The sequence below is a fragment of the Camellia sinensis genome, chromosome 10 (assembly GCF_055761805.1).
Source record: "Camellia sinensis isolate YWXY chromosome 10, ASM5576180v1, whole genome shotgun sequence".
NCBI lineage: Eukaryota > Viridiplantae > Streptophyta > Magnoliopsida > Ericales > Theaceae > Camellia > Camellia sinensis.
Window position 1 is genome coordinate 92,238,274 of NC_138970.1, and position 72,089 is coordinate 92,310,362.

The following is a 72,089-nucleotide window of genomic DNA, read 5'->3' on the forward strand; positions in this document are numbered from 1 at the left end:
CCAAACGTAACTCATCAGAGTAAAGGGGATAGAGTTGTGCTTACATGGCACGTCATAACAAACCATACACATACATGTTAATAACTCACAACAGAAAGTATAGCAACATAAGGTTCTGTATAGACAGGATCATTTAAGTCTAAGTCAACCCATGAAAACTATATATACAACAGATTCAAAGTCTTCGCCAATATGACAAAATATAAATACATAACAAAAGGGCGAAGACGAGTCTCATGCGTGAGACGCAAGGGCTGACTCTCCAAAACCTTGGTTGTTCCACACGGACTTCACTGAGGTTGGGTCTGGACCTCTCTTGGCTCAACTACAAACACATGAATGAGCGTGAACGAAAGCCTAGTGAATAATATCAATTGAAGAAGATGCATTAGAACAATATACATCGAACGACCTTAGGCCCAATTCAAATTTCTATCTAGTATATAAATAGCTATAGATCAAGTGACTTCGGTTCCAAACACTTCGGACGGCCTCGGGCCCAATCCATTCATGTCAAACTGGCCTCTGGCCCATTTGTCTTTCATTCATGTCAGACTGGCCTCTGGCCCACTCATTCTTTCATTCAGATCATACTAGCCTCTGGCCCATTCATTTTATCATTCAAATCGTACTGGCCTTTGGCCCATTCATTCTATCGTTCAAATCATACTGGCTTATGGCCCATTCATTTATTTATGTCAGACTGGCCTTCGGCCCATTCATTCTATCGTTCAAATCATACTGGCCTCTGGCCCATTCATTTATTTATGTCAGACTGGCCTTCAGCCCATTCATACTTTCATATCAAACTAGCCTGCAGCCCATTCATTTGGTATAGCAGACGTTGTCCACCAACCAAATTGACAAACTTATAAACTTACATAAAAGTAAGAGATTGGACAACAACATATTTCAGATATCTTTGTTAAGATATTACTCACAGTGATCGGTTGGTTGATTTGCCCTGGAGCTTGACCCTACACATCACATAACACATTTGGGTCACAAATGATTCAATCCGTTCTTTAATTCACATATTCCTCTTTAGGCTTTATTCTTATCCCTTTAACTCAATTACAATGCTCAATGTATGCCTAAGAGTACTTAGAAATGAAAGAGAACAGAAAACGAAACACAGAATGCTTTTTTAAAATTTTCAGAAACAGGGTCCCCGCTCGAGCGGACCCACGAGGTCTGCAAAAATACTGGATGCATCAAATTTACGCTCAAGCGTGAAGTCGGGCGCTCGAGCTGAAGGTTTGTCTGCATAGCTCCTCGCTCGAGTGTGAACTTCCCCGCTCGAGCGGACACCTTGCCTGCAAAAAAATACTGGGAGCACGAATTCCACGCTCGAGCGGCGGTTCCCTCGCTCGAGCGGACATCAAATTTTCTGGAAAATCCAGATCATGTTCTTGAGCTTCAACTTGGTATTCAAAGGCTCTAAACACATAATTTCAGCTCAAACTTCACATACACATGTACTAACATGATATAAAACACTAATTTACAACATTATGAAGCTCAATTCCATGAATTACTCACATGCATGGCTCAAATTGACCCAAACTCATCACCAACACATTAAATTCAAACATTTAAGACTAACACCTCCATGGTTTGTACTTGCATGTGGGAGATACTCATTATTCTCAACTTAATTGGTGAAGAGATGATCAAATACATAGACTTCAACTAAAAACTTACATGGATCATATATTTTGTGCTCAAACATGCAAATTCAAAGCAATTACACACATGCATGCGTACATTGACCTTCAATTCAACAAAACCAACTCAATTTCATCATACTCAATTAAATTCATGTTCTTGACCATTAACCAAACTTGAATTCACAAAATTACAATTTAAAATTCATGAATTCACTTACCTAGAGGCTTTAATCTTCCCAAATTATGGCCAAATCTAGAGTTGGCCTTCCAATCTTCATAAACTTGAGATAAACACCCAACTCTCCTTCTTCCTCTTTCTCTAGCCGACCCTCTCTCTATTCTTAGAGTTAAAATCAGCCAAAATGGATAAAAGAGAGGAATTGAACACATAGTGGCCCTTATATAGCCCCACTAGATCACATTATTTTAATATCAAATAATTGAGCACTTAATTAGTCGTTCTGAATCTAATTATTTTGATTCAAATCAATTTCCAATTAAATTTCACCGTTGGCTCTAAAAATTACGCTAATCACAATGGCGTAATCAATTTTGGGTTTTGTGGCCGATAAGGCCTTCAATTTTATTTCCAAAGCAGATAATCAAACAGATATTTCTATGGTGAACAGATAGAAATTCAAAACCACATATTTTCACATAATGGCACACAAAATCATATCAAACACATAATCACATTCATAATAAGGACCAATTAACATAATACGGAACAGGGTTATCACAGTCTTCCTCCCTTTAGGAAGTTTAGTCCTCCAAACTTATTTTACCATCGTCGGGAAATAAATGTGGATAGCGCAGTCGCATTTCCTCCTCTTTTTCCCATGTAGCATCCGTCCCATAGTGTTCTTTCCATTCTACTTTCACCATTGGGATGGACTTGCTTCTCAGTTGTTTCACTTGCCGGTCAACAATTCGTTCCGGCCATTCGACGTACTCCATATTTTCATCCAAAGTTACCTGGTGATAATCAATCACATGAAACGGGTCTCGGAGGTAACCCCTCAACATCAAAATATGAAACACATTATGGATTTGTTCAAATCCCAGTGGCAAAGCAACCCTATAGGTAACTGGGAAAAGCCTTTCCAGAATCTGAAACGACCCAATGTAATGGGGCGACAACTTGCCTTTCTTCCCAAACCTGACTTGGCCTTTCATCGGAGACACACGGATGAACACATGGTCACCAACCTCATACTCGAGAAGTCTTCTCCGAACATCTTTATAATTCTTTTGTCGGTCCTGAGCTGTTTTAAGCCTTTGCTGAATAGTTTTCATCTTCTCAGAAGTGTCTTGCACAATTTCAGGCCCAAGTAAAGCTCTATCTCTGACTTCTGTCTAACAAATCGGTGATCTACACCTTTTTCCATACAAAGCCTCGTATGGTGCCATACCAATGCTAGAGTGGAAGTTGTTATTGTATGCAAATTCTACAAGTGGCAAATAATCTTCCCAACTCCCCTGAAAATCTAAAGCACACATTCGAAGCATATCTTCCAAAGTCTGTATTGTTCGTTCTGATTGCCCATCCGTCTGTGGGTGGAATGCAGTACTAAATCTCAATTCTGTTTCCATAGCTTCCTGCAAACTCTTCCACAATCTAGATACAAATTTCGGATCTCTATCCGACACAATAGATACCGGAACTCCGTGTAAATGGACAATCTCATCAACATAAATGGTAGCTAGTCTATAAGCATTAAACGTAGTTCTAACTGGCAGAAAATGTGCAGATTTAGTCAATCTATCAACTACAACCCAAATATAATCCATACCTCGAGAAGTCCGAGGTAGGCTGACAACGAAATCCATAGTCACATGCTCACACTTCTATTCAGGAATATGGAGAGGTTGAAGTAGACCGCCTGATTTCTGATGTTCAGCTTTAACTTGCTGACATTGAAGACATTTGGACACATATTCTGCAATCTCTTTCTTCGTTTTAGGTCACCAATAGGTTTGTTTCAAATTTCGATACATTTTGTTGTTACCCGGATGCAAAGCAAACGCTGATTTGTGGGCTACATCTAAAACCCTCTTCTTTAGTTCCGGAATATCTGGGACGCACATTCGGTTTCGAAACCTCGACACTTCATTTTCAATGCCGAACTCTGCCTTTGGACTTGTCTCAAATTCATCAATCACTTTCTTGAGGAATTCGTCCTCTTTTTATTTCTGTTTAATTTCCTCAATGATTGCCGGTTCAGCTGAAATAGTGATTATCAATCCGCCCTGTTCACACAATACTACTTCGATTTCAGACTTCTCAAAATCTTGCAAGATTTCTTTCTGTTCAATAAGCAAACAAGCCATATTTCCCGTTGATTTTCTACTCAAGGCATCAGCAACTGTATTAGCTTTCCCGGGGTGATACTGAATCTCAATATCATAGTCTTTTATCAGTTCCAGCCATCTCCTCTGTCGCATGTTCAACTCCTTCTGTCGCATGTTCAACTCCTTCTGCTCAAAGAAGTATTTCAGACTTTTGTGATCCGTGTAGACTTCACACTTTGCTCCATACAAATAATGCCGCCTGATTTTCAAAGCAAAAACAACTGTGGCCAATTCTAAATCGTGTGTTGGGTAGTTCTTCTCGTGTGGTCTCAATTGTCGGGAGACGTAAGCAATAACCTTCTCGTTCTGCATTAATACACAATCCAAACCTTTATAAGACGCATCATTGAAAATTACAAAATTTTTCGTACCTGTGGGCAATGTCAATACTGGTGCAGTGGTCAGTCTTGTTTTCATTTCATGAAAGGCAGATTCTCTTTCGTCATTCCATTCAAATGATTGCCCCTTGTGTGTCAACTAGGTAAGAGGTACAACTATCTTTGAAATTTTTTTCACAAACCTCCTGTAATACCCGGCTAAGCCCATGAAGCTGCGGACTTCTGTCACATTTGTCGGTGTAGGCCAATTCACAATTGCCTCTATTTTCTGTGGGTCCACTGAAATTCCCTCCTTGTTGATGACATGCCCTAAGAAAACAATTTCATCCAACCAAAACTCACATTCTTTAGTTTAGAAAATAGTTCCTTTTCCCGAAGTATTTGTAGGACAGTTCTCAAATGATGTTCATGTTCAAGTCTATCTTTAGAATATATCAAAATGTCATCAATAAAAACCACAACAAATTCGTCAAGGAAGGTTTTAAAAATTCGGTTCATTAAGTCCATAAATGCTGTCGGAGCATTAGTCACTCCAAATAGCATAACAAGAAACTCAAATAGCATAACAAGAAACTCAAAATGACCATACCTCGTTCTGAATGCGGTTTTCTCAACATCCTCTGCCTTTACTTTCAACTGGTGGTACCCGGATCTCAAATCAATCTTGGAAAACACTTGTGATCCCTGCAACTGGTTAAATAAGTCATCAATACGGGGTAGGGGATATTTATTCTTTATTGTTACCTTGTTCAATTCTCGGTAATCGATACACAAACGTAAGGTTCCATCATTCTTTTTCACAAACAACACTGGTGCACCCCAAGGTGAAGTGCTAGGTCGGATAAACCCCTTGTTAAGCAGGTCTTGCAGTTGTTCTTTCAGTTCTTTCATTTCAGCAGTAGCCATTCTGTAGGGAGTTTTAGAAATAGGCTGGGTGCCTGATACAGTTTCAATAGTGAACTCTATCTCCCTGTCTACCAATTTCCCTGGTAATTCATTTGGAAACACATCTGGAAATTCTCTAACAATAGGGATACGGTTCAATTCAACATTCACAGATTGTTCAGACAACACATAGAACAAATAACCCTAACACCCTTTCCTGATCAGTTTGCATGCTTTCATTGCAGATATCAAATAAGGTGGAGGTACTACCCCATTACCCACAAACACAATTTCTGTATGTTCTGGTGGTTTAAATACAACTCGTTTGGTCACACAATCAATGGTGGCACAATATTTAGTTAACCAATCCATGCCCAAAATTACATCAAAATGAATAAAGTTCAAGGGCAACAAATCTACATATAGGATAGCATCCTCAATACGCATATCACAAAACCGGTATATGGATTCACACAATACAGATTCCCCAGATGGAGCAGACACACATAGCAGATATGGTAGTAATTTTAGAGGTCTACTCAGTCTAGATACAAATGCACATGTCACAAAAGAGTGTGTGGATCCGGAGTCAATTAACACAAAAGCATCCTGATTACATATAGAAATAGTACCTAAGACAACTGCATTGGCATTCCGTGTATCACCCGTAACAAGCGCAAAAACTCTCCCTTGTCTCACGGTATCCCCGGTGATAGCAGGTCTCATAGTACTTCCCGGCTTCGGGATTGATGCAGTTGAGCTAGCTGCTAGCTTCCCACTGTTCTGATTACAATCCCGGGCCATGTGCCCTTGTTTACCATATTTGAAACAAGCTCCTGATACATGGTAACAAACCCCACGGTGCCTTTTGCTACAAATATTGCACATGAGAGATGTGTCTCGGGAAGAATTCGAAATATTTGAGGAGCCCGTGTTTTGCTTTTTCAAAAATTTCTTCTTTGAGAAGAAGCCTTGTCTTTTGTTGCCTTTCCAGTCAGTTGTAGACTTAGTCTGTCTGGCTATGTTAGCCTCTGATATTATGGCCCTGTCTAGCACCCCAATGTAAGTTTCCAGCTTCAAGACATTCACATTTTCTAAAATGTCACTTCGAAGCCCACCTTCAAAATGTCTCGCCTTCTTATAATCAGTATCAATCACATGTAGTGCAAACCTGGCCAATTCAGTGAATTTGGCCTCATACTCAGCTACAGTCATACTGTCTTGTCTAAGTTCCATGAACTCTGACACTTTCCTATACCAAACACATTGCGGAAAGTACTTATCATAGAAAATCTCCAAAAATTTGGTCCAATCAACATCTTTATGATTTTCACGCATTAACATCCACCATCTCCTTGCCTTACCCTCTAGTATAAAGGTGGCTAGAAGCACTTTTTGTGTCTCTGAACATGGAACACTTCAAACAATTTTTCGATGCCAAGAACCCAAGCTTCGGTTTTTAACGGATCTAATACACCATGAAATTGTGGTGGTTTCATTTTCTTGAATTCTTTGGTGAGAGCTATTATCCGATCATCATTCTGATTATTTGGCACGGGTGGTGTCGGAGGTGGAGGTAGAGGATGTGGCTGTTGCCACTGTTGTTACCACTGTTGTTGTTGCCTCAATGTTTCTGCTATTTCCTGAATCAGTCTTTCTATTCTGTCTATTCTGGCAGTAGAGGATTCCTCTATCTCATCACCTCTTGTTCTCACCATCTGATTAAACTTGCATTATATTTCATACAAAGATTCACAGGTATGCGTATACTAAAGAGCATACATATTCAAATGATTTACAATGCAAGCAAATCACAAATGTATGGCACGTAATTGTTCATATCAAAACATTTAAGCATATTCTCAGTACTTCCAAATTCATACTTATCACATAAATGCATCCTAAATCTTTCTTAGACGCTTATTGCTCTTTTGGACAAGTGTGTGAGTTATTAACTCGTGCTTTGATACCACTCTGTCACGACCTGAACCCGCCCTATGGGTTTAGGCCATAACCGGCCAGTAATCACGAGATTACCTATGGCCTCAAATCAAACCAAACATAACTCATCAGAGTAAAAGAGCCAAACGGAAGCAAACTTTAAAACTGTGTCCATAGAGCTGTGCTTACATGGCACATCATAACAAACCATACACATACATGTTAATAACTCACAACAGAAAGTATAGCAACATAAGGTTCTGTACAGACAGGATCATTTAAGTCTAAGTCAACCCATGAAAACTATATATACAATAGATTCAAAGTCTTCGCCAACATGACAAAATATAAATACATAACAAAAGGGCGAAGATGAGTCTCGTGCGTGAGATGTAAGGGCTGACTCTCCAAAACCTTGGTTGTTCCACACAGACTTCACTGAGGCTGGGTCTGGACCTCTCTTGGCTCACCTACAAACACATGAATGAGCGTGAGCGAAAGCCCAGTGAATAATATCAATTGAAGAATATGCATTGGAACAATATACATCGGACGGCCTTAGGCCCAATTCAAATTTCTATCTAGTATATAAATAGCTATAGACCAAGTGAATTCGGTTCCAACACTTCGGACGGCCTCGGGCCCAATCCATTCATGTCAAACTAGCCTTTGGCCCATCTGTCTTTCATTCATGTCAGATTGGCCTCTGGCCCACTCATTCTTTCATTCAGATCATACTGGCCTCTGGCTCATTCATTCTATCGTTCAAATCATATTGGCCTCTGGCCCATTCATTCATTTATGTCAGACTGGCCTTCGGCCCATTCATTCTATCGTTCAAATCATACCGGCCTCTGGCTCATTCATTTATTTATGTCAGACTGGCTTACGGTCCATTCAAATCACTGAATTGGTGATCTGTTCCTGACTGGCCCTTTTACCCTGCCTCTGGCAAAGGAACATTGATTGCCTTTGAACTGAATCTCTGACCTGACAAAGTCTATCAGCACAAGTCCGATGAACCTCAGGGAATATTGGAACCTTCTGAAGCTATGATTCCAGGACTACCCCCCTTAGCAAAAGAGAAAACATGTAGCATCTCAGCCTGATTTCACCAAAATAGATATAAGCAGCCAAATAACTGTGCTCTCTACTAAATTCTATCCAAGATTCTGCCTGTAAACTAATACCCTCAGGTCAAACTGATTCTCCACATACTGATAACCTCAGGCCTGATACCCAGACTTGCAAACTGATATACATAGCCCTGTAGAGATACACTCTGACAGCACATAGCAGGCAAATGAGAGCCAAAACACCCCTATGATGGGGTAGGGTTTCCCTGTCCTATTTTGTCAGGAGCTAGGGTTTCACTACGCATGCAGCGGTTTCAAACAACCTACAAACGGGTAAGTAACCTATCATAGTTTGGAATGGTCAATATGGATTCCGAATATGCACTAGGTTGAATGGTCAAAAAGGGTGCCCCGATAAAACCGGGGTTTGTGCTCCCATACTGGCAGAGCCCGTAACCGGTCAGCCTTATGGCATGCTTTGACAAAGCAAGCCTCCGGCAAACCGTTCAGGAATAGCAGATGGCAAACACGGTGTCCTAGGCGCACCAATGCACATGCAATGCAAAGAAACACATAAGTGTAATCAAAACAAGATATCATGAGTTCGAGTCAAGTTCTCTAAATCCCCAGCAGAGTCGCCAGAAACTGTAGACGTCCCCGAACGCCCCAGGAGGATGAGTCCCGTTCTGTTCGTTTGGGCTCACTACAAGTTCGGAGTCTCAAATTGTCACGGTTCTAAATCTGAACCAAATAGTCCAAATCCGGCAAATCGTTTTGAGAAAACAGATTTTGAAAGAAGTGCCAAACATGGACTGCTTTGCCAGATACAGAGTCGCCACCTAAATGTTTTATTTTGGGGAAATTTAGGAAACCCTGACTCATTGCCTAAGGCCATGTGTCCGTCATCACCAAAGTTGCCTCGGCTCGGGAACTTGGGTACGATTGGGGAAGGTCACTTCGTGAGCACCCCCGCTCGCCTGATCAAAGATCGGCCTCTACTAACCATGATATCTAGTTTTGAAAACTTTATGCGTTCTTATTCCGGTTATTAGTCTAGATTTATTATGTGATGCGCACAACATACAAGTATAGACTGGATCGTCTGAATTGGAACAAAACATTTCATGTTTATTTTTTAAAGTGGTTTGATGGTGCTACCCGCAAGTAGGCTAAGACGTGGATTTGCCACCCTCGGGTGGGCTTAGAAAAACATGATTTTGCCACTATCTAGTGGGCTTTAAAACTCACAGTCAATGCATTTATTCCAATTCAAATAATCCAACCTTCACCCACAGGCATTCAGGCAGTTATATCACATAAGCATATAGCCTCATGGTAAGCATGCTATCATGGCAGTCACTTACACACATGCAAGGATGCTAAAGCATAAACACTTACCGAGTACTCCAAGCAAAAACAAAAGCTATGTTAGAAATCCATGCATGATCCTAACTATACAGAAATGCCTAATGCAACACATGCAAAATGCAACTAAAATAGGCTCGGCTATTCTAAAGATGGCATGTGAAATGTTACAACTAACATGTATTCAACTTGGAATTGAGATACAAATGCAGTTAGTATGATGCGCCGAGCCTGGTGCATGCAAGACAGATGAATGAATGCAAACATGCTATCATACTGTATGCTAATTGAAGCATGCCCTAATCTAACCATCATAAGCTGATAAATAAAAGGGAGAAAGACGTAGGGTTGGAAGACATACATCACACACACGCACACTTATTACAACATTGCCCTCGTGCAGAGGGTCCGAATAAATAATACAGTCCCAAATGAATAAATAATACAGTCCCGAATAAATACAGAATCCTAATTAATTAACAAATTAATCTAGGAAAGCAGTAAATTGGCACGCAAATCTATGGACCGCCTCAGCTCTGTTCCAAATGATGAATGATGCATGCTCGGGTTGCCTTGTGCGGAGAATCCCTTACGATGCCCCGGTTTGCCTCTGTTTGCAATTATTCTTGGGATGCGTGCCAGGCTCCGGAAGGTTGTTGATTTCTGATTTGCTGCAACAGAGAGCAACAAAGGGGCATGGCAAAGTATTTTCATATATGTATGCATGACTACTCTTCAGGGAGTGTAGTCCTCGATCCTCGTGCCACCAATCACGCATCTCGATGCATGATGGCTGAGAAGTCGAATTGCATGACTCAATATGAAATGAATGCACATATGGACATAACAAGGCCTAGACTCCATCATGGATAATCCGGAGTGTCGGCGACCGGGAATTGAGACATGTTCCGTCACTCGGAGTACGAAATGTCCCTCGTTTCCCGTGCTTAGGCTAATTCCTATCCCAAGCACAATGCAATATGCATGACATGCATGAATGCAATCCTAACATGCATCCTAGCATACACAATGCTATGAAATGGCATACACAATGCACGATGTAACGAGGCATACACAATGCTCTAACATACAACCTAGCATACACAATGCTGCGAAATGAAATGGCATACACAATGCATGATGGACTTACATCAACATGAGTGGACCTCAGCCACACTCACATCAGTAGCCATTAGGTGAAAATGGGACTATCGAAATGCGTGCACACATGCACGCAAACCGATGACTGATCCTAGGCATAACATGCGACTCTAACAAGGCATGGCAAGGGATGCAAGATGGCATGCAAACTCACAAATTCCAGCACTGAAATATGATGCTAAATAGCCCCGAAACATGAAAAAATGGCACCCGATGCATGAGATGAAACCCGAAACTCGAAACTAGGCACATGCAATGACTTATAGCTATACAAAGCATGCATTATTTGATCATGAAGCATGAAGACAGAGCCAAGGCAGTCCCAAAACATGAACATTTCCAGTTCAAAGCATGGCCAAAAGATGCTAGCATGGTGGACAAAATAGCATGCAATCTTGACTAGCAATCATGGTTTACATGGCAAGTATATGAAGAAAATGTAATCTCACCAAACCAGCAAAAATCAGTGAATAAATCATGTGAAAATAGGCCCAAATAACCACTGATATGCAACCATGGTATGCAAAAATAATGAGTTACTTTGGAGGGCCATGCAAGGAGTTATTAAGCACATGCAAGGTAGACATTTAGCATGGCATAAAAAACTATGAAAATCAAATATGGTAGTCCTGAAACTCACCAAATTGACCCTGGAAAGTGACTTCGAAGCATGCAAGGTAGGGTCTCTTTGGAAGGCTAAAAAGGCCACCAAACAAGAGAATGAGAGAGGGGGTCACCCCCCCTCTAATCTTGGCTCTCAAAACAGTGTTCCAGCCACTGAAAATCCACTGGATTTTAGTGGCTAGAAGGCCAAACAAAGCATGCAATTGGGGCTTAGGTGTAAGGCTCAAAACAAGAGACAATCAAGCATACAAGGAAGCATGTGACCTCAAATAAAATAATGCCCTTAATAAAATATGAAAATGATGTCAACATAAGCCTTTTTCTAGTTTATAACAAATCTCAAAAGTGAACACAAATAGGGCTAATCTATTATGCAAAAATGGCCCTAAAAGAGAGATTAGAGACAAGGGATAGCAGCTGGCCCCAAATAGCAAAGAGCCCTTCAAAAAAGTTGAAGAGGAGCTCAAAAAAAGGCACTTTATAGTTTATATCAAGTCTCGAAAATAAACACAAGTGAGGCTAAAACATCCTGCAAGAAAAAGGCCTAAGAGAGGGATAAAGAGACAAGTGGTGGCAGCTGGCCTCAAACAGAGGAGAGTCCTTCAAATAGGTTGAAGAGGGGCTCAAAACAAGACATTTTATATCTCATGACCAAGTCCAAAACAGCTCACAAATAAGACTAAAATACCATGCAAAAATAGGCCTAAAAGAGGGATTAAGCACAAAGGGTGAGGAGAAGACCTCAAACAGCAAAAAGTCCTTGATCAAACATGCAGATAAGCTCAAAATAAGACTATTTCTAGTTTGGGTCGGAACCCAAAAATTCTTGCAAGTATGGCTTATAAATGAAGCAAAAAAATGCAAGTTTAAGGGAAATGTTTGTTTACCCTTGAAGAGCAGTGAACCAGCAGCTTTTGGACCAAATTCCTGAGCTTCCAACCTCTGCAAATGGCCTCCAAATTTCTGGAATGGAGTGTGGAGGTGTGGTGCTATGGGTTGTAGTGCAAATGGTGCAAGACTCTTAGGGTTTGGAAGGTTGAAGGAGAGAGAGATGGATGATTGTATGTAATGGCTCTAAACAATTTTTTGTAACCCCTCAAAATGCAGCTGGGGTGCTGGCTTTAAAGAGGGAGAGAGGCCAAGGAAAGGGGGGGAAAACAAATTTCAAATTTTCCCCCAAAAGGCAGCCCCCGGATACAAAATCTGGGGAAAAACAGAGGGTACAGTTGGAAGGCACTTGGAAAGAGGATTCTGGCCGGCCAGGTTCAAAAGGTTCAGGTGGCCGTCCGGCCACCCCCCATGGCCGACCGGCCAGGGGTCAAAAGGGTCAATGGAGATTGCTAGCCGGCCACCTCAAAAAGGTGGCCTCCCATGTGTGCACAATACAACTATGTGGTCAAAACCCAGAAAATGTGAACCATGAGAGATAAAAGCCAACTTTAGAGAGGGGTTCAAAAGGGTCAGAGACAATTACTGGCCGGCCTATCAATATTGGTGGCCTCCTGGGTGTGTACAACACAAATATGGGATTTAGGGCTAAAGAAAGTGGCCCGGGAGTGGTCAACATTAGCTTTCTAGTGAGGAAAACGGACGACGGAGAGCGATGAAGAAATAAAACTGGCTTTTCAAAAAAATTCCTGGCCTCCCACCCTCCTACAAGCTTTCTAACAATGAAAATGAGGTCTCCACCAAAAATGAACCAAAACGGATGCAAAACGGAGGTTCGGGGACCGAAACGTGCGGCCCGGGGCCCCAAAAATGGGCTATTAAGCACCGGGGGTGGCATTCGACCACGAAGTTGGTCTCTCGGGCCACAGTGTTCCTCAAAAGGGAGGAAATAAGGTGTATACCAAAAACCAGAGCAAACGGAGGTGGTTAGGCGGTCCCGAACTGAGGCACACGGCCGTCGGCTCTGAAAAATCGAAAATCGGGCTCCAAACGGGAAAAATGGCCTACGATCACGAAATGTAGCCTACGGCCACTGAGATATGATCTACGAGACCTCTCCCTCCCTTCAGGAAGAGAAAACAGAGAAAACAGAGCCTGGTTCGCAAACCGAGGCAAGGCACGAAAGAGTCCGGAAGTCCAGAGGCAAGGCTTGCAGCCGGGACTTTGAAACTTCTGAACGAGCACAATATGCAATATCACCGAGCGCTCAACTGGTGACGTCTGAGTCTTAAGGTCGGTCAAAAATGGGATGTCTACAACCACCACAACCGGTTAAGTCTTCGGGTTCTGTGATAGGCGGGAGTTCTGGGAACATGAGTCAAAATCATAGTGCTTGTTATCAATATGACCAGCAGGGTCACAAGGCTTCAAAGTGTGGTCAAAGGGTTGGGCTACAGACATAGTTAGCTCGTCCTCAGAGTCAGTCTTAGGGTAGGAGCTAGGTGCCATCTTGTTATCAATGTGGTTAACCGGGACATTTGAAGAAGTTTTGCCCATAGAGAGCAGGGTTGGCTAGCGTATTGAGATCTCGCCAATTAGGAGGTTTCCAGTCGGGTCAAAGTTAGAAGCAGTCTCATCAGCTGACTAAGTCGGGCCAGGCATCTACAACTATGCGTGGGGCTACATCTACACAATATGTGCAATAGGCCTATGTTCCTAGAAGCGATCAAGGAGAGTAGAGACCACAGAGAAGGGTGTATGTTGTCACCACATCCGAGCAGTTATCGGGACTATTTGTTGTGAGAAGTACTTATCTTGTTTTCAATAGTTGGGCAAGTGTGTTGATAGACATTGGGGCATCACATTCATTCATGTCTTCTATATTTGCATTGGTTTTGGGTTAGAGGTGGATTAGTTGCATCTCTGCTTATGGTAGAGTCACTAGTTGGGGGTAGTCTTGTATTGAGCAAAGTATGTTGTGGTTATGAAATAGAAGTTGTCGGGCGCCGACTTTTGTTTATTTTTTTATGTTAGACATGTCGGGTTTTGAAATTATCTTAGGAATGGATTGGTTGTCCTTCTAACATGCAACCATAGGCTGTCATTGTAGGAGAGTTACGGTTCATACATCAACGGGGAGATTGCTTTTACTTTTTAGGTAACTGTTGTAATATGTCTACATCGTTGTTGTATGACCTTCGGGGTTGAGACGAGCTTAGTTTCCAACATTTTTCTAGACAATCTTACTGAGTTATCACCTCACTGGGAGATCGAGTCTTCCATAGACTTGGTGCTAGGCACGACACCAATCTCTATGTCACCATATAGGTTTGCATCAACCAAATCGGTTGTTTTGAAGGAACAATTACTAGAGTTACTAGATAAAGGCTTTATACGCCCTAGCACTTCACGTTGGGGAGCTCCGACTCTTTTCGCTGAGAAGAAAAATGGTTCGTTGAGCTTATGCATCGACTACCACAAAACTGAATAGGGTTACGGTTAAAAATAAGTATCTGATGCTTAGAATAGATGATCTTTTCGACCAACTCAAGGTTTCGCGTTATTTTTCAACTTGAGGTCGGGTTACCATCAATTGCGAGTCAAGTATGAGGATATCTCAAAGATGGCCTTTCATACTAGATATGGCCATTGTGAGTTTCTAGTCATGCCATTTGGCTTGACAAATGCGCCTGTTACATTCATGGACTTGACGAATCAAGTTTTCTGGAGTTTCTTGATAAATTTGTAGTTGTCTTTGCGGACTGTAACACCCTATAAATATAATAACTATGTACCTCATGATAATCCAGTAGAAAGAAGGAATTTATAAAATATTAACCTTTCATTACTTCTATTTTCATGTAAAAAAGATGACATATGATGTATACATTCATAAATGCTAGATCATGAATCTATAACATATGACATGTGCAAATGAATTGAAATAAAAAAAAGTACAAGTAAGGTTGTGCCCTAATGGTTACATCTTTTCAAGTCATTACTTGATTACAAAACAAGTGAGTTAAACTCAATACAAACAAAGCCTAAGGCTTATACAAAAATAATTACACAAAAGAAACAAAAAGAAGCTCTTCCCTGCGAGTCCTCCCAAGCTATGTCCTTGGTGGAGGTATATCATCAGCACTTAAAAATTGTTTTCCATGTAGGGTGAGCTAAAGCCTAGTATAGATATTCAAACACAATGTATGAAACTTAGCAAAGTCATAAGGTGTATGCATATGCATGCCATTTACCAAACATTATACTTTTCCATCTCAAAATGATGCAATGCCAATATTATGTATCAATTCATGAAAATATTCTTTTATATCAAAAAACTGAGTAATGGATACAAAACACTGGGAGTCTCTAGATACGAGTCTACCAGTAGGTTATACAAGCACTACCAAAGCCATTTTACTGGTATTAATCGGAAGGATCGACACCTAATCGCGTGGGTTTCTGGACTTTCACCAAGGATACAACAGCCAGCATAATAAACCACAATCACACCCCCTACCCAGATTCACTAACATATATATTACTTTTTCTCAAAACAATACATTTTCCAAATTAAGTATGAAACAATGAACAATTTAAATGTATGAGCAATTAGTTTCAATTAACCTAATCCTCATACAATTTCTACAACAATCAAAACTATCCTTCTCCGATAGCCAAAAACAAATATTTTTACTCAACAGATAATTCTCCAACAACAGATATAATCTCATCAATTTCAAAATGGGAGCGATAATATACATATCCAACTCCACTCTCATCATCAATGGATACATTTTTCTTATCTTTTCAAATCCCACATCTTTTACTTTATTTATTTATTTTTTTAATTTTTTTTCCATAAATCAAACATCAATGATTTTCAAACAAAACCTCCTTTATCTTCAAAATCATATTTAAGGTAAAAATTTATAAAATCTCAACATAACCCAACAATATACACACTCCTACAACCTTTCTCAAGAATTTATTTGAAAAACTCCTCTTTTACTTTTCAAAATCAAATCCTAGATTTAACCCAAAACCCCCAAATCACTAAACCTTTTCAAAGAACAAATAACAAAGCTAAGAATTATACTAGAGGTTAAAAAAATCCCTACCTTAAGACTAAAAGAGGAAGAGAGCAAGGGTAGAAGTTTGACAAAACTGAAAACGAGATCTATTCTGATTAAAACGAAGCTTCCGACGAGCTCTATCATTTTCTCCAAGGAACTACAATAGAGAAATCAATAGGTGAAGGTGTATTTGAGGTTTTAAAGCAAGAACTAGATAGAGTGAAGAATTTAGGGTTATGGATGTTTTAGAGAGAAAAGAAAAAGTGAAAAAGTGACAAAACCTTTTTTTTTTTTCCTGAATTGATATATGCATAGACAGCTCGAACGACCAAACCATTGGTCAAGAGCGTCAGACACAATAAGTGACACCACTCAAGCGACCAAAAACATTGCTCGAGCCCACAATGACCCCTTCAAGAAGTTCAAACCTACAAAAGACTGCTTGAGCGATGAAAAAACCGCTAGAGCGAAAATGGCTCATTCCCAGAAGTTTTACATGTTTGAAAAAATACTGAGAGATCTCAAAGACCGCTCGAGCGAACTAGAAGTGAAACAAACAACAACTTTATTGAAAAACTAACTCCAAACCTATTTTAAACACAACTAACCGTTTAACTCAACTATCAACAATATGATAAAGGGTATAAACATTAGTTAAAAGTACGGAATCCTGGATCTAAGAGCTTGAAAAGGGTCGGGTTAAAATCGTAACCGTTATATGGACGCCATTCTCATATACTTATATTCTGAGGAAGAGCACTAGGGGCACCTCCTCATTGTCCTATAACTCTTTAGGGAACATTTGTATGCGAAATTTGAGAAGTGTGAATTCTGACTCTCAAAAGTAAAGTTCTTAGGTCATGTAGTTTTCGGAGATGGGGTCACAGTAGACTCTTTCAAAATTTAGGTCGTACAGAAATGGGATTAGCCTAAGAACGCCTTTGAAATTAGTAGCTTCCTAGGTCTAGCCGGTTATTATCATCGTTTTGTGGAAAATTTCTTTTCTATAGCATCACCTCTAACTAGATGGACTCGTAAGGGCATGCAATTTATTTGGAGTGAGGCTTGCGAGAAATCCTTTTAAGAGTTGAAACTTAGATTGATAACCGCCCCTATTCTCATCATACTGGAGCATGGTTTGGGTTATACGGTGTATTGCAATGCTTTTAAGGAAGGTTTGGGGCATGTTTTGATGCAAGAAGGAAGGTAGTGGCTTATGGTTATCGCCAATTGAAAACTTATGAGAGGAATTATCCGATCCACAATCTAGAGCTTACTTGTATGGTGAGAAATTTGTTGTGTTCTTTGATCATAAAAGTCTCAAGTACTTGTTTTCCTAGAAGGATTTGAATTTACGTCAACGAAGATGGGTGGAATTTATAGAAGATTATGATTTTGAGTTATACTATCATCTTGGGAAGGCCAATGTAGTGGTTAATGCCTTGTGTAGGAAACATGTGAGTACCTTGGCTAGTTTTGTTGTGAGGGAATGAAAGATGATGGGTGACATTAGTGAATTTGACTTGTAACTTTGCAAATCCGCAGAGCAGGCTACCTTGTTCACAGCTATTGCACAACTTACACTTGTCACATGAGTAGTGGAGGCACAATAGGGTGACCCAGAAGTGGAGAATATTCGAGAGAGAATCTCTAAGGGAAAAGAAGAGAAGGGTTTAAACATTCATACCGATTCGAGCGTTCGTTATCTCAATCGTTTGTTTGCACTTGGGTTTATTAGAGATGAAGTCCTTTGAGAATTTCATTACTCTCGCCTTATGGCACATTCGGGAGACACAAAAATGTATCATGACCGTAGTCATCAATTCTAGTGGAGGGGTATGAAAAGGGATGTAGCCTCATTTGTGTCTAAGTGTTTAACTTGCCAACAAGTTAAGGTCGAACACCAAAAATCCGTGGGATTATTACACCGTTACCAATTGTCGAGTGGAAATTAGAGCATGTCACCATAGACTTCGTTACAGGCCTTCTATAACTCAAAGGGGTAATGGTGCGATTTGGGTCATTGTGGATCGGCTCCTTAAGTCAACCCACTTCCTTGTCATGAGTGTAGAGGATTCTGTTGAATACTTAGCTAGACTTTATATCTATGAAATTATCCGACTCCATGGAGTTCCAGTGAGTATAGTTTCTGATAGAGATCCTCGCTTCACCGTCCGATTGTGGCAAAGTCTTCAAAGTGTCATGGGTACCCAATTGAACTATAGCATCACGTATCACCCACAGACTGATGGGTAGTCAAACCGTACCATTCAAATTCTAGAAGATATGTTAAGGGCTTGTGTGTTAGACTTTAAGAGGTCATGGAAGAAACATTTACCATTAGCCGAGTTTGCTTATAATAATAACTATCAGTCTAGCATTGCGATGGCACCTTTCAAAGCCTTATACGGACATCTTTGTAGGCCACCAATTTGTTGGGGCCAAGGAAGGTGATTTACCTATGTTTGTGCCCAAGTTGGTTTGCGAGACCACCGAGAAAGTGGCTCTCATCTAGAAGAGATTAGTTATGGCTCAAAGTTGTCAGAAAAGTTATGCTGACTGGAGATAGAGGTCATTGTCCTTTGAGGTAGGAGATCTTGTATTTATGAAAATCTTGCCTAGGATGGGATTGATGAGGTTTGGTTGGAGCAGTAAATTATTTCCACAGTTTATCGGTCCTTTTGACATCACAGAACGGGTAGGAGATGTTGTGTATAGTCTTGCCCTACCATCACAACTCTTTGGAGTACACATTGTGTTCCACATGTCAATGCTTCACAAGTATGAGCCTAACCCTTCCCATGTGTCAGATTGGACGGATATTGAGGTGGATGAGGATGCATCTTATAAAGAGAGATCGGTTAAAGTTCTAGACACCTGGGAACAAGTACTAAGGGTAAGGCTATTCTATTAGTCAAATTTCTTTGGTGTCATCACGAGGTTGAGGAAGTAACTTGGGAGCGTGACGTCGAGATTTACGAGAAATACTTGGCTTTATTTCATAATATGTAATCTTTCCTTTTGATTAGTTTTCCTTTAGGGTATGATAAACCGAATGTGATTTACTCTTTCTATTATATCTCCTATATATTTGCTATTAAAAGTTATCTGTTAGCTATTTGAGAATGTTGGGGACTTGTGATTATTATATCATTATCATATTGTTGATGTTGAGTTATGAATTAACGTACTTTCAGGGGGCAAAATTCCTTAAGGGAGAGAGATTGTAACAATTCATCCTAGGTAACCGCTCGAGCGGAGATGAGAGCCTTCCAGTAGTTTGCTTTGCAAGTTGAAGGACCGCTCAAGCGGTTAAGTGGTCGCTCGAGCGAAAGTGAAGGGATTCCCAGAATCTCATTTTGCAAACTGAAATACAGAGAATTTAAGTTCACTGGTGAAAAGACTGCTTGAGCGGCTTGCATGATATCAATAACTTAGAAGTGACTTTTTAGATCATTTTCTTTACTTTTCCTTCTTTCCTTCTCTTCTCTATCTAGGTCCAAAAACCCTAGCTATATCTCTCTAGAAATCTCTCATTCTACTAAGACTAACACCTCTATTCCTTACCAAGATTGAAGTTTGGGTGAAGCTAGAGCTTTTCCACTGATTGAATTTTTGTTTCTTAAAAGATCCTTTTTTGGGCTAGCTTATTGGCTTTAATCTTTGGTAGGATTACTTTTAACCTTGTATCTCATTACTTTGAGGATTTTTATGTGGTATTATCATGACATTGATTTTATGATTAATGTTTCAGTTTACAGATTTTATTTAACTTTCAAAAATGGAAATTTCTCTGCACTTTTCTCAAGATTTCTATTAATGTTATGTATTATGAAAAATTTAGTCGAGCAATTGCATTTCACATGATGGAGGGGCAAAGGTCTCAAATTTTATAGAAACCCTAATTTTTGAAATTGAGGAAAGATGAAATTAAATGAAAATGATTTTTAATCCTTCAAATTTATGAATGAATTATGGGATTTGAGATGTATTTTGGATTGAGACTGGTGAAATCGGAAGCTCTTGAGAATTTCTTTTGAATTATGAAGATTGTCTCTCCATATTTGCTTTAATTATTAGAATGGTGATGTGTATCGCTGTTTTCATGAATGTATAAATCTTTGGAAGTTTTGGAAAGGTTATTTAATTGGGTTGGTAAATAGCATGTGATTCCGGATAGAGAGTTGGTTTTGGAAAGGATTGTGTGTGGTTGGTGCCTACGCAAGGAGTCAAGGTGCTCAATTGTCCTATTTTAAGCTTATCGCTGAACAAATGTGGGAAATTATTTTTGGGTGTTCACTAGTTCTGTCGTATTAGTAGTCGATAAAAGTGGAAAAACGGATGATTTTGGGTGCCATTCACTGCCGTATTAATAGCCAACAAATGTAGGGATATATATATATATATATATATATTTAGATATAGAGACTTATGTCTATGTACGTGTTAGGACTTTTCTTAGGGATTTCATGGCATATGTACTCCCGATGCTAATTTGTGAGATTCTGGACATTATGAAATCTACGGGTTTTTTTTTTTTTTTTTTTATTTTTTTTTATAATTAAGGTTATGACTTGAATTAAATATGTTTGGTTGTGAGAATGCCTTATGGATCTTCAAAATAATTAGATGCTCCATTAAAAGTATTTTTACTAGGCATTTAGCTCAATCCTATCTAATATTTTTAGGACTTGGTGATTTGCCACTATCCCAATGAGAAAGAGATAGAATTTTTGTTTTGGTTGGAGTATGAAAGTTCATGGATGTATTTTGTGAAAGTTCCGAGCATATTTGTTTTGGGACCGGGTGTCCATTTTGTTGTAATAAGGTTTAGCCTTGATATTTGTAAGCCGTTAAGGTATTTTTATTTGTATCCTTTAATTTCTTAAACTATGCTAATGATGTTATAACTAAGATATAAACATGAAAATTTGTAATATTTGGTGAGAGGGTTTTTGGGGTTACATTATTAACTTGTATGGTATGATTTGTAATTAATTATGTCAAATTTAAATAACTTGGGGGTATTACACATCAAGGTTTTGAAACCCGGACTGAACCGACCGGTTGAACCGGTGACTGAGTGAGGTTCTGGTCCGATTGACCCTCTTAAATCGTTCAAATAGAAAAACCGGTGTATTTATAGAGAACCGGTGAAACCGGTGGTTTAACCGGTTGACCCGTTCACAGGTTAATTGAACCGAGCCGGTTTGCTTATATATATATTAAAAAAAAAAAATCAAATCTATTTTTCTTATTCGTTGCTGATCTTCCAAAGCAGCCATCTAACTAGATATTGTAGAGAGAGACTAGAGACAGTGAAATAAACCCACTAACCTCTTCGCTCGGCATTACAAACCCAAATCGAAAAAACAAAAATGGTGGAGCAGAGTTACAGAGAGCGTGATAGATCAAAGTGAAGGAATCCAAATGAGGAAAAAAAAATTCAAGCTCACTTTCTCTCTTTTGTTTGGTAAAAGGGAAAGTTTTGCTCTTTTTCTCTGTTCTTTTCTTCCACTTTCATCTCCTTTGAGACCAGAAAGATTGGAGATTGGAGCTACTATTGTTTTGTTTGTTGGGGAAAGGAACCAATTTTATGGGTAAAATAGAGGGCATTTAATAAGAGGAGAAAGGGCCATTAAATGGTAAAAATAATATTTTAAAATATATTATTATATTTTTTAGTAAAAAAAATATGAGGAGAAATATTTAAGATAATTTAATATTTTTAATTTTTATTTTTATTTAAATATAATTTTAATATATTTATTACGTCACGGTTCGATTCCGGTTCAACTATCGGGTTGAACCGATGATTCGTCCACCCGATCTCTTTTCCAGTTTGTTCACCGATCCGGTTTTTAAAATATTGTTACACGTAGGACTTATTAAAATATAAGAAAATAATTTGAACTAATTGAAATATAAGTAGGAAAAAAATTATTTAAGAATAAATGTCCTTTTTAAAAATTATTAAATAGTTAATTATTTTTATATTTTGATGGAAAAGTAATAACAAATATGAATAATATTATACCGAATAAATCACTTGCCTAATAATAATTAGAAAGTTAAAATCTCCAAATTCAAACCGAACAACCACTAATAGCTCTTGTTTGCCATCTATTAAAAAAAAAGAAAATCACTATTGGCTATATATAACCATGTGATGGGAGAGAAATAAACACCTCACACACACCACAAAGTAATATTACACAACCAGTAAACCAAAGATCTTGATTTATTTTGATTGAAAATAAAAGTATCACAAAGACTAATTTATATGAAAATTTTATTTATATAGCATCATTTATATTTAGAACAAGATTTAATTAGCTTTGGCATTATTGTATTTTTATTAAAATCTCATTTTAAATTTAAAATTTTTAATTATGACAGTCAATCTTGTATACTACAATTATTTCTTTCTATCTATTTAGTGTTAATGAGGTTGATAGAAATTAAATGATGTGATGAAGACAAAAGAGATTACGTGAAAAATACAATGATTAAAATAAGATTTTAATGAATGTGTAGAAATGTGAATGAGGCAAGAAAAATATTCGGTATTACTCACATGGCAAGTTTTGATATTGTAATTTAACCAAAAATGCAAAAATAATAAATAATAAATAAAAAAATCACTAATAATAATTAAAAAAAAGGAATCAAAATAAAATCCAATCTAAATATAGAAGTCTAATTAATTTACCCTTAGAACAATACTGGCCTTGTTTAGGAAGTTGGCTATTTAATTTTTTAGCAATTTTAACCTGACTAAAATAATTATATTTGAAAAGTTAGTTGACTTTTTTTTTTCTTTCTTTTTTATAGTTGATTAAAGATTGCAAGAATAAAAGGTAAAATAATTATAAATTATATGTGTCATTTTATTTCAATAATTATTTATTTTATTTTATTTTTTAATAAATTATTTTAATCCAATCTTCTTATCAAACACCCCAATAACATGGATAAGCCCATTATAAAAATCCAAACAAGAAAATAAATAAAAAGCATCCCCAACCCTAACACCCAACAACAACCCCAGACAAAAAGAAATGTCATTATCATCGTCATATCACGCTAGAATTGTGAGACTTGCTTTCACATTTAGCATTCAGGGATATGTACAAGAAAAGCCTAAAATTTTTCTCCCAAATTGATCCTTTTATCTGTCTCAATATATTTTTAATAGTATAAAAAGTGATTATTAGATAGTTTGAGAATGCAGTCACGTAATATTTCATAATCATATGATTAATAAAGAATATAGAGTATTAATTATTTATGAAAAATTAGGATCATTGTTGTACCTTTAACACAGCAGTGACTCTTGTGTCTCAATTTGAAGTGTATTATGGGTTTATTTTTATGATCCGAACCGTTCATTTTGTAGAATTTGTTGAGTACTATATGTTTTTCAAAAATCATATTAATTGGATATTAATAATTATATGATCGATAACCAAAAAAATAAACAATAAGTTTTCTTTTGAGAAATAGTATAAAAAATATTCAATTCGATTATATAGTTATTGATATCCGATTAATATGATTTTTGATAAGCATGAAGAACTCAACAAATCTTACAAAATAAACGATTCAGATCATAAAAATAAATTCATAATACACCTTAGCACAGCAATGACCCATCTCCTTATTTATGATAAGTAATTATTGAGAAATATGAAAAGTCGTAATAAATGGTGATTGATGAAAGAATATCGTCACCTAATAATCCGAAACTATTGTATAATTTTCTAATCAGATAAGAATGCACCAAATAAGAGAATCTCTCAAATAAAAATTCATATTTGGGAGCAGAGTATAATTCTGAGTATCTTACGTACAAGGCAAAGTCCCTCACATCCAGTATAAATCTGACAGTTCTATCTTTAAACATTTGTCATATTCTCTCATTTCTCCTTCAATAAGCTTCTCTGTGGTTGCTTGCAATGGCGGTTTGGTTGATGTTTGTCATGTTGGCCTTCGCCGGAATGTTGAGTTGTGGCGTTTCTTATGATAGACCACTGCCCCGGCCGTCCCGCTTTGTCCGGCTGGCGGAGGAACTCGATTCAACTTCTCCACAACAGGTATTATTTCTTGTGAACTATAAATCAACATATTTGAGAATTATGTATCCGCTGTGTTTCTCTAATCATAAAACTTTCGAATTTTTCTTCCACAAATTTTAATTTAGAAAAGAAAAAAAATTGTTACTGTCACACAAATTTTATCCAGAAATTTTGCTGTTTTATCTTCTTTACTTGAAATTTTAGACAAGAATATAATATATTTTATATAATTTTATTTATATTTTAAATGTCCATAATGCAAGCACTTTTGAGTTTTGCTGTAAAATGAGAATTGAGATCCTTTCCAGTCACTCTCTCTCCAGTCCCTCCTTGTAATGATCCAGATTACTCTAGAGAAGATCCTACGGTTCGGATCATTCTATTAGAAACATAAATGTAATTTTTTATTTTTTAATAGAGTGATCTAAACCATTAGCTCCTCTCTTGGATGAATCTAAACCGTTACAAGGAGAGAGGATAGTAGAGAATGGCTGGAAGGATCTCAATTCTTAAGGTGGGAGGCAACAGATCTGTTTTCTCCGAAGTTTAAAAAATATATAATAAAATTTACAAGTTTAAACATAAGTTTTAGTTTTTAGTAGCTAAAATTATTGGGAGTAATGCATGTAGATGTGTACATATTAAATTTTATTGTAAAAGAGAGAAAAAAATATTATTTTTTTTAATCTATACTATTAATGAATTTAGATGAAAAGGGTTAACGGTTATGAGAATTAAAATTTTAAGAAAACTTAGTATATTTATTTTAAATTTATAAAATGTTGATGAATTTCTTTTTTTTTTTTAATTTTAAAGGAAGTTATTGTAATCTATTTATTTATTATTATTATTATTGTTATTTTTCAGATCTAATGGGTATGGCACCAAGAAATTTTACATTCTTCGTGTTCTTTTTAGTTTAGAGTTCTTGTGAACTTTTTGATTATAGAAAATGAGAAATAATTTATAATGATTGAACATGGTAAGATGTACTGGTGGTGATGCTGAGGCTACTTTGCTGTGTTGTCTTTTTGTTACAATAATTATTAAAAAAAAATTAAAACATCTAATCACATTATTATTTGAAAAATGCACTAGAAATGGAGCACTAGAATGAGTACTAATGATGTGGCAGTGGACCCCGCCCACTTTCTATGCCTTATTTCTTTTTTTTCTTCTTTTTTTTACCATTCTCAATGTATTAGTGCTATTAGTGGTGTATTTTTAGTAGTCTAAATCATTGTTGTTATTATTTTTTTATTTTTTATTTTTTATATTTTTTTGTAAAAAAAAAAAATTAATTAAAATAATCACTCTCTAAACAGCAAAAACATTCCGGAATAGTTAAATCCTAAGAATTCAATTGGGTTTAAATAAGGATTTTGATTCTCTTCAGTCCACAAAGTAAATTAGATGGTACTGTTTGAGCTCGTAGAGTCTATCACGGGTCTAATTTTGATGATCTGAACTGTTTAAAGTGTAGAGCTCGTCAAATATTTCATTCTTATAAAAAAATCACGTTGATTGGATATCAGTAATTATTTGATCAGAATATATATTTATCAATAATTTATTTTTAAAATCATATTTATCATTAATAAAAATATAATCTGATCAAGTGATTATTAACATCAGATTAACATAATTTTTTATAAAAATAAAATATTCAATAAATTTTATATATTAAATAATTTAAATCATTAAAATTGAATCCCTAATAGATTTCAGGACCCAACTGCTTCAGTCGGATTTCCCACATAATGCAAGCATGATCCTTTAGATAATTCGGTGCATATGTCCCACATGAGCATGATTTGATGGAAACTTGAAGAGACTATTGTGTCAACACGTATTGACTTTTGTGTGGTTCATCTCACGAGTCGTAATTGTGTTGGATGCCACGACACACCAAACCCTATAATAAATGACAATGACTAATGCTCTAGGAGGGTAAAAGTGAGTGCGCCATGTGGACGGCCAAAGCTCGTCTGTAGTTTGGAGTGAGTCTGGTCTGATTAGGTTTGGGCCCAAGTTAGCTCGGGACTTTAGATATGGGCTATTATTTTGAAGCTTAGCTCGGTTCGTGGGCCTGTCTCGTCTGAGTCGGCTTGTGACCCGACTCATCAGCTCACTCAAAGCTCATTCAAAGTTCTGCTTGAAACCCAATCCGTCCGAGATCTAGTGTTATTTTTAGTGAAAAAAATAAAAAATAAAATTTTGGTAAAAAAAAAAAAATATTCAAGCCTTGACCGTGTCTAAGCCTAGGCTTCCCAACCCAACCAAGGCCCGAATACTCCCTGTGCCTAGGCCTAATTTTTTGACTCGTGGGCCAGGTCGGACCGGGTCGAATTTTTACAGGAGCCTGCGAGACCCGACATGGCCCGGCCCGAGCCTAGGCCAGGCCTCGGGCCGGGCCAAATTTACAACCCTACGATCTATATTTTTTTCTTCATATACTTTTATATTTTATTTTTTGAGTTTCATTCTAAATTTATATTGATACTTTAAATCGTTTATTACGTAATTCACTACAAAAAATTAGATTTTGGAGACCAAAATTTAGGAGTAAAATTATTTTTTAGGGATCAAATATTTTTGTTGCGAAAAGTGTCATATTATATTTTTAGCAATGAAAATTAGACATTAGTGATGAATTATTATCTTTTTAGAAGCAAATTTTTTGCCTAAAAAAATAAACTATTATGAGACCAAATTATTTTGTTCTTAAAAATGTATTTATTAGTGATATTTTCAAAATTTTGTCTCTAAAAGTCTTATTTTTGACTTTTTGGATGACTTTTTAGTGACTATCTTCATGATGATAGAAATTGGTCTTAATGTCTTTTGTAACAAATTTTTTATTTTTAGATACTAAAAAATTTGATCTCTAAAACTCTTATATGTTGTAGTGATTTTAACAATTTACATAGATTATACAAAAAATTAGTTTTATCGAATATTATTAAATATATGAATAAATTACATTTTATTTTTTAAAATAGACAGTATTTGTGAGTTTAAATTTAAACATTTCATTTGATAAAACAAAAAGTGATTTGTTTATGTATTCATTGATATCCGATGAAACTGATTTTTTGCACAGATGGTCTTCATTGTGAGATTTATAAATTGAACGGTTTAAATTATCATTGTGGATATAGAATGAAACCCGAAAAATAAAATATAGAGAGTAAGAGTATGGAGAGAAGCCATACCCAATTACAATTCTTGCACAAATCAAAATAAACTAAACCAAACCAAAGCATACTTAAAACAAAATTCAACCATTGTTAGGTAGGAATGGTAAAGATAATGGCACTATGATTTTCTCAAGCAAAAGCTGACATAATGGGTGTACAAGCACGAAATAATCGTCACTTGTATAATCTTGTTAATTAAGGTTGCGCTCCTTCGAACATCGTCATTTGACCTGAAATCACAAGCGTGAGCTAGCTGACGGGTGTGTGTTGGAAATCTCTCCGATGCTTAAGTTAGCAAATAAAACAAGTAAGGAAGAAAAACTCTATGAATTTGGGAATAGTAATTGCAATATATAGAATTAAGTTAGGCTTGAACCTTTATAAGTTTTACATGGCAGAAGTTTAGTAGTACTCTAATTCCTCATCGTAAAGTCCTCTTAGGAATCACATTTGTAAAGGATATGGTCTATCTTTTAACACTCTCCTCACTGCAAACCAAATGAGATGGCACAATTCTTTGCACAGCTTTCAGCCGAGCAATTGAATTACATTCTTATTAGCTCTTCCACTAACCGAGCTACTTAAAATTCTCCATAAAGCTAGCGCAGTGTGCAAACGTCCTAACGTTGCACAGTGCCTAAACTAGCCCGGCTGATTCATGCGCTCAATTTACACTTAGCCAGTCAGATGAATATAGCTCGGTCCAATCTTGATTACCACATTAGATGAGGACAACTAAGCCAGTCTAACTTTAACCCGCGGCCCAATAAGGCGTAGGTTGGCCCAAAAAAAAACGACCCAGAGCAAGTCTGTCCGATCAAACCATGCAACACATTTGACCAACCAGGCCTCCTCTGCATGGCCCAAACCATGCAACTTTGCAATCCATAGCACGGCCCCCACAAAGACCAAAATTAGCCCGGCCCAAACATCTCAGCACAAATTTCCCTCTCAATGGGAGTCTAAATTTTTCATTTAAAAAAAAAATATGCAAAGTGAAAAATCTGGATGAGATTTTAATAAAATGCTAATTTAAAAATATAGGAAAGTCCGGCGCAGATTCATGTTTTGGATTTGATTCCTACTTACTATTATTATTTTTATTTTTTAATAATTGAGAGACTCCATTTTATTTATGAATAATTTCCAGCTTCTTATTGAATCTTTAGCTGGAATTTGCTTCAAGTGAGTCCAAATTTGTTCACACTCATACCTCTTAATTATTTTAGAACACCGGGATTCAAAATTTTGGGTGGATCTTTACACTTTTAACATATATGGATTGCTGTTGTGAGGCTTTGATGATCAAAAAATATTCATATTGTAGAGTTCGTCGAACATATCATTCATGAAAAAAATTAAACTAGTCTGACATCCGTGGCCCGATGATCATGTCCTAATTATTTTTTAAAAAATTATCAAACTTTTGTATCCATTTATTTCCATTTATTTTTTTGAAAACAAATGTAATCTTGTTATGAGGTTATAGATATCCAATTAACCTTATTTTTTTGCATGAATGATTAACTCGATAAACTCAATAATATGAGCCGTTTGAATTATCAAAATAGGCTCAAGAGCCCCTCAGCAAGCTACTGTGTCAACCCCAATTCCCTTTTTACATAGGGATGTTCTGTTTTGGACCAATTAAATAATATATTTTATTGACACACTTCAACAAATTCATTTTTGCTTTAATTGAGGTATACTGTGAACTTATGGGGCAAGCTCTGAAGAGAAAATGAATTCATTCACTGAAAAAGATTACAATCTATTGTATATACACAATGGACTACGACCTGACTCAAACTGTCTAACAAACAAACTTACTAACTACTCAGACCAACAACTAACTGATACAAGTGGTTGATAGATTCCTCTGACTTTGCTAAGGTATGTGACAGCACATGACTTATGCTGTACTCTTGATTGTAGTATGATCAGATGATGATGGCTTCACTATACTTTGATGATGCTCTGTTTGCTCTGCATTAGGTTTTGGATAACTCTTTATCAAGCTCATCGGTTAAGAGCATCTCCAATGCTCTCTTCATAGGGTAATTATTCAGTAATCCCGGAGCATAGACACGTTGTACTCCATAGTATTGTGATTGGTGGAGAAGGTGGGTGAGTGGGGTATTGTATTGGGTGATTGTGGGACATGAGGGGACATAATGAATAATGATTGCGTAGAAGTACGGACACGTGGTATTCCGGGAATATTGAATAATTTTCCCTCTTCATATACCACACATTTGCGTTGGGACTGGTCAAGACAAATTGAGACTTAAAACAAGAAGTTAAAATGAGGCATTTTATAAATTTTTAATGTTATTGTAAAAATATTATTTAAAAGTTATTTTGTTAGTTTTTTTTTTGACTTAAAAAAATTACCAATTAAATCTTCATATTCAGGTTTTGTTAATATATATATTTTTTTGAATTAATAGTATATTATCCAGAATTATTAGTATATTTATCTTTCTGAATAGGTGAAGCCTTTTTTCGCATATATATATAATTATATAGGTCTTAGCTATCATTTTCAAAAATTCGGGGCCTTCGTAAAATTTGTGGCCTAAAGCAGTGGCTTTAGAAGCTTGAAGGCTGAACCTGGCCTGCCACCCCATTAGAGATGCTCCAAGGGCTCTTACAAATGTTCGAATTTCAACTCTGTACACCTATGTGTAACTCTTTTTCCATTTTTTTTCTTTGTTTAGAGGTCTTTCTTGTTGAGTGATTATTGGGTTTGTACTTTCTTTTGGGTATTTGGATGTCCAGTATAATATAGGTATTGAAAGCTTAGTTTGAGAGAGAGAGAGAAGCTATAGAGTGAGAGAGAGACTCTGAAATGTTTGTATTATGTTGTGTGATTTACAAAGAGATGAAGGCTCTCTTTATAGAGAGAGAAAGGGGCATTGGATACCACATTATCACCGAAAGCAAACACTATACAATTAATAATATAATGAAGTCTGCTAAAGCTATGCTAAAGCTATTCTAACACCGAAAGCAAACACTATACAATTAATAATATAATGAAGTCTGCTAAAGCTATGCTAAAGCTATTCTAACAGCCCCCCGCAAACTCAAGGAGGGAAAGCATCAACCAAGTTGAGTTTGGAAACAAGATCATTGAAGCGGCCAGGAGGATGAGCCTTAGTGAAGATATCAGCGGGTTGATCGACTGAAGCAATAGGAAGAAGATGAACAGTTCCACAGGTGACATGCTGGCGAATAAAATGACAATCAATCTCAATATGTTTGGTGCGATCATGAAAAACATCATTGTGAGCAATCTGAATGGCACTCTGATTGTCACAGTAGAGAGGCGTAGGAGCAGATGAAGAAACACCCATATCAGCAAGGAGCCAGCGAAGCCAGAGAAGTTCTTGAGTAGTATCCGCAAGAGCTCGGTATTCAGCTTCGGTGCTAGAGCGGGCAGTGAGGGATTGTTTTTTGCTACGCCAAGCAAGAAGAGAATCCCCTAAGAAGAAACAGAAGCCCGTGGTGGAGCGTCGATCCGTAGGATCCCCAGCCCAATCAGCATCAGAAAAGGCACGTAGGTCAAGAGAGGAAGAAGCCGAGAAGTGAAGACCATGGAACATAGTGCCTTTGAGGTAGCGAAGGATACGGAGTAGAGCAGTATAGTGGGGAGTGCGAGGAGCCGACATGTACTGACTGACAATGTGAACAGCATAGGCAATGTCAGGACGAGTGACTGTGAGATAGACAAGACTGCCGACGAGCTGGCGATAAAGAGTAGCATCAGAGAGAAGAGTCCCATCGAGAGGAGTGAGACGAATCTGGGGATCAACCGGAGTAGAGGCAGTTTTGCAATCAGTAAGACCAGCTCGAGCCAGAAGATCGGATGCATATTTGGCCTGGGACAAATAGGAACCAGTAGAATCATGAGAGACTTCAAGGCCTAAGAAGTAGTTAAGAGTACCAAGGTCCTTCATCTCAAACTGTTGGTGGAGAAATTGTTTGAGGTGGAGAATACCAGCTTGATCATCACCAGTGATAATCATATCATCCACATACAGAAGAAGAAGAGTAGTACCATGAGAAGTAGTCCGTATAAAAAGAGCAGAGTCATAGGAACTAGAGGTGAATCCGAAGTCATGAATGGTAGAACTGAACTTAGCAAACCAAGCACGAGGCGCTTGCTTGAGACCATAGAGAGCACGCTGTAGTTTGCAAACCTGATGAGGTTGAAAAGTGGACCCAGGTGGGGGTTGCATGTAGACCTCTTCAAGAAGATGACCATTGAGGAAAGCATTTTTGACATCCATCTGAAAGAGCCCCCAGTGGCGAGCAGTAGCAACAGCAAGTAAACTGCGAACAGAGGTAAGCCGAGCAACAGGAGAGAATGTCTCCTCATAATCAATGCCATATTCTTGGTTGAAACCCTTGGCAACAAGACGAGCTTTGTAGCGTTCAATAGAGCCATCAGAATGTGTTTTGATTTTGTAAACCCATTTGCAGCCAATCGCAGTCTTGCCAGGAGGAAGATCAACAAGATCCCAAGTATGAGCTTTGTCCAAGGCATGGAGTTCATCAGTCATAGCTTGCTGCCAAAGAGGATTAGTACAAGCCTCACGATAGGAGGTAGGTTCATAAGTAGAGAAGGCAGCAGATCCAACAATATAATCACGAAGATGAATAGGAGGTTGAGTTACCCGGCGGGGTCGACCCGTAGGAGGATCGGTGGGAGGAAGAGTCGGTGGAGAAGGAGGTGTGGCAACCAGAGGTAGACCTTCAGGTAGAGCAGGCTGGACAGGATCAGGGGTGAGCAAGGGCGTCTCGATGGAGGAGGAACCTGTATCAAATTCAGCAGAGAAAAGATCGATGGAAGGATTAGTAAACAGTGCAGTAGTGGAAAGTCCGGGTAAGTGAAAGGAGGATAGCGAGGAAAACATTTGGTGTTCCCAGAAAACGACATGGCGGGAGATACGAAGACGTTTAGAGAGAGGATCCCAACAGCGAAAACCTTTATGTTCAATTCCATACCCAAGAAAGCAACAAAGACGAGAGCGAGGTTCAAGTTTGGTGTGTTCATGGGATTGAAGTAAAACAAAACAAGCAGAGCCAAAAACCCGGAGATTGGCGTAAGGAGGGGGAGTGCCATGCAGACGTTCAAAGGGAGTTTGATTATGGATGACAGGGGTAGGAGCACAGTTGATAGTGTAAACAGCAGTGAGAGCAGCTTCTCCCCAAAAGTTTTCAGGACAGGAAGAAGAGAGAAGGAGAGCGCGAGTAGTGTCAAGAATATGCCTATGTTTCCGTTCAGCGCGGCCATTTTGCTGGGACGTGCCAGCACAGGAACGATGAGGCAGTGTACCATGATGCTGAAGAAAGGAAAGGAAATCTGAATCCCGATATTCCATAGCATTGTCAGAGCGAAAAATTTTGATGGTTTTGGAGAATTGGGTGTGAACCATTTGTGCAAATCGATAATAAATGTGTTTAAGTTCAGACCTATTTTTCATGAGAAAAAGCCAAGTAAACCGGGAAAAATCATCAATAAAAACAACAAAATAGCGGGATCCCCCCATAGTAGTAGTAGGGGAGGGCCCCCAAATATCCGAATGTATAAGATCAAAAGGGGCAAGAGAAACAGAAGTACTCTTATTAAATGATAAAGCAGGTTGTTTGGCAAGTTGACAGGGTATACAATCGAAATTATCGGGAATTACATGACCCAACTGTCCACTAGAAACCAAAGACCTTAAACGAGTAACAGAAATATGCCCTAAGCGACAATGCCAAAGATGAAAGGGAGATAATAAGGAAGTAGATGTAGGAGCAGCAATCTGAGGAGAGGCAGGAACATGAAGGTGAATGAGTTCATAGAGACGTCCACGCTTACGGCCGATCCCAATAGTCTGCCCTGTCTGAGGGTCCTGTACCAAACAATCAGTAGCAGAAAAGGTGACAGTTAGACCAAGTTCACATAATTGACCAATGGAAATAAGGTTTAAGGTAAGAGCAGGGATATGATAAACGTGAGGTAGAGATAAAGAAGAGGTGGAAACAGTACCAACATGACGAACAGACATGAGGGAACCATCAGCAGTATGTATTGAGGGAATATGAGGAGATGAAGATAAGGAAGAAAAGATAGTAGAACTGGAGGTCATATGATTACAACAGGCAGAGTCAAAATACCAAGAAGAGTTACCTGGGATGACAGACAAAGCAGGAGGAGGAGGTGTACCAGATGAGGAGAGAAGTTGTTTGAGCATGGCCTCTACATCCGTTGGAGAAAAGTGAGGGGTAGATGGAGCAGGTGACTCAGAGACCCCTACAGAGGGGGCAGTGTCAGGGTGATGAGACTGATTCCCGGAAGCAGCAGCAGCAGTGTGATAAGACTGATTCCCGGAAGCAGAAGTAGCAGTGTGATGAGACTGGTTGCCGGAACGATGAAAACTTCCCCGGGAAGAGCCACCGCGAGAGGAGTGGCTATTGGAGGATGAGCGAGATGGATTGCGAAAACAATCCTGTTGCAGATGACCAGGACCAAGTTTGTTGCAGTAGCGGCAGGATCTGACGGGGCAATTGACCAGGAGATGGGTTGAAGGAAGGCCCCGATTCTGACAATAGAGGCAAGCAGTTGTCCGCTGGGTAAATGATGGCCGGGACGGAGGAGTGGCAAGAACAGAGTCCACATGATGAGTTTGAAGAGTACCTAGACGAGTCTCCTCTGATAGCAACTCAGAAATGGCTTGTTCAAGAGTGGGCAAGGGATGGCGATGAAGCAGAGAGGCACGTACGGGCTCAAAAGAGGGGGTAAGAGCCATGAGAAATTGCACCAACCTCTGCTGGTTGCGATGGTTAGTAAATAAAACTGCATCTTCGGGGTCATGCCAGGTTGGTTCTGAAAGAGCAAGCTGATCCCAAACAGAGTATATTTGAGAAAGGAAGTCATTAATGGACTGAGTGGATTCTTGACGCATGCGGTGAAGTTGGTTCTGAAGTTGATATTGATGGGCAAGACCAGTAGTCTGGTATCGTTCTTTCAAAAAATCCCAGATGTCTTTCGCAGGAGTAGTTACAGAGTCAAGCTGAAACCGGCCAAATTGAAGACTGATAGAGGTAACAGAGGTATTACGAAACCAGGTAATGATTTGGTAATTCTTACTGTCCCATTCCTCAAGTCGGTCTTCATATGTAGCAGTAAGAACAGGAGTTTCAGTAGTGGCACTGTCTTTGACTGGTTTAGTCACATCCCCGGTGACAATTCGCCAGAGCTTCTTGCCTTTAAGAAAGGAAGACATGGCTTGGGCCCACAGAACATAGTTTGAACCATTCAGAATAACGGAAATGGGATGGGAGGTGTCAAGACGATCCATAATACTAGTTAAGTAGGATTAAAGCAACAGGAAGAGACCTGTAGGAGCAAAATTTGGTAAAACAGAGTGTACCAGTGAGTCCGGAAGGTCGAAAATAGCCAGAAAAGGCTGCTGGACAGAGATGATGTCAGCGATGATGTCAGCGGCGCACGTTAGCAGAGTGCAGGGAGGAACACGTTAGCAGAAAGGCGGCGGCGCACGGTAGCGAAACAGGCGCAGGCGCGGCGCACAATAGCCGTTTTGGCGCACGCGGGTGCAATGTAGTGAAGCGGCGCACGAAAGGCGCACGATAGCAGGCGCGGCGTACGGGAGTGGCAGGGCTGACGTCAGCCGCGGTTGTGTGGGCGCGTGGAGGCGCGTGGCGGAGGTGAGTGGCAACAGATGGCGCGTGCGGGCGCGTGTGAGAGTGGTGGCGGAGCTGGTGACGCGCAGAAGGTAAAGGCGGCGCGTGTGGGCGCGTGGAGGGTGTTCTGAGAACGGGCTAGGTGCCGTTGGAATCGTGAGAAAATTCCGAGCGTTTTGATGTATGCCACTGTGTACGGGACTAAACACAAAAATTGAAAATTGCCAGAAATGTAACACTGGGCTCTGATACCATGAAAGTTTAGTTTGAGAGAGAGAAGCTATAGAGTGAGAGAGAGACTCTGAAATGTTTGTATTATGTTGTGTGATTTACAAAGAGATGAAGGCTCTCTTTATAGAGAGAGAAAGGGGCATTGGATACCACATTATCACCGAAAGCAAACACTATACAATTAATAATATAATGAAGTCTGCTAAAGCTATGCTAAAGCTATTCTAACACCGAAAGCAAACACTATACAATTAATAATATAATGAAGTCTGCTAAAGCTATGCTAAAGCTATTCTAACAGGTATCATGACTTATACATAAAAAATGTTAATGATTGCCTAAACAAATGATCATTAGCCTCAATTTATATGCAAAAAGCGTTAAGACATGTATGAAAAGTATTTTCAAATATGACAAAAATTATATAATCTTCTAACTATTTTGACATTCTATCAGTCCACACGATCAATATTTGGTTCCCTTAAAAGAAATAGTAAAATGTTTTTTAAATTTATAATGAATCATACATAAACTAATGAGCTGGATTTTCTATCTTATTGCATGAAGGTGCACATATCTATGGTGGGAAATGACCAGATGAGAATATCATGGATTACAGACGACGCTAATACTCCGGCAACAGTCAGCTATGGTACATCTCCAGGGAACTATGCTTTCTCAGCAAAAGGGACTTCATCTTCTTACCGATATGTTTTGTACGAGTCTGGTGAAATTCATGATGTGGTCATTGGTCCATTGAAACCAAGCACTGTCTATTATTACCGTTGTGGCTCTGATTCAAACCCTGAACTCAGTTTCCAAACACCTCCTGCTCAATTTCCTATCAACTTTGCCCTTGCAGGTATATATATGTAGATTGTTAATATGCCAATTTTTCATTTTTGTTCTCATTTTGATTGATCCTATTTTAACACGTATCGTTGTAGCATGACACGGCAAACTAAAGTTTACATGAAAAAATCACTCTATATATGCTTAGAATAGGCGAAATCTGGATTTGTTGAATTTTGGGTTCCAGCATTAGCTGTGAAGTTAGGAAAATCTCAATTTCAAGTTTTAGATTGTGCATACTTAGAAAATAAACTTCCACTCTCTCCAATAATCTCAATTTTTCCAAATTTTGTTCTGATTTGGATTGATCCTATTTTAACTCTTAGTAACATGAGACGACAGACTAAAGTTTACATGAAAAACCATAACAAATGCTTGGCGAAATCTAGATTTGCTGAATTTGGGGTTCCATCTTCAGTGATCAAATTGGAGAAATCTTAGCAGTCTGTTCAAAATTTGAAAATTCAGATGGTGTAAACTTTGAATATAACTAGTGTTACTTTGTGAAAAAATGAATGATTTCTCCCTCTTTTTGGTCCAGGCCTTGGATTTTTGGACAGAAAACTAGTCTATAACTTTACTGGAAGTTGAAACCAGAATTGAAAAGTTCAGATCATGGCAATTTAGAAAATAACCACCACTCTCTCCCTTCCCTTTTTCCCGTGAAAAGTGAACCACTCGTCTCACTTTTTGTCTAGGCCTTTGATTTTTTGACAGATAATTGGTATTTCTCCAACTTGATTACTAAAGTTGGAATCCCAAATCGAGTCATTCCAATTGCCAATCTTCTATCGTGTGTTTTGTAACTACGATTCATATTTCAATTGTGTAACACCAGGACTTACATGTCATGGCACCTTACATGTCATCTATCGTCTATGCACCAGTACAATGAATGGAATTTTATTGCACTAATATTATAGTGATGACATATGATATGACAAGCAAATTTAGTACAAAATATTCATCATTTCAACATTAGTCATTTCTATAACAACATGCTATCAAGCTAGTTGTCTGACTCAAGCCAATTGTGCATATTTCATCTTCAGGTGATCTGGGGCAAACGGATTGGACAACCTCAACCCTTGATCACATTTCAAAATCAAACTACGACGTGCTCCTACTACCAGGGGACTTGTCATATGCTGATACAATCCAGCCACTTTGGGACTCATTTGGCCGGCTGGTCGAGCCCCTCGCTAGCCAGAGGCCGTGGATGGTCACACAAGGCAACCACGAGATCGAAAAAATCCCAGTGATCCACTCTCAGTCCTTCACCTCCTACAATGCCAGATGGCACATGCCATTCGAGCAAAGTGGCTCCAATTCCAACTTGTACTATTCGTTTGAAGTTGCCGGTGTCCATGTCATTATGTTGGGCTCGTATACGGATTTTGGTCCAAGCTCGGCTCAGTATAGCTGGCTGCAATCCGACTTGAGGAAGGTTGATAGGACAAAGACACCTTGGTTGGTAGTGCTCCTCCATGCACCGTGGTACAATTCTAACACCGCTCATCAGGGGGAGGTTGAATCGGTTAACATGAAGGCGGCCATGGAAGGTTTGCTTTATGGAGCTCGGGTTGATGTCATATTTTCAGGACATGTCCATGCATATGAGCGCTTTGTAAGATTCCTTTCCCTCCATTATGTGATCTTGTCATTAGCTATCATGCACTTGAGATTTTCTGTTCTTATTCTTTCCTGTTTCCCTTTTAAAACCACCTTTCTACTATATGAGATGGGAGCATATACTTTTTAAATTTTTTTTATTTATTATTATCATAAAATGAGTCTTTGTAGCACTATATATATTTGTCAGTTCATATTATGATAACTATTTAGGCAACTATCAATTACAATGAAAATCATTGATGACTTGCTCAAAACAACGACACTTAGGTTGTGTTTGAATCATAAATTTGGGTAGAAATTTGAAAAGAGAAAGGAAAAAGCGATGGAAATGAAAAAAAAGAAGAAGAAGCTTATATTCATTCACAAATCTATGATCCAAAGACACCCTTAATTTATGCTCATCTTTAAAATGTTTCTAGCTGCATATATAAATAGGAACAGATATTTTATTGCATTAATATAACTAGGTGAAACTTGAGTTTTATCCACCCAAAAAAAAGAAACTTGAGTTTTCGAATATGATCTTCATTACTCTGCCAAGTTCATAATTAATAACCAACCAGATCAGAAAGACTAGTGAAAATTTAGAAAGGCACTGCCAATGGGCTATTTGGACCATCCATTGCATGGTTGGAATATTGAGACGTGTTCTCTGATTACCCCCCGTTTGGATGGAAATAGGGGTGATGAAATGTAGAAGTTTGGGGAGAGTCTGCAATTCTAGAGCTGTAAATGAGCCGAATCGAGTCAAGCAGCTTGTTAAAAATTGATTTGAACACTTAATGAACTTTTAGAATGTGATCATACTTGGTTTATTTATCTTTGAAACCAATTTCAAAGGAGCTTCAATCAAGCTGAATTTGAGTAGCGTAGAGGCATAACTTTCATCTTTGCTGTTGTCTTGAAGAACACTAACGTGAATTTCATTATTGCTTCACAGTAGTCAAATAGTCATAATGAGTTAAGCTCAAATGAATGAGATATTAACAAACAAAACACGATTTGAGTTTGTAATCTAATTTTACTTCACTTTTTCCCGCTTAATGAAGCATTTGATTGGATTGTGAACTCTAGTACTTAACTGATTTTTATTTCTGTCACTCTCTTTGAATTTCAGACTCGTGTTTACAAAGAGAAAACTGACAACTGCGGTCCAGTATATATCAACATTGGGGATGGTGGCAACCGCGAAGGCCTCGCCAAAAAGTAAGTTTCTTTCTGATAAATTGCATGTGATTGGTGTCACAGTTTATGTTATTCTACAAGTACTAGAAGTTAAATTTAAATTGCAATTTTGTGTTGTTGCCCTCTTTAGGACTTGCATTGAATTTCACCGTGTGTATATATATATATTTCGTTTTGGCAATAAAACTCACCTATCAAAAACAAAAGAAATTAATTTTGAATTTTATACATTCATATACAAATATGAACAATATGTAATTCTATGCAGAAGAAAAATCATTTATTACGAAGTCCTGCATTCCAAATGAACTAAACCTCTTTTCTTCATAGAGTTAGGAGAACAATGACAACGTATAATCCTCTGTACTCAAACTCAATTACTCTCTATCTCTCTCTTTCTAGTTGCATGATTATGTCTCGAGATTCTTACCATATCGTGCTATTAGGAGTATATTGGGATAGAGAGACAAAGAAATTCAATACCAAGGATCATGCACTGCTTGTAATAGCCACTAGGCCCTGTGTGGTTTGTCAGATATGATTTTTAGAATTAGAGGATAAGTAATACCTAGGAATTATGAACAAGAGTAGTAATACCTAATATTTTGGATTTGAACATTTATATCATGTAAGGTTTGTGTTATGTTTAATCAGAGTACAACATAAAAAGGGATTAGAAGGAGAAAAACTATTTCTAGTGGTTAAATGGAAGATGAGAAAAATTATTATCTCATAGTAGAGATAGACCTCATATTTGAAGTGAAAGAACTAAGCAAACATTGGATAAAATAAGGTAAAAAAAGAAAGAAAAGAAACATAGAGGAGCCATGAGATCTGGAACTTGCAAAATAGCCTAGTCTATTTATTCTTCATTCATCTTTTGGTGGATATGTCACTTGTTTGTGTTCAACTAAGTTCAGTTTATCAAATTTCTTCTATTATTTTTATTTATAGAACTATTAATTAATTGCTTCACAAATTTTTCTTGTGATTTTTACAGTTATATAAATCCAAAACCCACAATATCAGTGTTCAGGGAGGCCAGTTTTGGGCATGCGCAATTACAAGTGGTGAATGCAAGCTATGCACAGTGGACATGGCATCGCAATGACAACGATGAACCAGTTGTAGCCGACTCTATATGGTTAAAAAGCCTTTCATCTAATCCATCTTGTAAGATGTAATGTAAAACTTAATGTGAAGATGTTTTTGTTGTTTTATATGAACCCAGTAGTTCTTCAAAAGGGAATTACAGAAATATGGTAATAGATTTTGGTACACATCAAATGTTTAGTTCATTTGGGACACGGATCCTTCCAAGTTAGATTATGAAGTTCACAGTAAGATAAACATTTTATTAGGTTATGTGTGAATTCAGTTTTATAATAGATGATTTTGATCTCACACGATTGAAGTGAACCTACCTTTGTGGTGTCAAGGTGCAGGTTCAACACCATGGAGGAGTTTGATACTTTGGGGTAGTTTATTTCTCCACATTTTGACAGTATATGTATTTAGTGGTGATTGTTGGGTTTGAACTTAACAAAAATGACTTAGACCCCCAGCTGGGGTGCTGGGGGTCATCCGTGATTGGGTCAAAAAAACTGTTTTTTTTTTTCTTTTTCCAGCCAACCCTAGGCTGACACGTGGCCCTGGGGTCGCTGGGGGTCGTCCGTACTGGGAGTCGGAAGCATTGTTGTGAACTTAATAGGCTTGGTTTATTAAGTGACTTTCTAATTATTATGAGCTAGTGGTATGTTTAATGATATAAATAGTTATTATATTTATAATTACTCTTATCTATTGACCCAAAAAAAAAAAAAAAAAAAATCATTGCACACGAGTAATTTTTTCTTTTAGAAGTTTTTTAATCAATATCAACATAGATAGCATTATAATCTTGTTTTATTTATTTATTATTATTATTATTTTGTGTGTGTGAGCCAATATGTCATCATTTAATGAGAGATGATTTGTATTTTCCTTCCCATGTAAAGTGGGAATAAATTTGAGAAAAGAAAATTGGGAACATGGCATGAGATTTTTGCATTTGCCATGTTCACAAACCTTTTTTTTATTCTTTGTTAAATTATAGTTAGCTCAAGTTTGGCAAGTTGAAAAAATGTTAAAAAGTCAAAAAGTTATTCAAAAAGTTAAAAAGTTATCACTATTCACTAAAAGTAAAAAATTACGGCTGCATAATTCTCAATCTTAATTTTTCTCTACACACCGGTTTGGCATCCCCTAAATAATCCATCTTTTTATCTTTTTTCCATCACATCACCTCTCTACTTTTCTGCACATCTTTTCGTAAAAAAACAAAAAGTATACTTATTTAGATCATCCCAAACAATCTTTAATTTATAAAATTTTTTGATACACATTTTTCCATAAAAAGTCAAAAAGTTAATCCAAACAACCATGTTTTTTCCTCAACTTTTTAGTTAAAAAAATACACTTATTTAGGACATCCCAAACAACCCCTCATTCTATTTGAATCATGCTCCTAATTACCAAGAGTGTAGTGTAGATACCATCCTCACAAATCTGACCTGGATTGGGCCAAGATCTTTAAAGCCCAGCCCCAGGCCCAGCTCTCTGGGCTCCCGCCAAAATCTAAGGTTTGTCAGACGGGCCGCGTGAGGTCTTATTGATGTTAAAGGATTTTCCATGTCATTTTTCAACCATGAAAAACTTGATCTATGAACACAAATGCTAGATATTATAAAAAAACTATGAAAAATTCTACCAATACTCACACGGCCATATTCTGGAATAACTTAATTTTGCAACATTAGGAATGTTGACGCTAATACACATTTTTGTAGCCTAGTGACGTATGGGTGTTTGGGGTTTACTTATTTGGTTTTTTCTTTTTCTATTATTTATTTATTTATTTTTTGACGGCAGGGGGAGGGGGGGGGTTTATTTTTAGTTTTTAATGAACTATTTTTAAAAAATTTCAAAAGGTTTTAAGTTTCTCGACTTAGCTCGATGAGAAAAATAAAAAATTTCAACAAAAGTCCAGAAAAGACAGTAAAAGTAAAAAATAGTGTAGTTATATATATATATATATATTTCAAAAGCGGTCATTAAAAAATATATATATATATTGAAAAAAGAGGTGACAAAAACTTCCAAAACACCCTAAGTTGAGACTCCTCTGCTAAAAAGTTGACTTTTAGGTTTTTTTTGATTTTTTGGTAACTTTTTTATGTAAAAAAGTTTACTTTCTTGTGGCTTTTTTTTTTTTTTTTTTTTTTTTTTTTTGTATAAAAAAGCTAAAAAGTCAAAACGTTTATTTTTTTTAGCAAATTTCAAAATTGTCCCTGAGAGCATCTCTAATGGTATTTATAAATACCGACAATGCTAGGTAGCTCAAATTTTTGTGGCTCAAATGACTCAAATCTGTCAAAACGACGTCGTTTTGACAGATTTTGAGTTCAAAACGACGTCGTTTTGACAGATTTGAACCATTTGAGCCACAAAAATTTGAGCTACCAAACATTTTCCTTGCTATAATACGATTGCTATTGCTATAATTTAGCAATGAATAGTAGTAATTTGTCAAATTATAGTAATGGTATTCCAATGATACACCTGTTATTTTGGCAAATCTTAATCAATTTTTTCTCCAAATTTGTAGATATTATTTGGATATAAATTTTTTAGTATTTATTTATTTTTTATTTTTTGTGACCTTTTTTTAACTGCTTGTAAATTATATATATATATATATATATATATATAGTCATTATACTTGACTAGACAAATATAAAAAATAAAAAATAAATTAAAAAGTTAAAAAATAAATAAATGTAATTCATCCTACCAAAAAAATAAACCATTACAAAAATTTTGGAGCCAAATTCTGTTTATTTGGATGATGTGGCAAGTTTGGCAATTGCCAAACTTGTTGCCAAATTTGAGAGATGAAATGGCATTTACCAAATTTGACAAGGGTGATAGCATTCCATTGGAGCAACATTTTTTAGAACTCTTGTCAAATTTTGGCAATGGCAACTTAAATAATTTGCCATTGGAGATGCTCTAAGTCAATCAACAAAAAAATAAAAATAAAAAATAAATAAAGGAAGAAGAATAATGATATTAATAAAGTGACGGATGATATAATTCACTATGGATAATGATTGATAAGTGTTGATATATATACATATATATATATATATATATATATGTTATATAATATTTAATAGTTTATTTAATATTTAAAATAAATAAATTATATTAAACACACAACTCACTTTTCTTTTTCTTTTTTTGGATCAGAAAGAAATTTCCATTGATGAAACTAACGGCATATACAAAGAGGAAATCATCCAAATAGATAAACTTACACCAAATATAGAAAAGATAAAATCAAGAAAACACACATGATTTGTGAAAAAATCTAGATGCACAACTCGTACTCATACTCGTACTCATATTACAAAGTAGAGGCCAATCAATTGGCTGTAGAGCATGTCTAAAGATAGATGATAGGTTACAACTACAAATGGGTAAGCTACATCAAGCATTGATAGATTCCATAAACAAAACCAAATCAAAACAAAAACAATAACTAGAAAACTCAACCTTGAGCCGGAGCCAACTAGATTCGTGGAGATGGGCCAGATCCGTAATAGATTTGGAGGTGGGACTGGTGATGGCTAGGCGAGTAGCGGAAAAGGAGAGATAAGGTAGATCCACACCAGTGGTATGGAGGACGAGAAACCCAGCAAGCTTCCACCATGGGGGGAAGAAAAACCTCACAGAGAGAGAGATTGGGAAGAAAACTCCCAAGATTCATTTAGCAAAACCAAGAAAGAAAAAAAAAGGGGGAGAGGAGAGAGGTGGCCAGAGGCCGAAGCCCCTTCCCTCTTCCCAAGTGGCTCTGTACTCAAGAAACCCTAAGAAAAAGAGGTAGAGAGAGAAACACTCGGTTAAAGAGAGAAATTTTGGAAAGTTGGTTAAAAATTGATTTTTTGAATTTTTTTTTTTGACTTTTTTTTTGAAAAAACGTGTAAAAAAGTAGAAATATGATATGATCCAAAATATGTTAAAAGCTGATTTTTGACTTTTTATATTCTTCCCAAAACACATAACTTACTTGATTAGTTAAAATTTTGTCACAATTTTTATGTAAAGATTTTTTTTTTATTTTTATTTTTTTACAAAAACAACATAATTTCATCAAAACAGAAATTCAATAAACCAACAATTTCTATCCAGTACATAGAGATTCTTTCAATTCTCATCTCACCCACGATCTCAATAATAATTTCAATTGCGCATTACTTAGATACAGTAATGTGCACACTCATTTAACGTACTATATATATATATATATATATATTTAATAAATATAATCAAAAGGAGTAAGGAAGGAAATACTTCTTAATTGAAGCAGAGCAGAGGTAAATTACTGTCTCTAATTGTCTTGCGATAATCCTTTTAGGAGGGTTCAAGTGCTTGAGATTTTGTTTATTTATTTTATTTCAGAGTGCTCGAGAATTAGTTGAGCATACTAAAATCCCATATAGTTTGTGGTAGGAGTGGGGATCGGCCATTGGTCTATTCAGTCCAATCTTATTTTTTTAGAATTTAGAAATATTGTTTTAGTTCATAAGAACAGGTTGAGCTCACATTCAGCCCGATATATTAATGAGCTGAACTTGAGATTTATACTCTCAACTCAGCCCGATCCAGCTTACTATTAAATTAATTAATTGTAATATATCAAAATATATATTTTTTTGTTGGAATCTACATTTTATTTTTGTTGAATTTATTAAAACTCACATTTTTGGTAATGTGTGATTGTATTTATTTAAAAAATCTTTCAATTTATACACAAAATTCTTCAATTTATAATAATTTTAGTATATTTATTTAAAAAATATAATGTGTAATTAAGATTAATTATGGAATATTTTTTTTTTTTTTTTAATCTACAGTCCTATGGGTGGACTTTAGATTTATAATTATTTTTTGAGTCGGACTTGGGTAGACACAAAATTTCTTATTATGTAATGCCAACTTGATGGGATTTAAGGTTTAGTTTGATTTGATTTTATGGAGAGCCAACTTGACCCGAACCCAACCCAACCCAACTAATGCCCACCCATAATTTATGGTGGTTGTTTCATTTATTATTATTATTATATATATATATATATATATATATATATATATATTATTTTCCTCTTTGAAAATCTAGACATGAACAATGAGCAAAATGGATCACATAAACATGAAGTTGTCCGACAGGTCTTTGAAAGTTTGGTGACAAATGCATTAACCCCAATGGAAGTGTTTAGTGGCAGAGAAATTTAGAAGTCTAAAAGGAAGATGGAAAGGACTTGGACATGTTCTAATAATGTCCCCTATTAATAAAATATATTCTAGTATAATGAGAGTGTTTGATAAAAGGTAGACATATGAAATACAAAAAGTAGATCATAGTCAAATTTATCATGGATTGGAAAAGCTAACTTTTTCTATTACAACTCCTTCCCTAACTAAATAAAGTGAACTCCCTATCTGAATTCATTTAGATTTCAGTATGCTAATCATGCCACATTTCTTTTTCTCCTTATTTTTGTTTTTCTTGCCAAGGTGGTCACAAATATTAAGGCTATATTTGGATTTAACCTCCTTGACTCTAAAATTTTGAGTATCCAACTTTCATACAATTCACAAAAATTAATTGGTTCTTTTCAAAATGCACTGCGACATAAATTTTGTATGTATTCTTGCAACTCAAATCATATCTTTGAAAAATTAAAAATTCTCGTGTCACCCGTTCAAATTTGGTTATTGGCACATGATTAATTTGTATTTTAGACTTGTCAACAAAAAGAAAAATGAAAAGCGAATGAACTTATTTTATGAGCAACAAAAGAAAAAATGATTTTTTATTTATTTTTTTTTTTTGCAGAGAAATATATATTCATTTTTCATGGGCCTATGCTTCACCTTGTTCTAAAAGATGGTTCTAAACGACTGTCAAGTAGCAATGTATCTCTCCTCTTAATAATTTAGTAGTCCAAATCTTATCATAAACAAGATTCTCTCTTTTTAAATTATAACATCCGATACATTAAAATAAAGTATAGTATCTTTTTGTTTGGTACAACTTGTCAAGTACCAATGAGATTTTAGGGCATGTTTGATTGGAAGGATTAAAGTATGGGATTAAGATTATTAATTCGTGGGCCCAATTATCCTAGGTTTGTTTTGACATTTTGATTTAGGACTATTAATCCAATGGATAATTAATCCAACAAATTTGTAGGATTATTAGTAATGGGGTAGGGGTGTGATAGTTAATACCACACTAATTTAATAGGATTATTAATACCTCACTATTAGTATTATGAATCAAACATGACCTTAGAGATTTATGGCTTATTTACATGACATGAACAAAAGATTAAAATTAGAATGGCAATTTTTTTGTACTTGTACGTGGTGTAATAGGGTATTTTCATTGTGAATTTATTCAATTCTTAAAAATAGAGTTGAACACAATTAAAGAAGGATGTTCTCGTCATCCTCAAAGTAGCTTTGGCTAGGAGTAATTCTATTTACACATATCAATTCCCCTAAGTTCACATATTTAGACCTCCTTTGACAAGTTAGAATTTTAGTTTAAAAATTAAAAAATTACTAAAAAAAATCAACAAACCATATAAAAAAGTTAAATATTATCTTTTCTCTATATCTTTTGCAATTTTTTTTAATTTTTTATTATTGTTGTTATGGAAAGTCAAAATTTTTTTTCCAAACGTACTAATTTTTTTACCTCATATTTTAGTCCAAAAAAAAATTAAAAAATTATTAAAATAGCATGTTCCAATGAGCCCTTAATGATTTTTTTTTTTTAATTACAAATTTGCCTTAAAATAAAAATAACATAATACCCTTATCCTCTTTCATCCGAAACACATTTCTTGACAATCTCCCATCCCAGCCCACCTCTTCCCTCCCATCACCTCTTTCCTTTTCCGTCTGCGACCATTTTCTGCCACGAGTCACACACTTCTACAAGCTCCCTCGTCATGAATCAGCCACCTCCGTGGTGGCTAGAAGGCTAGGATTTTGAAACAAGAGTTAGCGGCAGTTAGAAGTTAGAAGTGGGCTCCGAAAATTGATTATGAAAGTTTAGAATGTAAGGGAATGATATAGGAATGGCGGTGGAGGGATGAGAGTGACGACAACAACATTGGTAGCGTGGATGGCAGCAGTGAAGGAGAGAGGTATAGGTGGATGAACGAAAAATTAAGATTTTAAAATTAACGATGATGGTATTATTGACATAAAAAATCAGTACTGAGAATTTTTATTTTTTTGTGTGTGTATTGAAAAAGTATTTATTAAATATATGCACCGAGAAGAATTAGTGTGTAAAAATATAATTATTATTTGGCTAGCCGGAGCTGCTGCCAACAAAATGTAATAATCTTAGGCCCATTTGGTAGAATTTATTAGGAAATCCATTGAGCATTTTATTTTATTTTTTTGTTCGTTGATTGTTGTAATTTGACAATATTTTTGGTTTGCTTCTTTTTCAGCTAAAAAACAAGCTTATGAAAACTAGCTTCTCCTTTTTTTTAAAATTTTAAAATTTATTTATTTATTATTATTATTTTTTTAAGTTGAGTTTGGAATGCTTATTTTGAGGGTTTTTTTTTTTGAAGTTACCGATAATTTTTTTTATGAAAAGTGGAACAACTTGTCTCATAATTGGACCTTACAAACTAACTTTGTTTGGTTTCATTTATTTGCAACTCATTTAATTAAAAACTTGAAATCTCTTAGATTCACTTTTAAGTTTTTAGCTTAAAAAACTTAAACTAAGTTAAAAAAAATTGATTTTTATAAACTCAATTTTAGAATTTTTTTAATATATATATATATATATATTTTAATATTATCAAACGGGCTACTGGATTTTTTTCCTAATTATGTCAAAAAAATAAACTACTCATCTAAGCAACTCACTTTTATACTATTTATTAAATTAACCGACTTTTTTAAAAACACAAATTCAAAGTAAGACTTCATCATGAAATCACATGATCAAAATGTGATTTCATAGTAAAATCGCAATTTAAAAATGCGATTTCATATTGACATGTCGTATTTTGAATTTAAGATTTTAAAAATTCAATTAATTTGACAAATAATTTGAAAATTAAATTATTTTCAAAAATAGTTCAATTTTTTTTTAATTATTCACACCCAAAAAAAAAAAAAAAAAAAAAACCCCACGCTATTGTAACTAACATATATTCTTCTATGTTCTCAATATTTTTCTAAAAAAATAAAAGTAAAATTGTTGTTAATTTTTTGCCACTCCATTAAAGATTTTCTTTATTTTGGAGAGAGTCACGGCTTTTTAACATATGATGAGCAATAATCAAAATCTAGCGGCTCGAGAAATGCCCTTTTTGGCTCATCAAGATATTCATGCGCACGCGCACACAATTATGCAATTTACATTCATCCCATCTCAATCCCTTGCCTTAGTTGCCTTCCACTACTAATTACTTAAAAAAAAAAAAAAAAAAAAAAAAGACTAATTTGACTTAATTTCCACTTCTACACTTTAGAATAAAGAGTTTTTTGGGATATATTATATTAGTATATTTTTTAATTTTTTATGAAAAAATATTTAAAAAAATACAGAGATAATATAACTAAAAAAAAAGGTAAAAAAGTGTGGTATTTTAGTTCATATCAAACAAGTTTTAAATTTAAGTGTACAAGTTACGTGCATAGATGATTTTCACCGAATAAGATATATATAATATTTGATAGTTTATTTAATTTAAATTTAAAATTGAATGTATCAAGTAATAATCAATTAAGTCCATTTGATAACTATAATTAATATCACTTAAAATATTAAATGCCTGTTAAAATGTAGGCTAAAAATTACAAAAAAATTGAGCAATATGAAACTTATTTAATTATGGCTGAATTTGTATATACTAAATATAAATATCGACATACATTATTATAAACTCATAACCACCGCTACCACTATTACCACCGTCACCACAATGCTACCGCCACTACAATTATCACCACCTTCATTACTATCGTCATTGTTGTTACAAGTGTCACAATTATTTTACTACCAACATCGCAACACCACCACAATCGTTACTACCATTACCGCCACCACTATAACAACGACTACAACTCTTCACCTCATAATTATTCTCACCATTGTCATAACCATCAATTAATTTATTCCCACGTTGTCAAATTAGTGCCATCCATTTGTAACTATTTTTGAATAATTATTTTATTCGTAAAACACACCATTTTCTAAATTACAATTAAAAAGGAAATACTATATATATATATATATATATAAACCTATTACCTCAAAAAAAAAAAAAAACTCATTATAATGATTTAAAATTTTAAAAATACTAAGTGTGTTTGGTTTTAATTTTTTGAATTTAATTTTTTAAAAATTGAGTTTTTTCGTATTTTCTGTTTTTAGTGAATATTTTTAAAATTTTAAGCAATTTTTTTTTTAGATTCACCTTATTTAGATGTATCTAAATAGTAAAATATTTGTAAAAAAATATTTTAAAAATATGAAAAATGTATTGAATTTTTATATTTTTGGAATTTAGTGAATTTTGTAAAGATTTTTTTTTTTACAAATATTATACTTTTTAAGTGCATTAATGCTAGGTGTGTCTAAAAATTAAAAAAATTGCTTAAAATATTAAAAAACTTCTTTGAAAACAAAAACAATACGAAAAATGAAAAAGTAATTTTTTTTGAAAAGTATTTTCTGAAAACTAAAACCAAACAAGATGATTATTACATTATTTTAATCATAATATATATTCATTTTTTTATTTAATCATAATTTTACTTTTTGAGGTTGGGTGCAGTAATAATAATGAACATCAATACCACTCGTACAAGTCCAAACACAACCTGTGCCTTTAGTGAATTGGCCTTATAAAAAAAATTAAAAAAAAAAAAAAATCTTATAAAGTTGGATTATATGACACACTACTACAAATAATAATAATCAAACCTAAGCTCACGTGTAGGGTACAATTGATGCACTTTAACTACAATAATGTAAATTCCATCATTACCCTTGCAGGAATTGGAATTATGTGAAATGATTAAAATTACCTCAGAAAAAGTAGCTATTTCAAGCGTTTCATTGTTGGTGAGCTCATGCATGTTCTGGTTAAAAATGTTAAAAGCAAAATTGACCCTATCACCCCTTGTGAAGATATATGATAATAATAATAATAATAATGATGATGATCAAGTGCTTACATGTATTTGTACCCAAAACTTGAAAGTGCTCACATGTATTAATTAATAATGCCCAATAAATCTACACGGTTGCTCTAGCTAGCCCCGATGGCCATTGGTAATGCAGTCATCAAAGTGGTAAATGAATTTATTTTGGAATAAATTGTAAATCTAGATATCAATCTAATAATAATAATAATGCAATGACCTCTCCCTATCCCGGTCTTCGAAAATTATTAAGAGAAATGTTAGGGATCATGAAAATTTTTTCATGAAAATAATCATGAAAGATTTGTGACTCTTAGATTACCTTGATTAGTGTGTGGTACTTTATTGTAAATGTAATCCAAAAGTCACAAATCTTTCATGATCATTTTCATGAAAGACTTTTCATGATACCTAGCATTACTGAATTATTAAATACTCTTCAAGTATCATATGACATTGCATACATGATACTTTTAATATATAAGAAATCGTAATACACACTAAGCGAGTTAGTTCTTTTTTGTCTCTTAACTTCCTAATACAGGTAAGTTAGTATGTTTAACCCTTTCATTATATGATTAATTTAGAGAGTATTATATAAATAATTTTACATCTAAAATTACTGAATAATTACTCATCTCTAATTGGTTTGGGTAAAATGAAGGGGGTATAGGCCAGATGGGTCAGTGCATAATTGTATTTATGGGCAATGTAGATGATGATGGGTGGGTGTACTCAATTGGGGTTGAATGAATGCCCCCCCTCTGTTCTACCTGTGGCCTTTTGCAAATCTTTTGATCACTGCAATACATTTATGAAGGCAACCCCCCTCCTCACCCTTTAAATCATGAAAGAAACTTCTTTTTATTTGAGGGGGGAGAGGGTGGTGACTCAATTAAAATTGCTGCCAAAAAGCAAAAACTTATTTAAGAGGGTGGTAAAGATTACTTGAGAAGAGACCCATTAATTATTGAGGTTTGTCATCATTGGTTGTTTCAGAGACCTAAATTTATAACCCCCAAGGATTTTCACACCCTTCTTCACCACCAATATTCAATATAACTCTTTCTTCCAATTTAGGGCACACCCCTTTTTACCATATGTTTGATTGACTGGACCATACTTAAAAATAAATAAATAAGGATTGGACCATCAAAAGGCCACACCATGCTCTACCCAGCCAAGTGTATAGTAGGCGGTTGGTATTGAGGTTAGATCAAGGAATACTTTTGGGCATTGAAATTTGGTGACAAGCTGTGTAAAATTGGCTAAACTGGGTATTTGGATCAGTGTACCGTTTGATTTAGTTTTTAAATTTACATTTGAATTAAAAAATCAAAAAACATGTTTGATTTATCAATTTTTAAAACACTTTTTAAAATTATTTTTTCTCTTTCCTCTCTCTTTTTTTTAATTATTAATAAATTAATTAATTTTTTTTTTCTCTCATCTCTCCTCTCTCATTTCCATTCTCTCACATTTTACACATTAATTAATCAAAATTTCTCTCTCACATCCATCTATTCAACTACCAAAAAAAAATATTTATATACATTACAAATCATTCCAAAATTATTTTCAAAACTTATAACCAACCAAATTTTAAATTTTAAAAACTCGTTTTAACAACTTAATTTTCAAAATATTATTCAAATCTCTTTTCAAAAACTAAACTAAACGAAGCCTAAGGATTTGGGAATAATTTTTGAACTTTTTATGGAAAATTGTGCAAAGAGTAGAGAGAATGAGAATGAATTATTAATTGTTTTTATATAAGTTGAAAACTTTTTGACCTTTTAACTAAAATTCTTTTATCCCAAATGAAGTGATGTAATTATTGAGATGTGGCTCTCATTATTTTGGTCCTTCTACCTAGGGGTGTAAAAATGGCTCACGACCCGTGAGCAGCCTGAAACCCGCCCGCGGCCTAGGCCTAAGCCTAGTCCGAGACTTTGAGCATGGGCTTGGGTTGTCATTTTTAAGCCCGACCTGCCTAGTTCGGTCCATGACTCAGCCTATTGGCCCGCTCAAGGCCCACTCAAAGCTCGGTCCGACTATGGCCTAGTGTCATTTTTAGTGAAAAAAAATAAAATAATGATAGAAAAAATGGAATTTTTTTTAAAAAAAATGTTCAGACTTGCCTAAGCTTGGCCTAAGCTCGAGCCCAGGACCAGGCTCGAGGCTCAGTTTGTCGGCCCAGCCAAGGCTCGAATACCCCCGAGCTTGGGCCTAATTTTCTGGCTCATGGCTCAGCTTGGCCCGACCGAGGCGGCCCGACATGGGCTGGCCCGAGCCCGAGCCCGGGCCCCGGGCTCTGGTAGGTAGAGCCCAATTTACACCCCTACTTCTACCATATACATTTCTCCCATATAAGGTTATGATACTTCGGGGCGTTAATACCACAAATATCATCATTAAATGTTTTCAGTTATGATTAAAAATAAAAATAAAGGTTTCGTTTGAGAAGTGGGCTGACTTTTTAACTTTTTAGCTTTAGCCTAGGACTAAAAACCTCATTTAGGCTAGACTTTTGACTTTTTTGACTTTTGTGAGAGAAAAAATGAAATGATTATAATTTGGATATGACATTTTGTCTTATTGATTTTTTAGCCTATTTTATTTTTTTGTGACTATTTTAGACCCCAACCTCATTTTAACACCATGCCAAACGAAAGCATAATATGTCATAATCAAATAGCACTTGAGGCATAATAAAAAAATTATTAAGTTATAACCAAAATAATAATATGGGCAAAACACCAATAAATCCCAAATCTTAATTTGTTAAACCATTTGGTCCTGCCTTTTATTTTATAGACTAATAAATCCTATTTGAATGTTAATTCTGTATATACCCATTTATTTAACATGTAATATTTTTTTGATGGAAGTCAAATGTAAGTTTTTACTAATGTTGTAATGACAAAAATACCCAAAAAGCTTACTATAGGCCTTTTATGATTTTCCTTCTTTCTGAACATCAGCAACATTAACTATATCAGGAAACATCAACTACATCATCAACATCATCAAACATCAGCAACATCATCAAACGTCAAACATCACAAACATCAACTACATCTTCAACATTATTCATCAAACATTATTCTTCAACATTATTCTCCAACATCATTCATCAAACATTATTCTCCAACATCAACTACATCAAAACATCACCAACATCAACTACATCTTCAACATTGTTCATCACACATTGTGAATATCAAACATCACCAACATTAATCATCAACATTGTGAACATCAAACATTCCGGTCCAACAACATCAATTGCAAAATGGCACCACACAGAGGAACGCTTTGAGGAGCTTTTGAATCAAGCTGATCAAACCCTTGCAAAGGAAGTCAAGCGATTTCTATTATTGATTTTGAGTTGGTGAAGAAGGTATGAAAACGAAGAATTAGGGTTTTTATTTAGGCGTGAAAACGGTTTTGTGTGATGGACGAAACGTGTCGAACCGGTGGAGAGTCGGTGTCGGAGATCGGTATTCCGATGGGGTTGAATCGAATCAGGACTCGTCGGGAGTCTCCCAAGGACCCACCGAGTTCAATAGATGATGATGTCGATAATTTGACTCTTGGTATTCCAAGGCCTGGAAAGCTCCATGGCTCTAAAAAAGAAGGACTTCATAAAAGGAAGAAGATAGGTCGGTGGTTCAAATCGCATTTTTTCAGAGATTCCACTCATGATTTCAATGATAATTCTCCAAAGTCCGAGACTAGTGACTCGGAAGGTAAAGGATTTGGCAAGGAGGGTCCAAGAACTAAACTGCACAAGGTGGGGAAACATTCAACTGTAGACCAATCTTCATCTCTCCCTGAATCTTTCTCTTTATATGTATATATATATATATATATTTATATGTTGTGAGCAGTTTCCAATAGAGATGACGGGCCACAGCTTCATCAACATCAACTCCATTAGCAACATTATCAAAACATCAGCAAAATCAACTACATTAGCAACATCACCGAAATGAAATCAATATGGATAAAAATGTAAATTCCATATACAATAAATCAAAAACATCTATCATACTAAAAATAAAAAGGACTAAATGGTTTAAGAAAAAACACTGAGGACTGGATAGAGCAACATTTCCCAATATGGGATTTATGAGTAACGTTTCCTAATAATTATAATAAGTCATAATCAAGTCATATCCAACACCAAAATGATTCATAACCAAACACCACTTAAAACAGAACTAAAAATCTCATAACTAGAATAACAACCACAATAGATCATAACTAAGTCATAATCAACAGCATAATAAGGCCTCATTTGGAAACAGGCTTTTTAGTAATTTTTTGACTAAAATATAATGTAAAAAAAACTAGTATGTTTGGAATAACTTTTTTGACTTTTTACGAAAAGATGTGTAAAAAGTAGATAGAAAAGGAAATCTTTGGCTTTTTGGTATGGATTATTGGTTTTTTTGTTTTTTTAGTGACTTTTTGACTAAAAAAGCCACTTGTCAAACGAGGCTTAAGTCATAATCAAATTATAACAAACACCACAATTGGTTAGAATTAAATATCACAAAAATCGTAACTGTGTATTATAAGAATTTCTCTTATTGGATATAAGAATTCTATATATACATTTTTTGGATGAATCTACATAAACAATGAAAAAGAAGGGACAAATATCGTTTTTCATAAATTCCTGGGCAAATTATGCAAATGGTCCCTATAATTTATCCGTTTTATTATTTTGGTCTTTCTTGTTTCAATTTGATCAATTTTACCCCTGAATTTTACGGATCGTGTCATACTAGTCCAATAAATAAGGGTGGTTAAGTTTGATAGACGAAAAATCAAATGATGTGTCAATTTGGTCCCTGTAGTTTACAGACTAAATTGACACATCCTGTAAACTACAGGGACTAAATTGACACATCATTTGATTTTCTGTCCATCAAACTTAACCACCCTTATTTATTGGGCTAATATGACACGATCCATAAAATTCAGAGATAAAATTGATCAAATTGAAACAACAGGGACCAAAATGATAAAATGGGTAAATTACTGGGACTATAGTTGTAATTTGCCCTAAATTAATCAAAGTTTAATGCCTTGCCTTAATATCATTTTTGAGTCAACTTTGTATGGTTTTGAATTTTTAATTCATATTTTTTTATTTTTAATAAATTTTTAAAAATATTTTGATCAATATTTTTTATTTTTCAAATGTATGTAATATAAATGTACTAAAAAAGAAAAATATTTGTAAATAAATCTTTTAAAAATTCAATAAATATATTTTATAGTATTTAGTGAATTTTTTAAAATATATTTCATAAAATTTATTTTTTAGTGTATTTAGATTAAGTGGATGAACGTCCCAAAAATATGGATAGTCGAACTACCAATTAAATTCATTAGACATGCGGAAGCTTAAAAGCAATCCCAAACATTCAATACGTACAAACATTTCTAAGGTAGTATTTCATTTACAAATGTTCCTTATTGTATTACAAGACAACATCATATGCGTTAATACATTAATTGAACTTAAAATATGAATTTATAGCACGTGGTCGATGAAAAATAACATTGAGTACAAGTTCATGCCTTAAAGGTTACTACAAGTTTCCAAGGTTTTACCTGGTTACAACAAAAGTGAGTCATTAGTCTAATACATCAAAGCCCTAGGCTATACAAAAGAACATAAATAAAAAAATGAGCCTTAAGCTCCATGATCTTCCCAAGTTATCACCTTAGGGGAAGCATGCCGTTAACACCCGAAACGTTATTTCCACACAGGGATGAGCATAAAACCCAATAGAGATGATCTTAATGACATGTATGATGTTTAACAATGTCATATGATGAATGCATATAAAATGCCATAACAAAAAATATTTTTTTCTCTTTTTGGGACAATACCATCCAAGAGTTCCAAAACTACATTCCAAATACTTTTATTTCAAATAGAAAATAGGGCAGTAAATTCAACATTGGTAATACCTAGGCTGGTGTCTGCAAGTAGGCTCTCAAAGCATTACCCAAAACCATTTTAGCAGCTCCTAACTGGAAGAAACTTAGTACCTACGCTGCATATGTTTTTGGACTTTCACGAGGGCCTGAAGCCAAATTAATTATCCATAACCACACTCCCTAACTGGATTCACCACGGTATTCATCATTTTTCCTCAAAATGAAATCATTTCCAAAATACAAAAGAAGAAGTTCACAAATCTATGATATGATCAATGAAATGTATGATTTGTAAATAGTTACATTGCCTAAATCATATGCAATTTCTATTACATAGCAATGCTATCATCCACAGATAACAAAAACAGTTATCTCAAATATAACAATTAAAAGACAACCATAGTATAAAACTCAAGTCTTTCTCAAACTTCCCAAAATCGATATGATTTTTCCAGTCATGTCAACATTCAAAAAGAATATTTAATACTTATCATTTCCAAGGGTTTCATGTATCTTCTCTAAACAAATCATTTTCTCAATAACTTCCATACCTCTTAGGTTTTATGAAAAATTTAGGGGTTTTCTGTCAAAACCCAATTTTAAAGCAAGTCACAAAGTAACCATGTGAGATTTGAGTGAACAATAAGTAAAGTTAAAGAGATATTTCCATTTTATGCACTAACATATACATAAGTCAAACCCTAGCCTTCACAAACCCTTTAGCCATAAAAAAATAACATATAACAACGCTAAATAACATGCACACCGTTAAGAAAAATCCCTACCTCAAATCAAAGAGAAAGAAAGGAGAAACCCCAAAAAGCCAATGATTTGCTTCGATTAGAATGAACCCCGCGATGAACTCTACAAACTATCTCTGTCACGACCCAAACCCGCCCCTATAAGTTTAGCATTGTAACCGGCCAGTAATCCTTGAATTATCAAAGGCCTTTGATATGAATATCATAAAATATAAGGGGCTGCGGAAGCAAATATGAAATACAATGTCCATAGAGCTGTGCTGACGTACATAGGATAGAAATTTAAAACTTGTACTTATATAAGTAAGACGTCATAGCAATGTCATCATCCATACGTACAAACAACTAAAGTCCAGATTACGCTTAGCAGAGGAATACAAAAAGATCTTAAACATTGATTACAAAAACTTGACCATTTCTCAAAAGAGAACCTCCCTAGGAGGCACGGTGGCTGGCTGACCTAAAACTCCCTAGGCAACAGCTTAGGCCTGGTCACGCGCTTGCTCACCTACATACATAATATAAATAATGAGCGAAAGCTCAGTGAATAATAACAGAGTAAAGGGTTTAAATGAATGATGTCCCATATCAGATTCAGAAACAGATGTCATATCAGAAACAGATTCAGATTCATATTCTTCTTCATATCATATATAGAAATCAAAATTTATGCTTAATCATACATGGTACATCCAGCAGTGCTGACAGATCAAATACATAGTATAAAGGGTCATGCTTTCCAGTTCCATTAAGGAACCTTCAGTACTGAGAACTTGTAACATACTTGAGCCACGGTATTGTTACCCCCGGACGAGGGCCATGAAACCACGGTGTTATTATCCCTAGGCAATGACCATGAGACCACGATATTATTACCTCTAGGCAAGGGCCTTACTCATAAACCATGGTATTATTACCTCCGGGCAAGGGCCTTCCTCATAAACCACGGTATTGTTACCCCCAGACAAGGGCCTTGTGCTAAGGATGTCACGAGTACTTTTCAATATAAGGACAATCATTCATTGGTTCCGAACATAACATGTTAGAAAATGGCTCCAAAGCAAACAGATAGAGCAGACAAATCTGAGAACTTCGGCGCGTGACCTATACATATACAGAACGAATACGTACTAAATTACACATCTGGGATCATTAACTTAATTCTTTCTTATCTTGGTGTGTTTCTACTTTTTATCCTAATTATTAAGTCTTAACCACGGCCTAGGAATGCCTAGGATGCAATGAGGATGCCAAAATGCACTTTGAAACACTTAACAAAATTTGTTGAAAGTAGGGTCTTCGCTCGAGTGTAACTTCTTTCACTCGAGTGGAGGCTCAAAGATGTGAGTGGTTCGCTCGAGCGCAACTTTGGTCACTCGAGCGATCTGTAAACTCTACAAAAGTAATGGTTACTTGATTTTTTTGCTCAACACACGCTCGACGGTGGCTCGAGCGTGAGACTGAGGTCCTCGCTTGAGCGCAACTCTCATCGCTCGAGCGGTCTGCAAAAATGGTAAACTTTTGGGAGCATGTATTTTACACTCGAGCCAACTTTTGGTCGCTCGGGCGCAAGTGCAAAACACATAATGGTCGCTCGAGGGTAGGATCTGTCACTCGAGCGTAGAAGCAAAATTCTGGAATTTTCAGATTTGCTTCCAAGCTTCAAACTCAACCCCAAAGCTGCAAATCAGGTTCTTTTGGGCCAAAACTTAAGGAAACTTGTGTAAACTTGTCAAACATCAAGAATTTAAAACCATTTCACAAAATCATAGCCCAAAAGCATGTCAATTGTGTGAAATCAAACTTGGAATTCATGCTATGCACATGTATGTAATTTCTTCAAACTTTAACCTTTCAAAGCATGCTCAAACAAGGGAGATTGATGGAAAACATGATGAAGTCTCATGATTAAGTCAAAAACATGACATGCATGGAAGAATTACTTGGAATCAACTTCAAATTCATGAGAATTATGCATGCATGACATGTATGGGTCAAATTCTTTCATTTCTAGCTCAATTCTCAAGTTAAACACTTAATCTCTTAAATTCATGCAATACACTCTAATTTCATTTTTAATTTCACACGTAAATGAGCTTGAGGTTACAAAATGTGAGTCGAATCCTTACCTAAGGTTGATGTTAAGTGTAAGGTTCCAAAGTGTCTTTAACTTTCACCAATTCTTTCTTGCCTCTTCTTTGATCTCACTTCCTTCTTTCTCTTCCTTTTTCTCATATGTAAGAGCTCAACAAGATGGAGAAAGATGAGTCTAAGTGGTGTATAGGCCTTACATTGGTTCAACTAAGGAAGCTTAATTAACTTGAGTTTGAGATAACTAAGTGGGACCATTTGTTCATATTAATTCGTTCTGAATCGAATTTCAATTCAACCCACCATAATTTTCTAAAAATTCTAAATAACACATATATCAAGTCAATTTCGTGATTGGATGCTGATAAGGCCTTCAATTCGCAAAATAAAATAGAAACACAAACATATCTTTCTACGATAGACAAATAAAAACACAAATAATGCAACATACATGCAATTAATTCAGAATTTCCTCTTAATTATTCATTAGGCATAATTATTCATGGTTTATCGGCTAATCATAGGTCAGGGTTGTTACAATCTCAAAGGAGCAAAGAGAGAAGATAATTTGAAGTGGTTAGATCTAAAGACTTTGGGTGAAAAAACTAGAGTTTAGATAGACAAATGGTGGGTAACAAACTAGAGGGGGGAGAGAGAGAGAGAGAGAGAGAATGTGTGTGTGTGTGTGTGTGTGTGTGTGTGTGTGTTTTGAGCATCTATTTATAGTGTTAAGATAATTGTGGAATATTAGTCCCAAAGTCAACTAAAAGAATAAGTCAAAACCCTAAAAAAAAAGGTTAAAAAGCAACAAGAAAATCTGAATTTTCTGTCAATTGTCGACAACTCCAATAGGAGTGTTGACACTCTGCAATAATGGTGCTTCATGCTTGTTTGCACTAGATAGGGCGTCAACATCAAAAAGCCTAGGTGTCAACAATAGAAACCAGTACTCCACCAATGACAAACAGGTCGGGCAATGTCGACACCAAGAAGAGGTGGTGTCAACATCAGAAGCCAAAAGACAAAAGAGAAAAAAAATGGAAGGTAGGTGTCGACTCTAGAAAGCCCTAGTGTCGACCCCCTAGCAAGAATTTCAAGATTTCAAACACATATTTTGACAAAACCAAGCACAAAAGAACAACCTAATCAAGTTTAGATTGGACTTTACTCCCCCAATAGAATGATATACCAACCCAAAGATCCCAAAACAAAAGTAACAAATTTAAATACACATTCTAGTGGCTTATATAAAACAAGTATTAAATTGGATCTAAAAGGTTTAAAAATTGATTAAAATATTTAAAAAGTTCACTAAAAAAATAAAATAAAACACATAAACATTCAAAAATTATTTTTTAAAACTATATAACTAGATATATTTTGGAAAAAAGATATTATTATTATTATTTTTTGAATGAATTATAAAAAAAACCCCAAGGTTTAGTGTATTTTTCAAATTAAACCTTAGGGTTTCAATTTTATCAATTTAAACCCTTAATTTTGTATTTTGAAACAATTTCAGCCATTCGTTTGTTTCAGTTAAATATATCTAATGAAGTTGGGGTATTTCTATCAATCAACTCCCTATTGACTGTATATATCTTATATATATATATATATATACACACATATTATATATGAAATATATTAAGAGAGAAAAGGTAAAAAAAAGTGATGATTTTTTTTATTTATTTATCAAGAAAGCAGCGAATGGAGTTACGATTCATACCTTGAGATTCGACTCCGAGCCTCCTTCAAGCGCAAACTCACTCTCGACGGCTATGTAGATGTGACAACCCTCACTACTGTTTACTGATAATACCATTGATTACTGTTAAATTGAGACTGATCATGATAAGTAATTGAATTGATTGAAATTCTGAGCGAATTGATTGAGTGTGTTAGTTTAAATGCATGTCTATCAGTTTGACTGTTAAATGATCTGTTCATATGTTATGTTTTAAACTGCAAATTGAAGACCTTATCGGCGGCCGAATCTGAAATTGATTAGTGATTTATGTTAATTAGCATTTATGTGATTTTGTGGTATATTTAATTGAAATGTGATTTGGTATGATTAAATTAGATTTAATAATGTTAAATTACATAAGTTGGCTTTATTTACCAAAATGCCATGTTAGTGGACCATCTCATAAAACATTTGAGACTTAATTCATATCTCTTCCTCAGTCATTTCCTTATACACAACCGACTAGAGAGAGAGAGAGGGAGAGAAATTGGGTTCAACTTGAAGGTTTTGCTTGGAAATTAAAGGAATTGAAGGTTAATTGCATATTTGAGCTTCCATATGCGACATTGGGGACCTAAGGTAGGACATTTACCTTCTTGATTGTGAATTCAAGTTGCATTTTGCATGGTTCATGGAAGTTTAGAGATTCAAGTCAAGAATTGGTTTAGATTGTTGAATTGAAGCTTGAATCATGCATGCATGTGCATATCATGAAATTTGAGGTTGTTTTCATAGAAATTCTTGCATGCCTGTCCATATTTGGGTTATAGTCCATGAATTCATCATGTTTGGGAGTGAATTAACTCATTTAATCATGCTTTGGAAGCTTTGAAGTTGATTAAATTCATGCATGGGTTGAATTTGCATTGTTCATCATGTTCTTGAAGTTTATTTGAAAATGGTGTTTAATTGACTCACCCTTGGGCTTTGATTTTACAAATTGATCTTCAAAACATGTTATATTATGGGTTTAAAGTGTTTTTCCAGAAAATGGGCCCAAGAGGTTGAGTTTTGATGCATTAAAGTTGAGTTTTGAGCTTGAGGTTCAAATCTGGAAATTCCAGATTTTGGACTCACGCTCAAGCGAGGAACTCCACGTTTGAGCGTATGCCTTGTGTTCATGCAGTCCGCTCGAGCGAGAAAAGTGGCGCTCAACCGTGAAATGTGTGTATCCAGTACTTTGCATGTGTTTACAGTCCGCTCGAGCGAGAGAGTTCACGCTCGAGCGAGGACTTGTGTCTCACGCTCGAGCGTGGATCGAGCGCCCGACGAGCATGATTTTTGTGCATCCAGTATTTTTACTATAGCTTACAGTCCGCTCGAGCGATGGAAGTCACGCTCAAGCGAAGCTCATTTGTCTGCATGTCCGCTCGAGCATAGAAAGCCACGCTCGAGCGAGACCTCTGCTTTCTGAAAATTCTGAAAAGTGTTTTAAAGTGCATCTTTGCATCCTCATTCCATCCTAGGCACTTCTAGGCCTAGTTTAAGGCATCTTAATGAGGATATTGATGTAGAACCACATCGAGGCAAATTAGGGATTAAGTTATTATTTCCTAATTGTGTAGCTTAGTGTGTGTTCATTCTGTAACTGTGTAGGGTTGACATCCGAGGACGCTCTAGCTGCTTATAGCCCAGTGCTCTGTGAGTAACAATATTGTAAAGATATGTTCAATTGAGATTATTTTCTGAACAAATTATGAAATGACACTGTTTACTGAATGAATGTTTGTCCTATTTGTGAACTGCATTCGTGGCATCCATAGCAATTTACTGTTACTGAACTGTTATTGCTACTGTTACAGAGATCTCTGTCGGTTCCCATGTTTGGAACCACTACTGCTTCCTGATATGATGGCCATCATTGACTGCTCGGTCTGTTAAAACCTACTGTACTGTTTTGCTATTGGATGTACCACATATGACTATTATAGTTTCTGATTGACTGTTCTGGCATGAATTATGAGCCACAAACTGAATGACTGATATACTGATAAATGATTGTTTTCAATACTGAAAGGACGTTCATTCTTAACCTCTTTACGCATATGTTATTCACTGGGCTTTAGCTTACTGTTTATATATATATGTAGGTGTTCAGGCACTAGACCGGAGTTAGGAGTGTCGGATTAGCTCTTGTTTTGTCAAGCCAACCATCATGCCTCACCCTTGAGGTTCTAAGTGCTGCCAAGCTAAGGCTGCTTCGGGGTGTTTTAGATTTCCCCCTTTTCTGTCTCTATTTTGTATCGACTGTATAGACTGTTATTGTACTGTTATGGTAGGGACTTGGTCCCTAACCTGAATGATTGTATATGATGTATGTATATACTATTTTTGTTCTGAATATGAATATGTTATGAAAAGTCTTTTTGCATACAGACTGTCACAGCTCATTGGACATCTTTTAATTACTGTTTTGGCTTCCTCCAGCCCCTGTACTCTGTATTACTGTTTTACTGTTAAGCAGGCCTTTGGTAAACTCGGATTACTGGCCAGTTACGATGCTAAACCCATAGGGGCGGGTTTGGGTCGTGACAGTAGATGATTAGAATGACATTGATGGGTTCCATTTCTCTCTCTTACCGCTTTGGACCTAAATTTCAACAATCTTTTGATCTAATTGATCCACTGATCTTTAGAAACTCGATTCGCTCAATTAGGAGAAAATCCACTGAACGACACTCCATGCATCGCGTTCATCACTCTCGTTGCCGTCTCCACTATCAATGGAGCATTCCGACGAATCTCATCTTCTCTGAACGCTCTTTATATAGTTGAATCAATAACCTTTCTCATTCTCTCATCATCTTCTTCTTTGTTGCTTTTTGTATCTTCGTCATCACTGAGATCGATCAAAGATACTCCAATTTCTATGCGATTTGCATAACCGTTTGCAAGACCAAAAAAAAACAAAATCATTGTCTGAATTGACATCAGAATTCACTGGATTAGAAACATCAAAGATTTGTAGATAGTATTGGGGCGAATCGTCGATGTTGGTGCCAGAATCGCTTCCTTCAGACTTGTCTGTAAAATAATATACACAAATCACGATTCCAATAAAATATATGAAACAGACCAATGGAGAAGAATAATAAATGAAGAGGTGGTAGTCATCGGTAGAAAAGGAATAGAAAGAATGATAGTTGCTTATTGAAGAGGGAATGAAAAGATGGTGATCATTGTACAGTGGGTATTGAAGAATGAATGAGAGTAGATAGTGATGAAGTATAATAGGGTTTGATACCATGTGTTCTAGTTCATAATAAGTTATTGACGGCTCAAATTTAATAAATGTATGATAAAAAGTGATAATAATATGGTATAACTGAGTTTAAATATAAGAGTAGTATCAAGTTAAGATAGCAATTGAGAGAGTGCCACTTGTAAGGCAGAAGATGAAAGAGTGCGACATGTATTTCAAAGAAGAAAAATATGTTTATGGGTGTTGATTTCCAACCTCACAACCATATAGAGAGCTTAGCTGGAGAACACGCGGTAGAATAGATTAGCCAAGCATCTGCTAACAAGAAGATAAGAATACCACGGTGGCTTGTCTACCCGGGAGCACTCCGACGATCAAGTTAGTCAACTTATCTCTTAAAGATATCAAACAGGTATTCAGAGGCTTTTGAGGAGTTCATCTATATCTAACTATGAGTTTGAGTGTCATATGAAATGAAACTTCTATGGGACAAGGGTATGCTTATCCAAACTAAGAGCATCTAGGACTCTTGTCCCCTATCCAAATATCTCAGATTCCGGTATTACCGCACGTGATCTCGGTAATACCACAATCATCTCGAAAATCTGGCTCGTCCACATAGCACCTTGGCCAACACCTCGACCATACCTCAACCATGTGGCACAACCTTAAAAATACACCTCCACAACTGCCCCCTAGGTTCTATTACCTCGGTAACTTGAGGTGATAGAATCTATATCGTCTGTTCTTTCAATATGTCGGCTAAACAACATACTAGAGATACTTCTCTGACTGAGATCATGACTCGTCGGTGTCAAGAAATAGGGACTCAGATGTCCACTCATCGAAAACCAAGAACCAAGAATCAGGAACCAAGAACCGAGGATTAAAAACCAACGTGTTCTTTTATCTAAGACCAACATCTCAACTGAGGTTGTACTACTAGCCAACATCATGACACACTAGTTCAAGAATTCCAAGAATCCTAAATGTGCACGAGCTGTCACGCATGATTTCCCCAACCGTTTCATCTACGTGGCATTACCCCACTATTTCATACCTCTCATACATCGGACGCGACGCTTCGTCTCTGACCCAAGCCACTTGACGTCATCATGGGCACGTCTACCTAGGCGATTTAATCAGTGCCTTTGCTGCCCTTTTGAATTCTATCAAAAGTTTTTCCCTCTCTCTCTATCTCTTCATTCTGCAATCACAACTCTCTCTGTTTTCTTAGAGCCTCCCTCTCTAAAGTTTTCTATTGAACTGCCATTTCCAAACCTTCAAACACTTTAAGGGGGTGTTTGGGAAGAGTTTTTTTCAAATTTTTTTTTGGCTAAAATAGCACGAAAAGACAAAATAGGCTACAATAGCCAATAAGACAAAATGTCACATCAAATCCATAATCATTTCACTTTTTCTCTCACAAACATCACATCTAACTACAAAAAAATTCAACTATCTTCGCAAACACAAAAATTTTAACCTCCTAAAATAGCCTACTAAAATAGCAACTTCCCAAACATCCACTAAACTACTCTGTTCACCCATCTCTAGCAAGGCATCAACCATACTGCTCCGATAGACAGCATTATCTGACTTCGGCGAACACAGTCCCGGTGTCCATTTTCTCATTCTGAACTTGTAAATCCTTCGATCTTTTTGTTTTAGTTTTGATCTTCTAATGTTCTTTATATCCTTGAGTAGGCCTTCATGTTTTCTATGTCTGTATATGTCCATTGCACATCATTTTTTTGGTTTTTGCACACTAGCACTGGATTATCACGATCATCGTCCACAATTTCCTGTATTTCTTGCGCATGTGTTAATTCATGCCTCGAATATGTTCATGCTCACTTCATCTTTTGAATCTATGTTATCTTTTCTTGTTATTCCAGATTCTTTCCTTCAATTCTTTGCCTATTTAAGTTGTTTTTACATAGCTTGAGGCTTGGGATTTGCTAGATCACTACTTACTGTATGAAAATCGAAGCTGATTGTACCTGAAACCTTCATTAGATTTCCCAGATCCCTGTTTTAGTGTCCTCTAGGGTTACGCCGAGGTCCCTCTATCATTAGGAAAACACTCTCGTATTGAAAACCATATAAAACCCTCTTAGCAGAGATCATGGGTATGTTCAAGTGGAGGGTAGACTCTCCTAGTAAACTTGAGTATTTCCGCCAAGAATTCAACATCCCAGCCGATGTCCACCTTAGGCTTGCTGGAGAGAATGAGTCTATTATGACTGGGGAGAATTACATGTTTGAGGCGAATGACATACCCTTCCCCGTGGTATCAATTATTGAGGGCGGAATCAGATTCCCCCTTGACATCCTTTTCCGAGAAGTGCTGCACTTCTATATACTTAACCCCATGCAATGGGCCATTAACACTTTTAAGGTCATCAATGGTATAGCCGAGCTATGCTATCGTCACAACGCTAGGATCACCCTTGCCGACATCCAGTATTGTTACACCATGTGTAGTCTCAAGTCCACCAGTGGCTACACTTACTACCTCAAACCCCGGTCTACAACATACAAATTGATAGCCGATCTTCCAAACTCCAACAAGGGTGCTAGAAAAGACTATCTCATTATCTCAGGCAACAGGGATTTTGTGCCAGATGATGATCTCCACCTCTTCCCCTTGCGCTGAGGAGTTTTTAGGGAAGATAAGGGTAAGAACTTAGTTGCCTAAAACCATGCATTTTTAACATCACATTTGCATACTTCATTATTTTATGATTCTCCTTTTACTTATTTTGTTAGTGCTTCCTCGGCCGAGCAAATCATTTCGGAAGTCATACGTCCAGAGCCCTGATCTAACACGACTTCTGGACTTACCTGTCTAGGACCGTAAGGCCTCCATCCTTCTCAACTACGTCCCAACATATCGGTCCTCTCTACCCGACATCCCTGCCAGGAGCAGAACTCCACCATCTACAATAACTCTACATGTTGCATCCTCTTTCCACACATACCAAGCTTCTACATTTGATCCAGTAACTGGCTATCAACATCGGCTCCATCACAACACACGCCATCATCGACCTATAAACGCACCTGCTAAGAGGACGTGCAGTAAGAAACACCGAGGTGCAGACGCTTCGGCCTACGATCTTGTCAACCCCCCCAATTGCACTTCCTGCATTCAGACTTGATACCAGAGTGACTGTCACCACCTCTGTCGAGATGGGTCGTAAACCTGCCGTAGCCGAGGATCTTCTTACCAGTCTGTTCGACATTGTAACTATGTAGTCCCACCTTTCTCCTTAATCCATCCAGAAGCCCAAGAGGGTGAAAAAGGCCAAGGCTAAGGCCAAGGTCACTGTTGTTCCCTTTGACGAAGAAAGGAACGCAAAGGATTCAGTGCCAATTTTCAAATTAGCTAAGGCCCAAAAGCAACCATCGCCGGGTGGCTCTGTGATGCCCCAAAATCTACACTAAGGGTTATAGTTAAGGGAAAGTCACTAATAAGTCCTATAGCCAATGACCAAGTAAGATCCCAGATCACCGGAGGAGTCAAATTAGTCTGCCTTCTAAGTTTAACCAAGCATGTGATAAGAAGAGAATAGTTACAAATATTTTTAGTTACAAAAGTTAGTTCCATCAATATTACATCCAAAAAAAAAAAAAAAATTCAGATGGACTATACAAAAAAATTCTAACTTCCCTAAGACAACCAAAAGTATTCGAAGGTTTCTGGCTTGTCATTTTCTACTACAAAATCCTCTTCGGTACGTGGCATGAAATGCCATGAGCTTTGAATGTCTAGTAAACACACACACACCTTGTCCTTTTTTCCTAATCTAATACACGATATCAATTACAACAATTGGGGAAAGGAACATGACATTCAAGTAAATAACAAAGGTTACAAGGTTAGTTGTTAGTAGTCTAGAAATCTCCTAAAGAGATTTCATCCTCCCAACCCCAAGAATCGGACACGGATTATTCGGTATGCCCCCTCTTTTGTTGCTTTGCAAATCTTACCCCAGATGCCTACCAACGGTTACATACCGCATTGCGCCAACCGAGGACCTCAAAAGAGACAATAAAATAGGGCCTTGCCCATTCCCTCCTCACACCAAACCACCTAGGGTCCGAATACAATCGCTCCGTTCAAGGGTTCTGGACAACTACTTACACAAGACTTTAACTTTCTAAAAGGGAACACATCCCGCTAATCAATTCAATTTGAACATAACTTTATCTCATAACAATGCTCATGTGATCGAAACCCCATTATCCACCCCATTAAGTTTTCTGTTTAGATTAACGGTTAAGTTAGTTAGTACAAGCAAGTAATAAAAGAATAAATTTGCATAATGTGAGCATCATCGAAAAAATAAAATAAAAGCTATTTAGCTATGACCTATGTAATATCATACCAAGACATGATCATATATTAATAAGAATATTCATGAACACAAGAGCATAAAATATTAATGCAAAACAAATTTTCTAGATTCAGTACCACTTAAAGGTTAAAATTAAAAGGATCATTTCAGATTTTTTCCGAACCTAGACTTCTTATGGTTTTTAGAGAATTTTATCTAGTTTTCAGAACATGTTTCAGAAGTGGAATAGCTTTTCTATATTTTTAGCTATTTAAGAAATACTCCAATGCTGCCCAGATTCATCGACCGTTACGAAAATCGGGTTTTCTAACAAACAACTTTCTCTTTTTCAATGACACAAACTTTCCTTAAAAGTTAACTCTTTAAGGAAGTTTTTGACATAAAATCATGGTCCATAATATTTTTCTACATTTTTCTAGAATTTTTGAAACTTGGCTGTAAAACAGGTTTTTCATGCACAATACTCAAAATAAGAAACTTGGTGAGACAAGAGGCCAACTAAGGGAAAATTTTCACTTCTTTTTTGAAGAAAACATACTAAATAATGTGTCAATAACTCATAATTTTAGAGTGATAGTATGCCTTTGGAAATAATGTGAGATATGAGAAGAAAAATATAGTTTTGCATCTATTAAGAGGAAGTATGAATAAAAGAAGGATCGAAGCCCAATTCATCAACTTTGAACGCATGAACACCATTAAAAAACATCTAAAAATATGATTTTAAATCTATGATAATATGTATTTGAAAAAGGAAATAGAAGGAGAGATGGTAATGTGGCTTACTTGAGGGTTGGTTGGTTTGCTAAAAAGACTTTCCCTTTCTCTCATTTCCTCAAACAAGCTCACTCTTTTGCCCTCTCTTTCTCTCAGCTGAACAGGGTGTTTGTGTGTTTGTGTTCTTGTGTGTAAAATGTTAAGGGAGAGGTGGTATTTATAATAAAATTGGTATAGGAAGTCCAAATTGCCCATTCGTTGGAAATGGATGGGATATTTTTGGATTTAGTTTGAATTCAATGGAATAGTGGATGAATAGATGCCTTAATTGAGTACCTAAGCATGATCTTGTTAGGGCTTTATCTTAATCAACTATCCTAGTTACAAGTACAATGCATATATATATATATATATATAAAGTTTGCACCTAGGTCAAATGTCTTCCTTAATTCATGCAAGTTTGTTTAAAAAAGTACACCTATTGCATCTACATATCTATGGCTAGCCACATGATGATTATTTTATTTTTTTTAGTGTACAATTGTTGGAAATTTTAAAATATAGTGTATAAAATTGGTTTAAAGGTACAAGTGTGTGTATATATATATAATAGTACTAATTTGAGGTCAATTTGTAATTTAATAAAATGTGAGAGCTTTGGGTTTAATTTATGAATTGAAGCATTTATTTAAGTGTAGAATTAAACTAAATCAGGGTTAGAGAATCTAATTTGGTCTAGATTTCTTGTTTCGAATAAAAAGGCTATCAACCGAAAAACCTGATGAAAATTGAAAAAAATCTAGGGTTTTCAAGTGGAAATTCCATATTTAGGGAGTCAATTAATCAGTATTAGATATTAGAAATGATTTCACAGTTACCGAAATCAATTAGGATTTGTGAGTTTTCAGTTGGCACATGTATTTTGATCCTAAGGTTAAAATACAATTAATTAAGAAATTGAGGGACTTTTAAGAAAATAAAATTTTGAGGGGCCTCACAACCTATCCCCCTTAAAACAATTTTGTCCTCGAAATTTAACTATACATCGCTTTCAAACAGTTGAGGGTAGTTTGCCTTCATCCAGTCTTTGCGTTTCCAAGTAGACTCTTCAATCCGTCGATGACGCCAAAGCACCTTCACTAAATGAACCATCTTGCCCCTAAGATTCTTCTCTAGACTATCTTGAATTGCTACAAGTCCTTCAAAGGTAACATCATTTTCGAGACTAATTCCTTCCCAGTTGATGACATGCGATGGATTGACGAGGTATTTTCATAACATAGATACATAAAAGACATTGTGTATCTTTGCTAAATGTGGGGGTAGAGCTTAATATACCATTTTGCCCACCTTTTCCAATATTTTGAATGGTCCGATATACCATGGTGATAGCTTCCTTTTCCTTCCCAAACATATGATTCCATGCCTAGGTTCCACCTTTAGGAACACATGGTCACCTACTTCGAACACCAGCATTCTTTTGACGGTCTTGAGCAGTCTTTAACCGTTGTTGGATCAGTTTGACTTTCTTAGTAGTCTTTAGGACAAGTTCAGGTCCTATTAGATTTGCTTCACCCACTTCAGTCGAACAAATAGGCAATCTACAAGGTCGCCCATATAATGCTTCAAAAGGAGCCATACCAATGTTGGCTTGAAAACTATTGTTATAGGAGAATTCAATTAAAGGTAGAGGTCGTTCCTAACTTCCTTGAAAATCCATTACAAAAGCTTTCAGCATATCTTCGAGTGTCTGGTTGGTACATTCAGATTGTCCATTTGTCTATAGATGAAAAGCAGTGCTAAAACATAAATCAATACCCAAAACTTCTTGCAGACTTCCCAAAAAATGAGAGGTGAATTGTAGATCGCGATCCGATACAATGGATACCGAAATTCTGTGTAGTTGAATGATTTCCCCAATATAGAGCTTGCACATGGACTCTAAAGTGTTGGTTATCTTATAGGATAAGAAATGTGTTGACTTAGTGAGGCGATCCACTATTACCTATATAGCATCACGTCCTTTGGGTGTCTTAGGCAACCCGGTCACAAAGTCCATTGTCACATGCTCTCATTTCTATTTAGCTATTGGCAGGGGCTGCAACGTTCCTCCTGGTTTCTGATGTTCTGCTTTCACTTGCTAGTATGTTAGATATCTTGTTACAAATTTAGCTACATCCTTCTTCATTCCGCTCCACCAATGCTATCTTTTCAAGTCTTGGTGCATTTTAGTCCGTTATGGATGTACCATAAATACAGAGTGATGACATTCCTTAAGTACTCTTTTTCTAAGCAACTAGTCATTTGGTATAAACAATCCACCTTGATATCTTAAACTCCTATTGGGGTGAATTACCTAATCGAGCATTGGTTCTTGTGATTCCAGATGTCCCTTAACATAGGCTACTTTTTGATCGTGCTTCTAGGCCTCCATGATCTCACCTATTAACTTAGGTATCACCTTCTGTGCACCAAGGTATATCTTCATGTCTTAAGTCTCTACCTGAATTCTAAGTTCATTGAGTATCTTAACCATATCCTATTCCTTTATGGCTAATTTAGCTATCATTTCCCTACTCTTGTGACTTAGCGTGTCTGCCACTACATTGGCTTTACTAGGATAATATGAAAAGTGAATTGGAAATCCTAAGATACTCCATCCATCATCTCTGTCTCAAGTTAAGATCCTT

At 36.1% G+C, this 72,089-nt stretch overlaps 1 protein-coding gene across 1 annotated transcript; it reads left to right on the forward strand.

Moving 5' to 3' along the window:
* Nucleotides 1–24,065: 24,065 nt before the first annotated feature.
* Nucleotides 24,066–40,659, forward strand: LOC114276765 (putative purple acid phosphatase 20). The gene is made up of 5 exons (XM_028218574.2): nucleotides 24,066–24,472; nucleotides 36,151–36,445; nucleotides 37,488–38,062; nucleotides 39,188–39,276; nucleotides 40,256–40,659. The coding sequence occupies exons 1-5, from the start codon at nucleotides 24,335–24,337 to the stop codon at nucleotides 40,437–40,439; spliced, it is 1,281 nt and encodes a 426-aa protein (XP_028074375.2). The 5' UTR covers nucleotides 24,066–24,334; the 3' UTR covers nucleotides 40,440–40,659.
* The last annotated feature ends 31,430 nt before the right edge of the window (nucleotides 40,660–72,089 follow it).

Bases quoted from the DNA above. Each gene is read 5' to 3' on its own strand.
- LOC114276765 (XM_028218574.2), top strand. From the start codon at position 24,335: ATGGCGGTTTGGTTGATGTTTGTCATGTTGGCCTTCGCCGGAATGTTG. The intron at 24,473-36,150 runs GTATTATTTCTT...TATTGCATGAAG, and splicing joins ATTCAACTTCTCCACAACAG to GTGCACATATCTATGGTGGG. The intron at 39,277-40,255 runs GTAAGTTTCTTT...TGATTTTTACAG, and splicing joins CGCGAAGGCCTCGCCAAAAA to TTATATAAATCCAAAACCCA.